The 72,089-nt window shown below is 36.3% G+C and overlaps 3 long non-coding RNA genes across 3 annotated transcripts; all 3 read left to right on the top strand.

Moving 5' to 3' along the window:
- Positions 1–24,639: 24,639 nt before the first annotated feature.
- Positions 24,640–27,343, top strand: LOC145802004 (uncharacterized). Its single transcript, XR_014344054.1, has 6 exons — positions 24,640–25,568; positions 25,906–25,989; positions 26,074–26,123; positions 26,514–26,579; positions 26,661–26,726; positions 26,834–27,343. It is a non-coding gene; the product is annotated as an uncharacterized LOC145802004 (long non-coding RNA).
- Positions 27,344–42,075: 14,732 nt separating this feature from the next.
- Positions 42,076–67,179, top strand: LOC114309132 (uncharacterized). Its single transcript, XR_003645689.2, has 3 exons — positions 42,076–42,368; positions 44,931–45,099; positions 66,790–67,179. It is a non-coding gene; the product is annotated as an uncharacterized LOC114309132 (long non-coding RNA).
- A 2,788-nt stretch (positions 67,180–69,967) lies between these two features.
- LOC114309133 (uncharacterized) lies at positions 69,968–70,561 on the top strand. The gene is made up of 2 exons (XR_003645690.2): positions 69,968–70,192; positions 70,327–70,561. It is a non-coding gene; the product is annotated as an uncharacterized LOC114309133 (long non-coding RNA).
- The last annotated feature ends 1,528 nt before the right edge of the window (positions 70,562–72,089 follow it).

Raw genomic sequence — 72,089 nt, 5'->3', positions numbered from 1 at the left:
CAAAACATAGTATCAAAACACAAAACACATCGTCCATAACACTCATATATTCTTGTTTTACTATCCACACATGTCTCCAAATAATTCATATGTTCCCCAAATAATCAAAGCTCAATCTCAAATGATATTCATGATTACACTTCCTTGTTTCCAATGAATCAAAATATCCTGTTATTGACATCCATGAGCCTTCAACGTAAGCCAAGTATCTAATACAACCTTAATATCGAAATCAAATCTTCATTCACAAGTTCCTTAGCCACATTAGCCTGAATATTCGTTCCCATACAACTTACATGCCTTATTGGTAAATCAAATAGGAGGGTCATTTACGTTCGGAAGCCACAAATAACTTGCTTCGGCATGTTAACAACATTTACTTATCACACATTCTAAGAATCTATATGGAGGGCATTAAATCAGATCCATTGTGTAACATTTTTAATAAAATAGATCCTTCAGGTAGCAAAGAAATTCTTAATACGTAATATTAGCCTCAAAAATCAATTCAGTTTATAACTAGATGATTTCGACAAACGAATGGGTCCCGACCTACGCATACAAGCAATTTGCTCGCTTTTAGCTTAAACACTTGACATAACGGTCTTAATACATCGAAGTGTCCCTATTCTAATTATCTTCACATTTCAAATCAAGATTCAATTATCTGCACAAAAGAATTCTAACTCTCCAATAGTCATTCGAGCATACATAGGAACACTAATTCCAACTTAACACTTCTTGCATTCATTAAATATATGTTCATTGATCTTTCTTACCCCAAACTTCCTAACACATTCTTTGATTCTGCGGCTCATACATTATGTCTTTCACCATATCAACCTTATGCAAATTAAACATCTTTCTAACTCCTAATCACTATAATTCCATACGCCATCAATCACCAATTATCTCAATCACTATAGTTCCACATACTTCATTGATCATTAAATGGCTCAATCTCCTAAATATTCTCATAGTCTAATTTAACATGCTACCCATTTAATTTCATGGCTTCAAGCGAAGATCGAAATCTCTCATCCTACCATGTTTCCACAAATCAACATGCTTGTACTCACCCTTATTCTAGTAAAAACACCAAAATTCCATAATCATTCCTAACCTTAGCCTCAATACCACATTTATTAAACAAACACATTCCCATTTCCTTATAATTATCAAATTGTCAAATGAATTTCAATCCTTAGTCTCAATACTTAAGCTAAAAGAAACAAACACATCTTGATCTCCTCTTATCGTCAAAATTCCCTGAGAACTTCTAATTCTCAATCTCAATTATTACACAAGCTCACATACGTCTTTCGAAACACGCAACATATCACTTTGTTACTAAATACGTGCTAATTAAATGTATGCTAGACACGCTAATGCTCAATGGACACGTGTGTGAGATCGTTGTAATGGCCAGGTTTCCTACATTTCTTTTCTTTCTCCTGGGCCTCATCTTCTCTTGCCTCCGTTGGGTTTGAAACGTCCGGAAGTTATTTCAATTTAAAGCTCTTATTCATGTTTTGTTTGTGGGTATTGAATCTCACTTGTTCCGGAGCGCGTTAGGGCAAGTCCGGAGTGTTCGGGAGCCAAGTTGTGAAAATCTGGGCTGGAAAACAGGGGCCGCACGTGCGGGAGGCCAAGCCGCACGTGCGGAAAGGGAGGAGCTGGAGTGTGTTGCATTCTGCTTAAAAAGCAGGTGCAGAGGGCAGGTGCGGGACCAGCCACACGTGCGGGGATCAGTGCCACACGTGCGGGAGAGGGCAGCCACACGTGCGGGGGCAAGTGCCGCACGTGAGGGACTGGGCAGATCCGAAAACTCTATTTTTTATTCATTTTGGGGCCGAAGTTCTCTCACTTCCTAACCCTTCTCTCTCACTCTAAAAGTCATTTTCTCTCCTCCTTCTCTCTAAAAACCCTAACCAAAGCACCTAGAACCTTTGATTCTTGTTCCCTTGGGTTTGATTATCGTCATCATCTTCCTCAAGCTTAAAGATTTAGAGCTAGGACTTGCTTGGTGTAGGAGAAAGTGAAGAGTTTCCATCTTGGGGCTAGGGTTTCTTCATACACTCTTCATCAACCTTGAGGTAGGGATGTTCTTGAGTTATACATATACATTTTGCAAGCAAAATGTTGATTTTGTGTTCCCATTGAATTTGTTTTGAGAGTTTTGGTTATTAGTTCAAAGATGATGAGATTTCTCAAATAAGAGTTTAAATATTTAAATGCTTCAAACTTGATCCTTGTGACTTCTTATTTATTGTTTAAAAAGGGTGATTTTGATGAGTTTCCATAATAAAGGGAAGAAATGATGAGCTTGGTTGGGCTTGGTTGTGTTTTGATGCAAAAGGGAAAGGTTGTAGCGTATGGCTCCCGACAGTTGAAAACTCATGAGAAGAATTATCCTACCCACGACTCAGAGCTAGCCGCAGTAGTGTTTGCCTTGAAGATTTGGAGGCATTACTTGTATCGTGAGAAGTTTGAGGTTTTCTCGGACCATAAGAGCTTGAAGTATTTGTTCTCCCAGAAAGATTTGAATCTAAGACAACGTAGATGGATGGAATTTTTAGAAGACTATGATTTTGAGTTACACTATCATCCGGGGAAGGCCAATGTAGTTGCCGACACCTTAAGCCGAAAAACTGTGAGTAGTTTGGCGAGTGTGGCCATTCGGGAGTGGAGTATGTTAGGTGAAGTCGGTAAGTTTGGGTTGCAATTGGGTGAGTCCGAAGAAAGTGCTACATTGTTTACCTTGAGTGCTCAACCTGTTTTGATTAGTAGAGTTGTACAGGCACAACAGGGAGACCGCAAAGTGGAGTTAATTCGGGAGAGAATCTCCAATGGGAAGGAGGAGAAAGGTTTGAACATTCACTCGGATCAGAGTGTACGTTACCTAAATCGTTTGTTTGTATCGGAATCTTGTAGAGAGGAAGTGCTTCGGGAGTTCCATCATTTACGCCTTGCGGTACATCCGGGAGGCACCAAAATGTATCAAGACCTTAAGAGTCAGTTTTGGTGGAGCGGTATGAAACGGGAAGTCACATCCTTCGTGTCAAAGTGCCTTACTTGTTAGCAAGTCAAGGCCGAGCATCAGAGACCAGCGGGTTTGTTACAACCCTTACCGATAGCCGAGTGGAAATGGGAGCACGTGACCGTGGACTTTGTAGTTGGGCTTCCTAGAACGCAGCGGGGCAGTGATGCCATTTGGGTAATTGTTGATAGATTGACTAAGTCTACACACTTCATTCCTATGCGAACTAGCGACTCAATTGAGAACTTGGCAGAGTTATATGTTAGGGAGATAGTTCAGCTTCATGGAGTTCTAGTCACCATTGTATCGGATAGGGATCCTCGTTTTATCGGCCGATTGTGGCAAAGCCTTCAAGAGGCATTGGGAACCAAGTTAACCTTTAATACCGCTTATCACCCTCAAACCAATGGGCAGTCAGAGCGCACCATTCAAATTTTGGAAGATATGCTTAGAGCTTGTGTCCTAGATTTCAAGGGGTCTTGGGAGAGGCACTTACCGTTGATCTAGTTCGCCTACAACAATAGTTATCAGGCTAGCATTGAGATGGCACCGTTTGAGGCCTTGTATGGCCGACCTTGTAGGTCACCCGTTTGTTGGGCCGAGGTAGGTGATGCACCGTTGTTGGGACCGAAGATTGTTAGGGAGACTACCAAGAAAGTTGCTCTCATTCGGAAGAGATTAGCCACGGCCCAAAGCCGATAGAAAAGTTACGCCGATAAGAGGAGACGACCCTTATCCTTTGATGTGGGTGATCACGTGTTTCTTAAGATCTCTCCTAGGAGAGGTTTAATGAGGTTTGGCAAGAGCGGGAAGTTGTCTCCGAGGTTCATTGGACCTTTCGAGATATTGGAGAGAATCGGAGAAGTGGCCTACCGGTTAGCCTTACCGCCACAACTTTCAGGGGTTCACAATGTGTTTCATGTGTCAATGCTTAAGAAATATGAGCCCGACCCTTCTCATGTGTTAGATTGGGTTGATTTGGAGGTAAATGAGGACGCCTCTTATGAGGAGCGACCGGTTCAAATTCTAGATACCCAGGAGCAAGTGTTGCGGAGTAAGACCATACCGTTAGTGAAGGTGTTGTGGAGGCACCATGGGGTTGAGGAAGCAACTTAGGAAAGGGAGGCGGAAGTCCGCTCCAAGTATCCGGATTTGTTTGAGCATGTTTAGTTGAATTGATTTAAATTTGTAATGTTTACTAATGTTGATAGAAAATGTGTTAAATTGACGATCCAATGTTGTTGTATATGTTGTTAAATTGAGTACGAAGTTGTGAAGGCATGATGTTTTGATATGGATGCTTTGTACCATGTGCCTTGTGTAAACAAATGTGGTTTTGATGAAATGATGATGAGAGGAACGATAAAAGTTAGTTGAACATAGATGTGATGACTTGAGAATATTGTTAAATTGATTGTTATCGCTATAAATATAGTTTGGAGGTTTGTTTAAATTTCAGGGAAGAAATTTTCTATGGTGGGGAGGTTGTAATGGCCGGGTTTCCTTCATTTCTTTTCTTTCTCTTTGGCCTCGTCCTCTCTTGCTTCCGTTAGGTTTGAAACGTCCGGAAGTTATTTCAAATTAAAGCTCTTATTCATGTTTTGTTTGTAGGTGTTGAATCTCACTTGTTCTGGAGCGCGTTAGGGCAAGTCTGGAGTGTCCGGGAGCCAAGTTGTGAAAATCTGGGCTGGAAAACAGGGGCTGCACGTGCGGGATTGGGCCGCGAGTGCAAGGATCAGTGCTGCACGTGCAGGAGAGGGCAGCCGCACGTGCGGGAGAGGGCAGCCGCATGTGCGGGGGCAAGTGCCACACGTGAGGGACTAGGTAGACCCGAAAACTCTGTTTTTTATTCATTTTGGGGGCGAAGTTCTCTCACTTCCTAACCCTTCTCTCTCACTTTAAAAGCCATTTTCTCTCCTCCTTCTCTCTAAAAACCCTAACCAAAGCACCTAGAACCTTTGATTCTTTTTCCCTTGGGTTTGATTATCATCATCATCTTCCTCAAGCTTGAAGATTTAGAGCTAGGGCTTGCTTAGTGTAGGAGAAAGTGAAGAGTCTCCATCTTGGGGCTAGGGTTTCTTCATACACTCTTCATCAACCTTGAGGTAGGGATGTTCTTGAGTTATATATATATATATGTTTTGCAAGCAAAATGTTGATTTTGTGCTCCCATTGAATTTGTTTTGAGAGTTTTAGTTATTGGTTCAAAGATGATGATATTTCTCAAAGGAGAGTTTAAATATTTAAATGCCTCAAAGTTGATCCTTGTGACTTCTTATTTATTGTTTAAAAAGGGAGATTTTGATGAGTTTCCATCATAAAGAGAAGAAATGATGAGTTTTTGATAAAAACCCTAGGAATTGGGGATTTTACAAAATAATGAAAATGTTTCTGAAATTAATTACTTCCTTATGTTAAAAAGATGTATGAGAGTAAGTTCCACCAAATGCTTAATATAATGGCATTATACTTTAGCACCATGGGTTGTGAAAATTGAAATATTGGAGGATGATGTTTGAGAATTTCATAAAATCGTGTAATGTTGTAAGATGACAAGTTTTTGAGTGCCCTTAATGATATGAAAATGTTTTAATCATAATGAATGGGAAAATGAAATGAACGAGGATATGTTGACCATGTTGAAAGGTTGGTCATGATGAGTTGGTGCTGAGAACTTGTGGTGATGTGTTGAAGACACATGATTATTTAGCGAAATGAAAAACGAAATTGTGAAGGTGGAAAAGTAATTGTTTATTATTGTTGTTAAGACATTTCGAAAATAGAGAAGTGTTACAAGATATTGATTATTGCATCTCATTTCCATTCGATTTCATATCATCAATGTGCATGAAGTGAATAATTACTATTGTTACATTCTCATCTTGTTATATGAGAAATATTATAATGTAATGAGAATTATGGAAATGTGAATGGGGTAAATACGTGGTAAGTCCGGATAGGGGGTGTAGTTGGATTTGATAAGTTGGCCTGAGTGTCCTTGGTGAAAGACTAGAATATCACGCGAATAGGTGTCGAGCTTTCCGGTTAGCACCGATAAAAATGGCAGTTTGGTAGTGCTTGTTGAGCCTACTTGCAGACACCAACCTAGGGATTACCAGTGTCGTATTTACCGCCCTTATTGAATTAATATTGGAAGCTTGAAATTGATGAAATCACATGATAATATTGGGAACATGGTGATTTTGAAAAAAACACATTGAAATGAATATTTTCCTCATTGATTAACCTTGGCATGACATTGCATTTACATTTATTTTGTGTTGGGGAAAAAGCATAACTGTATATACTTTGTGAGAATACTCTACTGGGCTTTATGCTCACCCCTATGGGATTTTGGTGCAGGTAAAGATGTGGTGATCCCGCCAAACTGAGGGTGTGGATATTTTGAGAAAAGTACATAGCTCTTTTATTTTGTGTAATTCTTTTGAGCCAAGGGCTAATGCGTATAGGTTGTAGAAACCACTTTTGTGTAACCAGGCTTATGCCTTGGAAGATGTAAGCCCTTAAGGGCATTGTATTGTTTTGAGAATGGATGCTTTACATGCTATAGATTCATATGTTTTGTATCGATAAATGTATACCCGCATGTAAAACTCTTGTAAAGACTCATTATTAATTATGAAAAGATGAGCAGATTGTTGTTGAGTGAATGTTGATTACTTGTGGGTAGTTCATGTTGAATTATTTCGGGGCGTTACAGATCTTCCCTCGTGCTCTGATACCACTCTATCATGACCCAAACCCGCCCCTAAAAGTTTAGGTCATGACCGACCTGTACTCAAGCCTCAGAGACAAAATTTCAAAAATTATTATGTAATAACTAGGCCTTAAGCGGAAGCATAATAAATGTCCATTGAGCTTGTGCATACATAATGACCTGAAATAATTAAACCATTTGTCTAAACTTTCCATATTTACATATACAATGACAGAGCTTATACAGATCTCACACACTATATAAAATACTTCAAACAAAACTTGGCTTGGCGAAATAACACTACGCCTTTACACGGAGGCACTTCATCGGTGGCTTGACGGAGAGGCGGACTCTAGGATAAACTCTAATGCTGATCCTTCGATTGTTCACCTACATACATATATATATAAAAAAAAAATTAAAAAAAATGTGAGCCAGAGCCCAGTGAGTAATACCAAAATAAAGAGGTTAATGAATGGTGTCCACCACATTATGTAAACATGACTTACAATTACGAAATATATATCATTTTCATAACAAACACTTATCATATCAAAATCCGTTCATATACAAAGAGCACGAAGGCGTGTCAAAGGAACCACAAGGGTCAAGCAAAGGGTCAAGATCACGTTTCAAAAAATGACATCCATTCATTCATATAAAATAACATTTCATAAACATGAGTCATATGACAATTTACAAACATCCATATTCACATTTACGGAACGGCCTCGGGCCCAACATATTAACAGCTATTCTGAACATCATAGGGTATATGGAACATCAACATGTCTCCATCTCACTAGGCCTTAGGGCCAAGTAATCCATATCAGACATAATGGCCTCGGGCCCATCATATATAATAGAAACAGAACGATCTCGAGACCATTTCATATGCCATAGAGTAGATGGAACATCGGCATGTCTCCATCTGTCACACAAAACGGAACGGCCTTAGGCCCATAATTCATAAGTGATCCATATCAAACAGAACGGCCTCAAGCCCACATTCACATAACAATTTAGTTCGTGAAATTCACTCATGTCGAATAAATACAATCTTCAGAAAATATAACAATTATGAATAGTTAAATAAATAAATAGAATACATCTTTATAGAGGTATTACTCACAATGGTTTTCTGAAATGGTTGATCGGTCCTCAAATCTTGACTTACAATCACAATGCACATAGCACAACATATCGACACATAATATTACACTCTTGATCAAATTTACTTCTCTTAATATTTTCTTAATCAAATAAACCGATCCCTTACTTTGCCTTAACTAATTATTTATGTTGGTTCTAAACTGATTAGTCTTCAATGTGTCATAATCTGTGTCTAGGAAAATAGGAAGAAACAAAAGGAAACTGGGTTAGGAGAGGAAATAGAATGAAACGGTTAGAAATAAAGTAAACAGCCTTCACTAATTTGAACATATATATTTGTGTACTTATAATTTGGTTGTGATACTATCACCATTGGAAACTAGACTTCTGGGGCTTGAATTCAGGTTCAAGAATCACTTAAAACGGAGTCCGGATGAGGGAGATATGCCTATTTGAAGTTGGGCTGAAACAGGGGAGTTACGCACGTACGGGACCAAAACCGCATGTGCGGGAGAGCCAAGGCACGTTCTGGGGCACGTGAGATTATTTCAGAAGCAAAATAGTTGCTGCAAATAGACTTCCGCATGTGCAAGAAGCCACCACCACACATGCGGTTCTGGGCAAAATCCTGCTATGCGAAAATCTGCAAGGTGCTAAGTGTTTTCCTTTCCATTTCAAGCCTAGGGCTCAAGCTAAAACACTCAAAAACATATAAAATTTATGGAAAACATGAGCATATCACCATTTTTCAAATCAAAACTTTACTTATTTCAAGAATCGTTAACCAAATCTTTAAAGTTAATTGAATATTTTCCAAAACTTTGCTTCTCTTTGTTTTACAACATGAATTTGAACTTCAAAACTTACAAAACTAAAAGAATTAATGAAGATGAAGATCTATATATCCCAAAAACTCCAAAACTTTGATCAAAAGAAGGATTTCCCAAGCTTCTTATCTAATTTCTCCTTCCTAGTTTAACTTCTCTCTTTTCCTTCTAAGTTCTTCATTTTTAACCCAATTTGATTCTAATTTCTTCCTATTCTTAGATGTTAGGAGTGTTAATTACAAGAAACTGAAAATTGAGGGCGTTAGAGGTGCTAGAAAACAAAACCGCTTACATATTTGGATCGGCATGATTTTTAGAATCTAGTATGAAGTTTTGTAAAAATCTATTCTGGAATGAATTAAATTGATTTTGTTAAATATTATATCTTATATATAAAGCTGTAATTTCAACAAGTTTTTCTACAATCAACAGATATAACTTCAAATCCTTATAATTCACACCCTTAGACCTACAATTCCACATCAACGGCATAATTAAACTAATCATGACTAATCACAAGTCTCACAGTATTTAATTAACCTAATTTGACTTCCATTAGAGCCCAATTAATTACATTTAAAATTATCAGTCTGAATCAAATTTTTTAATCAAACTACCGAAAGGCTCCAAATATTAAATTAAGCTTATTTACATCATCAATTTTGATTTCTCACATCAGTAAGGCCTTCAATTTCAAGTCAAACTCAAGTCTTCGTCAATAAGCTACATAATCAAATTGAATACCTCATAAATAAATTTAATTCGCAATAATCTTAATTCTCACTCCTTATAACGTAATTTAACTTCAATTTGGACCCAATTAATCAAATCACAATTTCACAAATCTAAATCGAATATTCAATTAAATGCTCATATGGTCCAATACTTGAAATTAACATATTTCAGCTCACTAATTATTCTTTCTTGAGCTAATTCAATAGAATCGTTTACGAATCAGTCTCCATAATTTTCATAATTTCCAAATTAAATTAGAATAGTAGGTAAACTAAATTCAAATCTCCGTTATTAATTAAATATAAAGTATTACACGATGGGGTTATCACAGTGGTGTTCTTCGCTTGAGTGGTTGCTTTGTTCACTCTTGCAATCTCACTTGTTATGCCTAGTTGCTCAAGCGACCATTCATGCACCCGAGCGGTCTATACATATATCAGGTTGTAAAGATCACTTTTTAGATCACTTTTTCACATCTCTTTCTCTCTCTAAATCTCAGCTCTTCTCTCTCGTTCTCTCTCTCTAGTTCCTGAAAATTTGGCCCAAATACACCTTGATCTAGTCATCTCCTCACCCTAGATCCCTTGTTAAAAAGGTAGAGCACGTCGAGGGCTTCGTTTTAATTGGAGAAGTTTGTACTTTTCGGCTCCGTCGAGTTCTACCGATCTCTCATTTGAGTCTTCTTTTTTGAGGTAAGGATTATTTTGACTCTTTTTATGATTTTTAACTTAGTTATTTGTCCTTTAAAAATGATATTGTGGTTTGGAAAATTTTTGGACAGAATCTAGGGTTTTAGCTTTGAAATCAAAATAGGGGTTTTCAAAATGGGTTCTTATATATGATTGTGGCTTTGTAAAAATGGTTGGGTTGTGACAAATGGTGAATTTTATCCATGGGGATTGATTTTTAAAGAAATTGGGGTTTTGCCCTAATTTGTGAGAATTTGATTTTTGTAAAGGGAAAATGGAATTGATGTTGAATATATGAAATTGAGATGATAATGATGATAATGGGGGAGTGGGATATGAATTATCACTCCTATTTGGAAATATTAGAAAGTACATATGTGTTGAAAACTAACTATCTGTTTAGAGATATATGTTTTGGGCTATCAATGTAGGATAGCTATGATTGTTGTAGAAATTGCATGAGAATTAGGTGAATTGAAACTAATTTCTCATCCATTGCATTGAGCATTGTAACATATTCAACACATTGAAAATGGTTATCGTGTTGAGAAAAAAGGGTGAATACCTTAGTGAATCTGGATAGGAGTGTAGTTGTGGTATTATGTTGGCCTGTGTGTCCTTGGTTAAAGTCTAGAAAATCGCGCAAATAGGTGCCGAGCCTTCCGATTAGTACTGGTAAAAATGACAATTGGTAGTGCTTGTAGCCTACTTGCAAATACATCCTAGAAATTCCCAGTGTTGTATCCACCGCCCTGTTTTCTATTGTTACGTAAATGATTTCATGAATTGTGAAATAAATTTGGTTTGGCATGGCGTGGCATAAACTTTACTAGGCTTTGGCTCACCTTATGTGGAAAAACATTTTTAGGTGCTGATGATATGCCTCCGCCAAGGCAATAGCTTAGGAAGACTTGGAGCCAAAAGCTTCTATTTTGGATTGTTGTTGTATTTATTTTGTACAAGCCCAGGGCTTTATTTGTATTAAGTTTAAACTCACTTTTGTTGTAACCAAGCACCATCTCAGAAAGTTGTAGCCAATAGGGCATTACCATATCTGTTTACACTTAGTTCATATCTTTTACTGATGACATATGCTATAGATTCAGGGTTAGGATTTGTGAATGTATTACTGCATGTGTTACACTTTTGTAAAAGGATGAAACCTTATGAATGGGAGAAGATTATATTTAGACATCTATTGTTATTTAATATCTATTGTGAGATGATCTTATTGTAAAATTTTTCAGGGCGTTACATGGAGGAAGTTAAATATCATTTATTGCTTTCTTAACATGTACTCTTAAAGTACATGTTAACAAGATCAATATTTTATAAAGAAAATTGAAACTAAAACAATATTATATGGACTCATTAAATGATTTGTGTGATTTTTCATTGGGACCATTCGTTTGCTACCTTTTGAGATGGTAACATTCAATGGAGTGAAATAGACCTAAAATAGAGAGAATCATGATCTTTTTATCACGGTCATTATTTAAGATGGTGTAGTTGGTTTCTCTATTTCTCATTAATTTATTTGTTTTTATACCAGGTTGTATGTTAGCACATTAAATTATTTACTCTACCCCATCTTCCATATGTCGAGTTTAAATTATCTTAACCTCGTTTGCGAATTTGCTATTTTGGTAATTTTTTTGACTTTTTACGAAAAGATATGCAAAAAAGTAGAGAGCGTGATGTGACAACTTATAGTGACTTTTTACCTTTTCTGCTAAAATGTTTAGTCCCCAAACAAGGTTGGTCATTAAATTTAAGAGGATAAGTTGGGTTTGGTGGGCTCATATAGTGATCCTGATTTGGACCCGACCCATTTATTGCTTTTGAATCCGAGAAACCATATCTGAGACGGTTGTCCTTTCTCTTCATATTTGGTTTTAGCTTCAGGGGTCAACATCATCCTTGTTGGTGTCGACACTGCCTTCTCCTCTTGGTCTTGTTCTGCTCCAAGGGTCGACACCAGCCTTGGAAGGGTTGACACCTTCGTGCTGTTGTGTTCCTGGATTGCTACTGAAATTTAGGGTCAACACCAGCCTTTGGTGGTGTTGACACTTGCCTTTTGTTGTTGGCCTCTGGAGTCGACACTAGTCTGGAAGGTATCGACCCTTGTCTGCTGCTGAAACTCGTATTGGCTATTGAAACTTGGTGTCGACACCTCTAGTCTGAGGGTCAACACCCTATCTGCTGCCAACATTGGTGTTTCGCCATTTCTTCCTAAGGGTCGACACCTCTGGTCCGAGGGTCGACCCCTGTGTTCTTTTTTCCAAATTTCAATTCGGTTTTGGGCCCTACTTTTTGGGGTTTTTGACTTATTCTTTTGGGTTGACTTTGGGACTTTATTTCACTTTAACCTAGTACTATAGATAGGGTCCTCTCTTAACCTTTTCTTTACTTTATCATCTCTCTTCTCCTCGAAAACCGTCTCTCTCTCTCTCTCTCTCTAAAACTCACTTTTTTCACAAAGATCCTCAAATCTACTCACGTAGAAGCATCTCCTTACCTTGATCCTTTGAGATTAAGTGTAGAGCTTGCTGAGGGCTTCGTTTTGATTGGAGCAAATCATTGTTTCGTCTCCGTCGACTTTTGGATTTTTCTTCATTGTTCCTCTTTTGTAGCTAATTTCACATGCAGATAACAACAAACATATTTATCGTACCATAAAAACTAGCATGTGTAGCACAGTCAATAAATTTGGCACCAGAATGGGGTTATTAGTTACAGAAGGCATCCTATTTCACCAAAGAAAAAAAAAAAAAAAAAGGCAACCAACAACTTAGAAAATGAATAAAAGATAGATGTGTGATTTATCTAATTGTCATAGAAGTTCCCATTGTAATATAGTGAAGACTTATATATGAAATAAATATCAACAATCCATTCATCGTTCTTTCTAAATAATATTCTTATAAATAAATTTTTTGAGTCCCTAATATTTCTGTATAAGTTACAACAGTCATGTAATATATAAAGAGTAATAATATATAATTAACAAAAAAAAATTATATAGAACTTTCATACAAAATTCAATATAAACCATTCACTTTAAATAAAACATCCATAAAGATATCACTTTTACAAAAAAAATTTGTATTAATTTTAATTTTTATAAATATCCATAAATTAATTTTTTTTATCGAAAAATATCCTTCCAAGTTCCAACAAAGTAGCCAAAAGACCATTTTGTGTTGTGAGGTTGTGGGTCTAACTTTTTTATATATAAGAGTTCGATTTTTTTTGCGGTTTATTACGAGAGCTGTATAATTTTTTTTTCCTTCCAAATTTTGGCTATGATTGTTGGGTTTGCTGATTGTTGGAATTCTAGCTACTTTGGACATTAATTTTTTTGGATGCCATATAGTAAAATTTAAAACATCTATTATCAAACATTCATCATGTTAAAATTTGGCACGATAATACATAACACATTCACTATAACAAATTAAAGTTTTAGAAATAAAAATTTAGTGATCAAATTATCTTTTAAGGATGAAATATATTAGTTTCTAAAAGTGTCATTACTGTATTTTTAGCGACTAAATTGAACATTTAATAACGAATTACTTTCTTTTATGGACCAAAATTTTTATCTAAAAAAATAAACTTTTGTCACAAAATTATTTTACCCACAAAAGTTTATTTATTAGCCATATTCTTAAAATTTATTAGTATGGGCCCTTTTTTGACATTTTCAAAAAAATAAACCTTTTTTTAACACAGCCCCATTTTTAATATTTCATTTCATAATGTTTTTATTTTTTTATTTTTATCACTTTTTTAGGTCGAAAAAGTTTGTTCATTAAAAGCCTCATAACTTTCAGCTGTTAAAATTTCTTTTATTATGATTGTTATTAAACTTTTCCATATGTAAAATTCTATTCATACATAAAATTAATACAATTTTTTTTTTATAACAATGATATCTTTGTGGATGTTTTGTGCGGAGAGCAAATATTCAGGCAAGCCCGCACTCCTTTCTTCCAAGCTCCTGTTTGTCCGATCGACCTGCGAGCACAACGGCGGTGAGCTATCCGGCGGTGTGTGGCCGAAAAACCCCTTTGACGATCAAGTTAGACACACACACGGGGATAGAGAGAGATGAGAGAGTGTTGAGTGTTTAGTGTATGTCTCACCAAATGTTCATCTCTTCAGGCATGGCAGGCGCAGACTCGCTTATATACCTTCTGCGCCCCAAATCTACTCCCATTAGTCTCTCGACACGTGGTGCTACTATCCCATCTATCAGCACAAATCCAGCAATCACCACCTAACCAAACTGTTAGGATACCTCGGCGGAGCTCGGCAGACCGGCGGAACCTCCTCGGTTTCTCCTGACCGCACTGCGCGGCATACCTTAATGAAGCATTCGCCGAGCTCCTGTACAACCGAACTCGGCTGCATTCTGGCAAGCCAAGCTCGAGGTAGCTCGAGCCGGTTAGCCGTCGGTCTTCCTGCCGAGCTAACACATGAACCGTGGAACCCATGGAGACAAGTAGACATCTCGGCCGAACTCCCAGTAGACCGGCTTCCGCACCAACAAGCGAAGTAGCTCGGTCCCACATGCCCTGTGCCTTAACTAAGCAAAACCCTTCCGGACAGGCCCAAGCTACCACTGCCCAATTGTGTTCGGCCCACAATTTGCACGGCCATTACCACGGCCTACAATTTGCCCGGCCATTAACACGGCCCAATTCAGCTCATAAATCTCCCTCTCAATTGCCCTTTAATTCCGTCCGAGCAAGCGTGACTGGGATTACATGATCTGACCGGGGTAGACTCTTCCTCGGTCCTTAGTTTGCAAGACATCAACCGCGCTATTCCTCTTGCTCAGTTTCTTCGCTTGCTTGGCTGAAGCCTCAACTTGCCTTCCTGGCAGGCAAAATCAGCTCGGCAAGAAACTCCAAAGAAGGCGAGCAAGGTCCGCTCCACGACTTCCTTCTTGGCGAGCAAGGTCAGCTCGGCAAGGAACTACAAAGAAGGCGAGCAAGGTCCACTCTGCGACTTCCTTCTTGGCGAGCAACATCAGCTCGACAAGGAACTCCAAAGAAGGCGAGCAAGGTCTGCTCCGCGACTTCCTTCTTGGTGAGCAAGATCAGCTCGGCAAGGAACTCCAAGGAAGGCGAGCAAGGTCCGCTCCGCGACTTCCTTCTTGGCGAGCAACATCAGCTTGGCAAGGAACTCCAAAGAAGGTGAGCAAGGTCCGCTCCGCAACTTCCTTCTTGGCGAGCAAGATCAGCTCGGCAAGGAACTCCAAGGAAGGCGAGCAAGGTCCGCGCCGCGACTTCCTTCTTGGCGAGCAACATCAGCTCAGCAAGGAACTCCAAAGAAGGCGAGCAAGGTCCGTTCCGTGACTTCCTTCTTGGCGAGCAAGATCAGCTTGGCAAGGAACTCCAAGAAAGGCGAGCAAGGTCCGCTCCGCGACTTCCTTCTTGGCGAACAAGATCAACTCAGCAAGGAACTCCAAGGAAGGTGAGCAAGGTCCACTCCGCGACTTCCTTCTTGGCGAGCAACATCAGCTCAGCAAGGAACTACAAAGAAGGCGAGCAAGGTCCGCTCCGCGACTTCCTTCTTGGCAAGCAAGATCAGCTCGGCAAGGAACTCTGGTCTTTCCACCAAAATGATTGTCAATTGCCCCCTTTCCTTGGCCTTCTGACTGACGTCTTCCAAAACCAATGTCCCTAGATCTCTTCCATGGTTATTCGTACCGCCATCCTCTGAGCTTCCCACCGGGATAAAGCATGTCGGCTAGAGCCTTGAGTTGAGCAAAACATCAACTCCTTTTGTTGGAGTAAATCATCTCAGCTGAAACTTCAGAGTTGAGCAAATCATCAACTCATTTGGCCGAAGTAAATCATCTCGGCTGAAACTTCAGAGTTGAGCAAATCATCAACTCATTTCGCCGGAGTACATCATCTCAGCTAAAACTTCAGAGTTGAGCAAATCATCAACTCATTTGGCCGAAATAAATCATCTCGGCTGAAACTTCAGAGTTGAGCAAATCATCAACTCATTTGGCCAGAGTACATCATCTCGGCTGAAACTTCAGAGTTGAGCAAATCATCAACTCATTTTGCCAGAGTAAATCATCTCTGTTGAAACTTCAGAGTTGAACAAATCATCAACTCATTTGGCTGAAGTAAATCATCTCGGCTGAAACTTCACAGTTGAGCAAATCATCAACTCATTTGGCCGGAGTACATCATCTCGACTGAAACTTCACAGTTGAGCAAATCATCAACTCATTTGGCCGAAGTACATCATCTCGGCTGAAACTTCAGAGTTGAACAAATCATCAACTCATTTGGCCGGAGTAAATCATCTCGGCTGAAACTTCAGAGTTGAGCAAATCATTAACTCATTTCGCCGGAGTACATCATCTCAGCTAAAACTTCAGAGTTGAGCAAATCATCAACTCATTTGGCCGGAGTAAATCATCTCGGCTGAAACTTCAGAGTTGAGCAAATCATCAACTCATTTGGCCGGAATACATCATCTCGGCTGAAACTTCAGAGTTGAGCAAATCATCAACTCATTTCGCGGGAGTGCATCATCTCGACTAAAACTTCAGAATTGAGCAAATCATCAACTCATTTCACCGGAGTAAATCATCTCGGTTGAAACTTCAGAGTTGAGCAAATCATCAACTCATTTGGCTGGAGTAAATCATCTCGGCTGAAACTTCAGAGTTAAGCAAATCATCAACTCATTTGGCCGGAGTACATCATCTCGACTGAAACTTTAGAGTTGAGCAAATCATCAACTCATTTGGCCGGAGTAAATCATCTCGGCTGAAACTTCAGAGTTGAGCAAATCATCAACTCATTTCGCCGGAGTACATCATCTCGGCTGAAACTTCAGAGTTGAGCAAATCATCAACTCATTTGGCCGGAGTACATCATCTCGGTTGAAACTTCAGAGTTGAGCAAATCATTAACTCATTTGGCTGGAGTAAATCATCTCGGCTGAATTAGAAAAGTTCTTCGGCAAAAGTAATTCACTTCTATTGCATTGACAAAAAGAGTATCACATTTAGAAGTGTAGGGGAAACAAGTTCTTCCTCAAAAAATTACTTAAGAACAATAAGCATATAATAGTTTGAGGTTAGCCGCATTCTATGGCCGGGGTACGCCTTTGCCATCCAAATCTTCTAAGTGGTATGCCCCCTTACCTGCCAGACCGGTTATCTTGTAAGGCCTTTTTGTCTGTTCCCCCGGGGTTGTCTTCGCGATGGACGCCGCTACATCATCCTCTACTCGGATGTGCTCATTGATACGCTGCATTAGTTGCCCCATGGATGATGGTTGGTTCATTGTAAGCGAGTCCCTCAGCCTATGTCCGACTGGGAGACCGCGCTTGTATTGGGTGATTGCCAGGTTGACCGGGCAATCCAAGATCTCGTTGAAGGTTTCCCAATATCTGGAGTTGTATGCCTTCACTGTGTCGCTCGGCTCCATCTTGACACTGAGAAGGTGGTCAACTTCCTTTGGCGTTTTGATGTTAGTTTTGAAGCGTGTCACAAAGTCTTCGGCCAACTACTGCCACCTTTCTATGCTCCCCTCCAGCAGCCTCTCAAACCATTTCAAGCCTAGCTCGCCCAAACTTGACAGGAAGATAAGGCACATAAGAGCGTCATTCCGCCTATGTCCGGCCATGACCTGTCGAAAGTGGCTTACGTGCATATAGGGATCAGTTTTTCCATCATAGAGCGTGAACTTAGGTTGGTGGAAGTCTGCGGGAAGCGGTGTTGTTTCTATCTCCACGAAGAAAGGGGTGGCGCTCAGCCTCACCAAGTCTGTGTCTAGAAGGAGAGGCGCAGCTAGGCGAGGTGGAGGCATTCCGACCTCTTCATTGGCATGAACCCCATAGGATAGCCGCTGGAATGCCGGCACCCTCTGAGCCTCTCGCCGGCGAGCCCGTTCCTTCAAGACTACCCGCAAATCCTCTGAACGAACGGAATAAGAATACCTCGACGTCGTCGCCGGACGTGACGGTTGATAGGTGCTGTCTTGCGCGCTGGACTTCTCTACATGCGCGTCGAAATCTCCAACCTTGTAACTTCTGGTGATTGAGATGGACGGAGTACGCCGCTGGCTCTGACTGCATAAACGGCGGGGTTGGGTGCGCTCACTGTGGTCTCCCACTCTAGATACACCCTTCCCTTTGACATGTCGCTTAAGATCCTCCATCTCCGCTGCCATTCTCCGGATGACGGCGTCTTGGTCCCTTAGCTTGTATTCCAGTCGCCTGGCATGCGATTCTCTCCGCCGCCGATGACCGCCTGGACTCCGTGAATGTCCAAAGCTTCTTCCGCGCTTATCCCGCGCGTCTCTTGAATGTCCTCCTGGAGAAGTTTCCAGGTCCGCCATAGGAGGAATGGCGGGATGTCCTTCTCTCCGTCTGCCTGACTCCGGGGTAACTCCGTCGATGGCAGACAACGGAATCTCGTCGTTGTTCGCCATGGACGGCGATCAGATGAGCCTAGAAGACAAGGTTTTGTCTTTCAAAGTTCCTACAGACGGCACCAATTGTGCGGGGAGCAAATATTCAGGCAAGCCCGCACTCCTTTCTTCTAAGCTCCTGTTTGTCCGATCGACCTGCGAGCACAACGGCGGTGAGCTACCCGGTGGTGTGTGGCCGGAAAACCCCTCCGACGATCAAGTTAGACACCCACACAGGGACAAAAAGAGAGAGAGAGATGAACATTTGGTAAGACATACACTAAACAGTCAACACTCTCTCATCTCTCTCTCTCTCTCTATCCCTATGTGTGTGTCTAACTTGATTGTCGGAGGGGTTTTCCGGCCACACACCGCCGGGTAGCTCACCGCCGTTGTGCTCGCAGGTCGATCGGACAAACAGGAGCTTGGAAGAAAGGAGTGCGGGCTTGCCTAAATATTTTCTCCCCGCACAATGATTGTTATTAAACTTTTCCATATGTAAAATTCTATTCATACATAAAATTAATACAAATTTTTTTTATAACAATGATATCTTTGTGGATGTTGTGATGACTGGGCTCGTGAATCGCCTCACTTTTCCTTAGTTGTGTGGATTCGTATTTTTGAAAAATCTTGTTAAAAGTTTTGTTCTTATTTGTTTCTTTTCCGAAATTTCATTTGTTCCTGAAGGTACGAGATTGGATTCGAAGAGTTTCGAACCTAACTAGAAAATTCTGGGCTGGGAAACTGGGCCGCACGTGCGGGGGCATAGCCTGCACATGCGGGATGGGGGCCACACATGTGGGAAACAAGGGAGGCTTGGGGTGCATACTGGAATAAATGCAGGTGCGGAAAGGTGCCGCACGTGCGAGGGTGAGAGCCGCACGTGTGAGAGGCACACGCCGCACGTGCGAGAGTAAGCTCCGCACGTGCAGGAAAAGCCCAAATCCGAGAACTCTGTTTTTTTTTTTTTTCTCTTTTTGGCTAGGAATATCTCATATTTTTCTTATATCTCTCTCTCTAAAAATACCATATTCTCTCCCTTCTCTCTAAAAACCCTCACCTAGCACACCAAACAATTGATCCTTCTCAATCCACTGAGATTTTGAATCAAATTCTTCTCAAAGCTTGAAGAGCTAATCAAGAGCTACCTTTGGAGTGGTGGAGATCTTATTTCAACACCTTCAAATTTTTAGGGTTTTCATCTCATCTTTCATCAACAAGCTTGAAGTAGGGAGATTTCTTTGAGTTATATATATATTTATGCTAGATTTTGTTGATTTAAAAGTTTCTTTAATGATATTGAAAGTTTGGTTTTGTCTCATAAATATTGAGGGTTTTAAAAGTGGGTTTGACCTATCTCTCTCTCTCTCTCTAAACTATTTTCTTGAGGGTTTTAAATCACATGGTAAGAGAGGTGATGTTTTAGGGAGAAATCTTTTCAAAAGATGAGAGAATATTGATTTTGGAGAAAAACCCTAGAAATTTGGGGTTGAAGAATATGTTGAGGATCCATGAAATATTATTACTACCAATGTTATTATTGTTTTCTTGTGTGTCAAATGTAATGAAGAAAGGGGACTTTCTTAACAATGTTTATGAGGAAGAAATGGTAGGGAATATGTGGAATAGTTATTTTTATTTACTCCCTCTGTCCCAAAATAATGGTCCCTTTTGGAGAATTCAACTTTTCTTGGTAGTACAATTATTGCACTTTAAAAAAGTTGATTTTTCAAAATTACCTTTTTGATAGTATATTTTTTGGGAATATCAATGTAATAATTGAACTTTTTATATTGTTTATTAATTTAAAAGAATGGCAAAATAGGAAATTTATATTATTTTTGTACTTAGTTTTTGAAGAGGGACTAATATTTTGGGACAATGAAAAATTGAATAAGGGACTAATAATTTGGGGCGGAAGGAGTATTATTGTTAAAATGTAGTTATTCTTGATGAATCTAAATGGATGCATGGTCATCTTTTGGATCTTACATTTGGAATGAGAAGTGGAAATTACAACCACTAATGGGATAGTGTATGGAAAATGTTGAGATTTGGAAAGATGTGCATTGCATTGATAGTTGTTGCATTGGCATTTAATTTCTGTTGATCATTGTAAATCCTTGAATAGAGAAATTGGAAGCTCACATTGAAAAGAAATGTTTGTGAAAATGAGAATTTATTGAATTGTTAGGGGTAAATATGTTGGTAAGTCCGGATAGGGGATGTAGATGACATTGATTAAGTTGGCCTAAGTGTCCAGGGTGAAAGACCGAAAACACATGCGGAGTAGGTACCACGTGCCTTCTAGTTAGCTACCGGTAAAGTAGGGTTTTTGTAGAGCTTGTTATGCCTACTTGTAGACACCTACCTAGAGATTACCTGAGTCGTATTTATCGTCCCGTGAATTTGATGTAAAACATTTGAACTGTTGGAACTTCCGTATTTTATGGTGCATGACGATTTTCAAAAGAAAAAGATATGATTTCCTTTTAATGGCATAGCATGGCAGGAGCTCTTTCATTTCATGGGAACTGCATAAATGTATATACTTTGTTAAGAATTTCCTATTGGGCTTTGTGCTCACCCCTATGGGATTTTGGTGCCGGAAAGGATGTGGTGAACCCGCCAAACTAGGGTGTGGTAGTATGCTTTTGAGAGTGTAAGACTCTTTTTGTTGTGATTGTAAATTTTTTTGTAAGCCAAGGGCTATTCGTTTATGGGTCCGAGAGACCATTGTTGTGTAACCGGGCTTAAGTCTTGAAATATGTAAGCCCTCAGGACATTTTATTTACTTTTGGGATTGGATGTTCTACATGCTATAGATTCATGTATTCTACACCATTGAATGTATAATTCGCATGTGGGGCTATTTTGTACAAACCTTATTGATTAATGATGCAAAGGTTGGAGAATAGCTCTTATTCTTTCATGGATGTTGGTTAATGTATCTATTTCATATTGGATTATTTTGGGGGGCGTTATAGATCTTTTGTTTAAAAGTGAATGATTTATATTGAATTTTGTATGAAAATTCTATATAAATTTTTTGTTAATTATATATCATTGCTCTTTATATATTACATGACTATTGTAACTTATACAGAAATGCTAGGACTCAAAAAATTCATCTATAAGAATATTATTTAAAAAGAACGACGAATGGATGGTTGATATTCATTTCATATGTAAGCCTTGACTATATAACAATGGGAAATTCTATGACAATTAGACAAATCACACATATGTAAGCCTTCATTTTTTATTCATCATTTCGTTTATCCTATCTTTTATATTGTTCAAGTGATTTTAAAACTTTAAAATTTAATAACTTTTGATTTAAATCTTCATTTTATTTTATTTTATAAAATTTATATTTTTAGAATTCTATTGATAAGATCTTTCAAACAAAATACATGAGTAATATGAAATTCTAAAAAAAAAAACATTCATAAAATATCATTGACTTGGTCATCGAAATTTCACTAAACAATTGAAATCCACCGACCTAGGTCAATGAAAGGTCAATAAATTTTTATTAACTTGGTTATCGAAATTTTAGAATTTCACTTACTTAAACAAGTTTTCTCATCGAAATTTCATTGACTTAGACTGACTTGGTCATTGAAATTTCACTAATTGACTAAAATTTCACTGAACTAGTCAGTGAAATTTCAATGGCTTCACTGATTTGGTCATCAAAATTTCATTGATTAACCGAAATTTCACTAAATCAGACTTGGTCATCGAAATTTCACTAACTAACTGAAATTTCACTGACTTGTCTTAGGTCAGTGAATTGCATCAATTTTTTTTTTTTTTTAGAATTTTGTATTCATTATGAATATTGTTTTACAAATGTTGATGAAACGATTTAAAAAATACAACTTTTATAAATTAAAAAAAAACAGAGGTTTAAAGGATATTTGGGATTATCTAAATAAGTATATATTTTGCCTTTTTACGAAAAGATATGCAAATAAAGTAGGGAGGTGATGTGATAAAAAATAAAAATAAAAATAAAAAAATTAAAAAAAATGTGCTAATATAGGTGATGCCAAATAGTGCCTTAGATAAAAAATTATAGAATTTTCAAAATTTTAAATGAGTTAAAAAAGTTATAGAATTTTGTCACCATGTGTTTTGGAGGACCTAAATTAATATAGAAAATTGTATTGTCCTTATTTAAAATATATATATATATATATATATATATATATATATATTTAGGGTTCTTAAACTGAGGACCAAAAAAAAAAAAATTCAAAAAACATGCAGAATTTGAAATGAGTTCTTTAGATATTTTTGTATTGTGATTCACACCAGGTAATGAATTAAAATATGGGATTGGACTGTCTCTAGTCCAAATTGGATTGGATAGGCCAATTTGGCCCAATAGGTTCACTTTTGGATTATATTTTGATAATTTGAACTGTTCATATTTTAGAATTCATCAAGTATATTATTCCTGCAAAAAATAAAATGATCGGATAACGAAAATTACGGTAGCGTTTGGTATCGTTTACGTTTTTGGTTTATGTTTACAAAAATTTTATAAGCTGGTTTTTGTTTATTTTTAAAAAAACATAAATTATAAAAGCGTTTGGTTTGAACAAAATGTTTAAAAAAATTAAAAAATATAAACTAAAAAATATGTTTGTTCAAGCTTAAAATATTTATATTTATTTTTATTATTTATGACAATGGGATCACACACATTATAATTGAAAAAAAAAATAATTGAAAAAAAAAGAAAAAAAATTAATTTTAAAATTAATTGGGAAAAAAATTAATTGAAAAAAAAATATTTGAAAAAAAATTATTTGAAAAAAAAAATTAATTAAAAAATTATTTGAAAAAAAATTAATTGAAAAAAAAATATTTGAAAAAAAAAATTATTTGAAAAAAAAAATGAAAACTGAAAACGTAAACTCATTTTTTGAGTTTACGTTTTTTCCTCAAATTTATAAACTAAGACAACCATTTATAAACTAAAAAAATTATCAAACAAGTTTTTATGACCGTTTTTTTAATTTTTGTAAATATAAACTGAAAACTGAAAATAGAATGGTTACTAAACAGACCCGTACGCGTTTGAATCAATTTTGTATAAACTGTTTATTTTCTCACCGTCTATTTTTTTTATACAAAATTGATCTAAACATATAGTTTATGTCATCTAATCAACTTAATTTTTTATCAAAATAATATATTTAATTAATCTTAAAATACAAACAATCTAAATTTCGAGACCTAAAACTGAAATCAAAAGGCTCAAATAACACATTTCTATTTCTCAACCGAACTGGACAAAACCCAGAGTCTTAGAGTTGGTTTGGGATGTCCTAAAAAAGTGCACTTTTTGACTTATTGGTGGTTTGGGTTGGGTTTGGGTTGAGTTTGATGTGATGTGTTAGAGAGGTGATGTGATTTAAATAAGATGATGTGACTTAAATAAGATAGTGACTTTTTGACTTTTTAACTTATTTAGCCTCCGTTTGGGAAGTGGGTTGGCTTTTTGGCTTTTTGGCTTTTTTAGCTTGGGCTAAAAAGCTTGGTTTGGGAAGGGGTTTTTGACTTTTTGGCTTTTTTGACTTTTTTTGTGAGAGAAGAATGTAATGATTATAGGTTGGATGTGATGTTTTGTTTGTTATGGCTAAAATAGCCTATTTTGTTTTTTGTGGCTAAAATAGCCCAAAAAACTGGAAAAAGCCCTTGCCAAACACAGGTTTGGTACATGCCAAATTAGCCCTTAAAATACATAGATACAATTTGAAAAGCAGAGAGGAAAATGTCATGGTCAACAATATATAGTACTATCTATATAATAAGGCACAAAGCTTTTTGAAAAATATATCAAAATGTATGTGAGATATATTTTGATCCAATGGCTAAGATCAATCCCAAATATATATCAATGGTTGAGAAAGCTCTGTTTTTCAAACCAGATGGGACATCTATATTAGGTGGAAATGAGATTGAAAGGCTGAGATTAAGTTAAAGGTTGTATCCTTTTACCTTTACCGTTGGATATATATTTCAAACACATTTCAGCCTTTTCGTCGTCTCTCTCTTCAAACCCATTTCAGTGTTTCTCTTCACCGTTGGATATACCCTTCAATTTTGAAACCCATTTCAAACACATTTCAGCCATTTCACCATCTCTCTCTTCAAACCCATTTCACTGTTTCTCTCTTCAAACCCATCTCTCTCTCTACACTGAAGATCTCCTCGAATCAGGTCCATTTCTCTCTCTAATGCTCAATATACTTATTGGGTTTTCACTTCTCATCAAAATCTCATAAGGGAAAACCCAACATCTTCTTAAGTCCTCCATTTTCCCTATCCTCAAATGGAAAACAGAGTTGATATTAATGATGAAGAAGAAGTTCTTCACATAGTCATGTTCCCGTGGTTAGCCATGGGTCACCTCATTCCATTCCTCCACCTCTCCACCACCTTAGCCACCAAGGGCCACCGCATCTCCTTCATCTCCACCGACGGAAACCTCTGCCGCCTCCCCCAAATCCCTCTCCGCCTCTCCCCTCTCATCACCTTCATCCCCCTCCCCTTCCCCGCCATCCTCAACTTACCACCCAACGTCGAATCCTCCATGGACGCACCACACCACCAAGCTCAGCTCCTCAAAATCGCCTTCGATTTTCTTAAACAACCACTCTCGGATTTTCTCGAGAAAATTAGCCCGAACCCAGATTGGATTATCTCTGATTACGCCTCTCACTGGCTGTCGGGACTTGCGGCGGAGATGGGTGTTTCGTGTGCTTTTTTCAGCCTTTTTAATGCTGCGACAATGGTGTTTTTTGGGCCTCCGGCGAAGGTGTTGAGCGGGGATTGTGTGAGGAGCAGTGCAGAGGATTTTCAGATTTTCTTCAATTCCAGATTTTCAGATTTTCTTCATTTTCAGATTTTCAGATTTCAACCTATTACAACAGTCAATTTCAGATTTTCTTAAATTTCAGGTTTCAACAGGTCAGATTTTCTTCCTTCAGTGTATTGAAATATGATGTTGAGAGTGAGCGCCCTGTAAGAAATTGTACTTTTTGCTGGCCATCCTTTTGCCATTTCAATTTTTCAAAATTTTGCTTTGACAACATAAATTTGGTTTTATAATTTCATTTAAATATGGCACCTTTGAAATTGCATTTGGAACTTCAATCTTTTTTGAGGGGTTCTGTTTCTGTTGCAGCCAGAAAAGTGTTATGTGAACACTCAAATTTTGATTGATTTTATTTTTCAAATATTTTTTTGATCTAACTGAAATAAAGATTTGGTCACTTAGAATATTATTATGTAAATTGTGGTGCAGAGAACTAAAGGTTTGGACACTTCGGAATTGCTTGAGCAGTTGCCAGCATTACAGCAGCTTCTATTTCGTGTTCTTGGTTGCCAGGTAACTTTTTTTTGCTTCTCAACTGAATCAAACATAATGCTGTCTAGCTTTCAAATATGGCCTCTTAATGAAACTTTTGGGCAGCCACAGGAGCAACGGTTCATAATTTTGTGATTCAATTAGCACTCTCTATGGTGAGTGGAGTTTATAAATTTTCCCCCTGCTTTGTCCATGGATTTGCACTCTGTTTGGATAGGGTGATTTGGTGAGAAATGATGAGAGTGAGAACTCTCTTATTTTGCCTATTTCATTTCTCATCAAAAGTGGTGAGTGAGATTGGTGAGAAACAAGCTGATTAGTTATAAAAAATTTATAGTAGTGAGATTGCCCATTAAAATTCCAAGGAAGAAAAATAAGTCTTTCATATCCATCTCACATGCATTGCCTTCATACCCATCTGAGTATGATAGTAAGAAAACACAATCATTTCCTGTCTTTCTCACCCACGATCCCAACGGAGTGTTATTGAAGTAACTTTTCAAATAGAATTCTTTTGACCTGACTGTCCTTACTTTTTTCAACAGGTTGCTTCTGAAAGCATTAAAATCTACAATGCTATCAGTGATGGTGTCGTAAATTTGGTCGACAAGGTAGAATGTGGCTTTGGATTTTTGAATGAGTAGTTTTGTTTTCAGCAAATCATGGATATTTGATAACATGCAATGTGACAGTTCTTTGAAATGCAACGACATGATGCTCTTAAGGCTTTAGATATATATCAGAGGTCAGGGAAACAGGTAAATAGTTCTTTGGAATTATTTCTAGCAACTACCTGCTCTTTTTTTATATATAGATTATTATTGTTATATGCGTTCTCTCCTTACGGGTATGATCATATCTTCAGGCAGAAAAACACTCCCTTTCTCCCCTTAGTTAGATATGAGGGTCAACTATTCCTCTTTTGGACTCAACCTACTGTAGAACCCACTGCGCTATAGAGGTAACGATCTAATTTATTGAGTTCCATTTAATTGAAATTTTGTGTTTTGGTTATGAGTTGTGGTTCCACATAATGTGTTTGCCCTGTGCGTTTCTAATTTATTTATTTTTACATTTATTATCAGCATTGTGTAGATATATTGTTTTAGATCTATTGTGAAACTAACTTTGGGATTTTGGAGATTGTTGTAGAGCTGCTGATGTGTCCTTGAGTTTATAATAATTATTTTTTGTATTGTTGATAACTGGCTTGGTTATTGTGTTTTCTGTTGTGTTTATTTTAATTATTGCCTAAGAAAAAGAGTAACCATTGTAAGGAAAGAAACCATCTCAATTGTCTTCTCTCTCCATTTATATCTCCGCTATATGTGTCAAGGTATGTCTCTATATCTACTTTCTCGATTAGCTTTTATTTTTTGTTGTATTGTGTGTCTATTATTTGTTACTTTTAGATGCATCACTATAAATATGGTCTGTTTCTTTCAATCTGTCATAGATTCATTGTTGCTGGTGTAATTCATTTTTTTCTATTTTATTTTGATGACTAATTTTGAGTTTTTTGGTTATTGTTCAGTGAAGGGATTTTAATTTTTTGTTATGAAGTATATTGTTAATGCTATTTGAGTTTTTTTTTCTTTTTTCTTTTTCCAGAGCTATTGTATCTATTGATGGTGTTAAATATGATTTTTAATTACAAATTTGTGTTGGGGGCGTTTGGTGTCAAACACATGCTCAAGAATCATTAAAAAGAAAAAAAGCCACAAAATGGCATAACAGGGCAGAAACATAACACATGCAAATTTGATTTTTTCTTCTGCATAACAGGGCACAAATCAAGGGTGTTGATTGTCATGCTTCTCTTCCTCCAAAATGAGTACTATTGAATTTTTGTAAAAAATTAATGTTCCTTTCTTTTTTTATTAGGTTTTGGATGATGTGTAATTATTGTGTGCTTTATAATTAGGTAATGAGTGCAAAAAATAATGATTATGGCAAATGCTACATGCATAAATCCAAATAAATTTCACTACTCTTTGAAAAAAGGGGCAATTTTCTTGGGTTTCATAGGGTTCAAATTGATTTTTTATTCTATATTTTTCAGATACTTTTGTGTTTGATTCAAAAAGGAAAAGTGTTTCGAGTCTTCAATGAAAGATAGATGCATTGGTTATTGCTTGCGTGAAAGTTTCACAATCTGTTATCAATTTAAGATGAGTAGTTCTCCTTTGTCCACATGGTTTAGTAATTTTATGTTTATTGCCCAAGTTAATTGATTAGATCTCCATTGAAGTCTTTGCTAATTCAATAAATCTATATAACAAAACAAGGGTGTTGATGGGGCATTTGATAAATTTGATGTTTTTATGTATATTTATTCAGATTCAAATTAGTTTAACTGGATAATTGATTAGTTTAATTGGATATTTTTATGTATTCAGATTCAAACTATTATTTACTAAATTTGTAGATTTTATTGTGAGAGAATCAATTTGACAAATATACATTAGAGAGAGATGAAAATTGATGAACCATTATGAGATACGGAGAGGTTAGTTTCTAATTGCTAAACCATTTGGCGAAAATTGATGAAAATTGTTGAACTTGAACCATTTGACGAGACCTTTTTTTTTATAGAAAGAAATAGAGCTTTAATTTCTATGTTGTTCAATTTGTACATAAATATTCACTCAGTTTGTTATCCTTTCTATTGAGTTGATTTTTGGATTCAATGATTTTGTCAAGGATCATTTACTCCACTTAGTAACCTTATAGATGCCAAGTGGGTAGATCAAGCACTATTAGGAGCACATCCACCTTATTGTTCCTTTGCTAGGAAGGGAATGTAGCATCACCCGTAAACTGAGACAACTCTTCCTAAAAGCTGGTTAATGTTTTAAACTTGGTCCCTAAACATAATGATAGTCTCTTTGTTCTTGGTGCTGTTTATTCTAATTTTATATCTCTATTATGCTTTCAATATATTAGTCTTCACAGGACATAGCATTAGAACAATATTTTTTAATTTTATATTTCTATTATTGTTTCAACATTATGGTTTCAGGGCATAGCATTAGAACAATTAAGCCTAGCCTCATAATTAAATTAGATTGCCAATGGGTTTAGTGGCAAAACCAATATTTTGGCTTGGGGGCAACATTAAGCAAAACCTAAGTTTATATTGCCAATGGGAATAATGGCAGAAATAATATTTTTGGCTTGGGGGTAACATTAAGCAAAAGCCTAAGTTTATATTGCCAATAAGTATAGTAGCAGAAATAATATTTTGGCTTGACAAAGTTTTGCCCAGTTTCACAGGCCTATTACACACTCAGTTGTGTAGTTATGAATTATAATTAAAGAGCATGCATTTGTCTATTCTCTCTCTCAATTAATTGGTTTATTAGGGGAACTGTATACGTATCAATTTGCTTACTAATCGATAGTTGTAAAGAGCATGCATTTGTCTATTCTCTCTCTCAAATTGGCCCCTCTATAAAACATGTATTGGTATCATTTCGTCAACAAAAATAATTTTTGCTTATGTATGTAAGGTTGTGTTTCAATCATAATAACTTTATATTTCCCTCATCTTTTCTTTTTCCTTTCTAAATTCCTATCTAAATTTAAAATGATATTCTCAGAGGGGAATACAGTGAGGGAGGTGGTTGTGCAATACGATTTACGTCTAGATCAATTTAGTTTGCGGTTGACATTCAATTTCTATGGTCACTAGCATAAGGCACGAAGAAACCTCATCTTCATGTTATTTTTTTCTTTCAAAATGCAGCTTCTCTGTTTGATACTCAGTCTATAATTGGAGCAATTGTTATGTTTTATCACATAAATACATTTTTTACATCTTGAGTACTACTTTATTTGATAAATTGTTCATATTTTGCTCTTTCATGATAACGAAACTACATTGAGCTTTTATCTTGCGCAAGTTATTTTGGATAATATAAACATCTTAAAATCAGATTGAGCATGACTATGAAAAACCTTCAATCCAAATTTAAACACCTTAAGCGTCAATTCAAAGAGCTACTTTTGTTTAAAGTATATTAGTTGGTCTACTTTTGAAAATGCATTTTCATGGCATTGGTATGTCATGGGTGAGAGAGAACTTAAGAAAAAAGTGAAAAGAGGGTGTGTGGTTGTGCAATGAGGTTGTGGGATGACGGGAAATGGAAGTATAGGGAGAAAAAAAGTGCAAACAAGTTACTAGAACAGTGAGGGAAAGATATGGAGGATACGTAGCGGGAAATGGTTTGCAATTGAATTAATGGATTTGATTTAGTTTAAAAGATGAGATATAAGTTAAAATGATTACAAATGTACGTTGGCAAAAATATCAGTATGAACTGGATTGTTAATATTTAGGTTACATGCTAAATTTTATGTTCATAAATTTTTGTATTGGCTGGAAATTAATTATATTTGTTGAATCAATTTTTCTAAATGCTTTATTAAGTGTTTAGAGGCTAAAGGTTGAACTTCTAAAATCATGTTTAAGAGTTAAGATTTAATGTGATGAGAACCTGAAATTGAACTTTTTATTTGTGTTTGATGACTTTAGTTTTTGCAATTGTTATAAATAGTTGTATGTACATACATATACAAACCTCTTTCACTCTCTCACATTTGCATACTCTTCCCCTCCCCGCCAGCTCTTGATCCAAAGCCCTTTAGGATGGCTTCTTTGTTGATGCAATAAAGTTGTTATTGCATAGGAATACTTTTGATGGTTGATTTCAAAGTGGATTAAATATTTCAACAGGCCACAAAACAAAAATGAAAATCCACTTATTTATATAATAAACCACAAGGGTTTTTGAAAATGTCTTACAGTTGTTTTTAATGGTTGAGATCAATCCTAATCAACATCTGACAGTTAAAAGTATAAGTTGAACAAAATGTGTGTTGATGCTAGACCTCTGGTTCTCGCCTACCAGTACCTCTGTCTATCACAAACATCTCTCTCCCTATTAAAAAGTTAGTTTGAATTCCTAGACTTGAACGAGAAGAAGAGCTCTATTGGTTTTGATATAAGTGGGATTACCTTAAAAGGTAGTTTCTTTACAACATAATTTGAAGAATGGAAAGAGCTCTACTTAGTTTACTATCTCTCTCTCTCTCTCTCTCTCTCTCTCTCTCTCTCTCTCTCTCTCTCTCTCTCTCTCACACACACACACACACATACACACACACACACACTCACAACCTCTTTGCAAGTGACGATAATGAAAATTTTTTGTGAATTTCGTTGAGGGTTTCTGTCTTTGGGATTGTGCTTTGTACATAATTTAGTTGTATTTTAATTGTCCTTTTCTTTATGGTTATGTATAGCTCCTTTGCTACTTCAAGTCTCAATTTAGGTGTACAGTCAGAAGATTGAATATCTTTATTAACTGGTTTTAGCTATGTTGTCGTTCACTTTCCCACATTTTATCTTGGTAATTTTTTTATTCTCTGGATGGGTTTGGGGATGGCCTGAACCACATAAAGCACTTGAAAACTCTAATGTTTAGGGAGGCAATTCGTTTTGTAGAAGACAAAATACAATAAATTTGAAAAAATGGGAGAATGATTTGATACAGTTGTACTGAGTAATATCCATACAATAACTAAAGATTTGATGCACTAATTTAGTCATCCATGAGATTCTTTTTTATGATAGCTATCACTTAAATATTGTTTTCAAGTCTTTATGAGTAAAAATGCAATTTCTCATGTCTCATTCAAACTTAGATCGAATCTTCATTTTGTTTCTATGTGCAACATTTGATTTTATTTGTGAAGTGATGATTGGTCCTTTATATCAAAGTAAAAAACTGATTTTTGCTTGCGGGATTATTGTTCAGATTCATTTTTTCCTCCCAAATTAGTTTTAGTGTTTGTTATGGCCAATACAAGCTATGTGTCTCATATCATCTCTGTTTTTTTTTTTTTCTTCTTTTTGTTTTCCTCAATTTATTTGTCATGTGTTGCTTCATGCATTGTTGGGAATATAAAATTGTGGCCTTATCATGTCTTTCAAAGATTAAAGATTTTGTGTTTTGGAATTATATAGTAGTAGTGATGACACAAATTTTTGATTTTTTCGTGAATTTTGCAATGAATAGTTTGTGTTTTTTTAGGGCTTTTTAATTTATTTTTTATTATTTGATCTATTTACAGAGCTTAGATAATTGGAAAAATGGCGAGTTTATCAATGCGTGTTCTATGTTTGCTTCACTGTAGTAATTCATTATGTAGATCAAAGTGTTTGGAGAGGTTTGCCTAATTCATAATTTAGCTGCTATTGAAATTTGCTCCCTGGTTAAACTAGGAAGACTTCTATACAAGAGTTATCATTTTATTGTTAGGTTTCACTATGTAAAACCTATGTAAACTTCTCTCTTACATTCATGTTTAGAATCTTTGCTCAATACTATTCTTCATATGTGTTTCAGCCAATGATAGGGTCAGAATTATGCTTATCACTGGTATATTCAGAGCTATTAGAGAAGTACATGAATTTTGTGCCGAAAGAAGGGGATTAATTACAAAACAAATTGAAAGAAGAGTATTTGTTGCTATGACAATGTCCAAACCAAGCCAAACCAAATCAAACCAAGCCTTTAGTCCCATTGCAAAAAATTGTGAAACATGCAATTATCACTCTTAAACATGGTTTTGCTGCATTTTTTTGGTATTGTTCAAATTGAAACCATGAAATCATTTGATTCAATAATATTATATTAAGCTATTCATGTATTTTTTTATTGTTCTTAATCATTTTTATTATTTTGAAAAATTATTTGAGTTCATTTTGTTGTCAAATTAGAGTTGCTTTTGAAGAATCATTTTGTTGATTTCTCATTTTGTTGATTCCTCATAGCTATTGGGTTTTTAAAGCAAATTTAAGCGAGTGCTTTTGTTGCAGGTCGCTGATCCGTATTAGAAACGCTGGATGATTAATTATTATTTTTTAGTTAGATAGGATGATTGCGCTAAATGTTTTTGCCAATTTACTGTGTAGAAGCAATTTCAACTTCTTATTTGTGAAGTATTAAACTAGAGTGATATATCATTTTAAATTGATTTATTAATTGAATTTCATAGCACGTGTGGTACCGGAAAAATTATTGACCGTGCCTTCAGGCACGGGTTATGCCTAGTAATATGATATGATATGATACGGTTGGTGAGCTCTTTAATTGGGTGTTTAATTGCTTCTGACCAAATAACACATATGTAGTTCTCCACCGAACTGGACAAAACCCAGAGTCTTAAAATATATAGATACAATTTGAAAAGCAGAGAGGAAAATGTCATGGTCAACAGTATATAGTACTGTAATATGATATGATATGGTAGGTGAGCTCTTTTATTGGGTGTTTAATTGCTTAGTTTTCTCAGAGTTGAGACATGACGTATAATATGATATGTACAATTGAAAGGGACATCTTTAATTCCCTGAAGAGATTTATTAAGGGGTTGTTTGGAGTGTCTTGAAGAGATTTATTAAGGGGTTATTTGGAGTGTCCTAAATAAATGTACTTTTTATCTTTTTGAACTAAAAAATTGAGAAAAAAAATATAGATGTTTGGGTTAACTTTTTGATTTTTTATAGAAAATGTGTAATAAAAAATTGTAAAAATTGATTTGTAAGAGAAAATTAGAATTGGGAATTGTGCAGCTGTAATTGTTGACTTTTGATGAATAGTGTTAACTTTTTAACTTTTTAAATAACTTTTTAACTTTTTTGACTTATTCTAGACTTACCAAACTTTGGCTAAATGTTTAATTGCTTCTCAGTTTTCTAAGAGCTCAATAGGACATATAATATGATATGTACAAGTGAAAGGGACATCTTTAATTGCTCAAGAGCATCTACAATGGAGTAGTTAAACAATAATATATTATATGATAAAAAAATGATAAAAATAGAACTTCAAAATGTGTGTTAAGCTATGTTAAGAGTTTATTATTTTTAAAGAGTCAATAGATATATTAAGATGTGTGTTAACTATTTAAAAATATCATAATTAACTTCTCTCCGATATTTATATTTTTCATGCAATTGGAGAAAGTTATATATCATTTATTACTTTCTTAACATGCACATATTAATAAGACTAATATTTTATAATAAAAAAAAACAAAAAACTAAAACTAAAACAATATTACATGGACTCATTAAATAATTTATGTGATTTTTCATTGGGACCATTCGTTTGCTACCTTTTGAGTTGCTAACATTCAATGGAGTAAAATAGACATAAAATAGAGAGAATCATGATCATTTTGTCACAGTAATTATTTAAGATGGTGTAATTGGTTTCTCAATTTCTCATTAGTTTATTTGTTTTTATACCAGATTGCATATCAACTCATTAAATTATTTACTTTATCCCATCTTCCATATGTCATGTTTGAATTATCTCAACGGAACAAGTTGTTTTATTAATTTTTAAATTTTTTACAAAAAATATTCAGAAAACTAGAGGGAATGATGTGACAACTTATAATGACTTTTTGATTTTTTGACAATAATGTTTATTCCCAAAACAAGGTTGGTCATTAAATTTAATAGGATAAGCTAGGTTTGGTGGGCCCCTTTTTGAGTCGATCTCGAGATGTTGTCCATTTTTTTAAAAACAAATGTAATTCAAACATATATTTATTGATATCCAATTATCTTAATCTTTTATATAAGTATTCTACTTGACGAGTCCTAAAAATGAATTGTTCAAATTACCAAAATTATTCCCAAAACGGACCTATTAAACCCAACTATTCTCTCAAGTATGAACTTGAAAGAATCCAACCCTTTTTAAAAAGTCGTTTTTGAACAATTTTCATCATCATTCTTTTTATCAAATTATTGTATTTTTGTTCCCAAAGAGGATTCTGGAAAATATATTTAGCATGAATTCAATAGGGACAAATACTCTTGCTTTTTAAGAATTACCTTCTTGTTTGTCCTTCCAACTATATGCAATTTTTTTATCTTATACATTGAACTAATTGAATCTTGTACATATAAGTAATCAACCTCAACCCCAGTACTCTGAAGCTAATCTAAAGTCATTTGAATCAAATCATATATTTTCTTGAAATCAATAGTTCTCTTTTGGTTCAAGGTACAAAATTTTGAAAAATTCTATCATATTTTCAAATTATGATATTTTGTAATATTTGATTATGATCTATTATGATATTGATTATGACTTGATTATAATCTATTACAATATTATTTATGACTTAATTATAATCTATTGAGATTGTTATTTTGATTATGATCAAAGAAATATTTGATTATAATCCATTATAATGTTGGCTATAATTTGGTTATTGTTGATATTGTTTTGGTTATAAAGCATGTGAAATTTTGTTATATTTATTTGGTTATGACCAAAAATAGTTTGATTATGATACAAAGTAATATCAACAATTCAAAGTATTGTAACTTATATGTACTACATCACCTTTTGAGAGTTTGATGGTTGAATGACCTCAAATTTTTTTTTTTTTTTTTTTTTTATTGCAATGACAATTTATTGATGTAAATAATATACAACATATGGAATGGAATGAAGGAAACTACTGCTCAAAGAAAAAAAACAAAATTCAGTTATCTCAATCAATACCTTTTTTTTTTTTTTTTTTTACGAGTATTCAATTATTCCAAACACACATTAATATGTACTATTTGAACGTTTTTTTTTTAATCTAAGCTTATAAATGATAGATTGCCCAAAATCCATTTCTTCTTTTTTTTTTTGGGGGGGGGGGTGTTCAAGATTGTATTGTTGGATGTTAAATTGTTAATAAATTTAGATTACAACTAAAGAAGTCATCGCTACTCCATTAACCTGAACCCTTGATCTTCCTTTCACCACCACACCTTAAAATGTGACTACAAAACCACTAGGCCAAACCTAAAAGCACTAGATAGATACATATGCTTAGGACATGAAATTATGAGTAATATTACAAACCTACACTTATCAACTTAGAAATTATTCAAAAATTAGTTTTCACCACACTTCACATGGACCTCATATGAATCACACATTACACAAATTAATCTCTAACACATAGTCATCCACCCAAAAATTTTTAGCGGTTGAAATTATATGAGACCTGAAAGGATTGCTCTACAATTTTTGTACTTCCATTTCTATTTTTAATAATTGTGTTTTGAATTTCTCTCACTAATGCCTTTGTAAAATGTGAAACTCTCCACACAAACACTAATTACCTCTCCCAATTGTAGTCTATAGCATAATAATTGCACCATTTATTGGTATTAAATACATAGCCACTTTAAACATTATATCATTATATATATACAAGCACAAAATGAATATAACAAGAGGCAATACCAGAGCTAGCTCTTATTGGGTTTGCTTTCTGTTCTTTTCGCCTAGATCATTATAGTTGGAATACTTGCTCTGTTAACTATGCTTTCTTTGGCTTCCCTACTAGGGAATGCCATTTGTTACACCTTCCACAAAAAATTCAGGAGTGGAAATTTAATTTGGTGATTTTTTTTTTAAAATTAAACACTAATTATTTTCATATGATTTTTTTTGAAACTTAAATAATATTTTAAAATTCAAATATTTATTTATATTTATTTTTTTCAAATTAGTTTATAATTATTTTAAAAATAAATTCAAAATACAAATTCTAAAAATTAAGTCAAATAAAAATATTTTGCAACTAAATTTTTTCCGACAATACCTTTATAAAATGATGAATCCTCACTACATTAGAACCATCTTCAAATATATATATATATATATATATATATGTATATAGGATACTTTTTTTAATATTTTTTATTCAATAATAGTTAAAGAAATTTTGTCTTATGAATATGGATAAGGGGTCACTGCTGTGCGTGAAGCACAGCAGTGACTGTGGTGCTTCCATTTGAGCTGTATTATGGCCTTATTTTTATGATCCAAACCGTCCATTTTGTAGGGTTTATTGAGTACTTCATGCCTACCAAAAATCATATTAATCGGATATCAACAACTATATGATCGATAACCAAAAAAAATAATAATAAGTTTTATTTTGAGAAATAACATAAATAATATGCAATTCGATCATATAGTTGTTGATATCCGATTAATATGATTTTTTGTAGGCATGAAGTACTCAACAAACCCTACAAAATGGACGATTTGGATCATAAAAATAAGGCCATAATACAGCTCAAATGAAAGCACCACAGTCACTGTTGTGCTTCACGCACAGCAGTGACCCCTTATCCTATGAATATAGGGGTACTACTAGTGTCCATGTGAAAAAAAATTAACTATTTAAAAATATCATAATTAACTTATCTTCTATATTTATATTTTTGGTGCATGTGGAGGAAGTTAAATACCATTTATTGCTTTGTTAACAAGATCAATATTTTATAAAGAAAATTGAAATTAAAATAATTTTGAATGGACTCATTAAATGATTTATGTGATTTTTCATTGGGACCATTTGTTTGCCACCTTTTGAGATTGTAACATTCAATGGAGTGAAATAGAGAGAATCATGATCTTTTTATCATAGTCATTATTTAAGATGTTGTAATTGATTTTTCCATTTCTCATTAATTTATTTGTTTTTATATCAGGTTGTACGTCTGCTCATTAAATTATTTACTCTACCTCATCTTCCATACGTCAAGTTTGAATTATCTTAACCTCATTTGAGAATTTCTATTTTAGTAATTTTTTTGACTTTTTATGAAAAGATATACAAAAAAGTAAAGAGCATGATCTGACAACTTATAGTGATTTTTTACCTTTTCTGCTAAAAGGTTTAGTTCCCAAAAAAGGTTGATCATTAAATTTAAGATAATAAGTTGGGTTTGGTGGGCCCATTTTTGAGTTGACCTTGATATGCTGTCCATTTTTCTCAGACAAATGTGATTCAAATATATAATTATTGATATCGAGTCATTTCAAATTTTTATATAAATATTCTATTTAACGAATCCTAAAAGTAAATGGTTCAAATTAACGAAATTGGTCTCCAAAATAGACCCACTAAACCCAACTATTCTCTCAAGTACGAACTTGAAAGAATCCAACCATTTTTAAAGAGTCATTTTTGAACAATTTTCATCATCATTCTTCGTTATCAAATTATTGAATTTTTCTTTAAAAAGAGAAATCTCGAAAAGATATTTAACTTGTATTCAATAGGGGCAAATACTCTTGCTTTAAAGAATTACCTTCTTGCTTGTCCTTCCAACTATATACAATTTTTTTATCTTATACATTTAACTTGATGAATCTTGAACAAATAAATAACAATAATGATAGAGACCACTAATTTTGAAGCTCTAAAAAGATCACTAATGACATGACACTCAATAAAAAAAGAAAAAAATACAATATCAAGGTCAAAATATCAAATCATTCATGGTGGGACCTACTGCCACATTATTAGTGGTAGCACTAATTAGTGCTCCCACTCATTTTCTAATAAATAATCAACCTGAACCAGTACTCTTGCTTTAATTTTTTTTAAATTAAAGAAAAAAACCGACAATTTCTAACAAATCCCCAGTTTAACTAAGAGGCAAGCCAATCTTCTCCAATTCACAATCCATTTTTTTTTTTTAAAAAAAAAAAAAAAACTTCTCAGGACATTGGTATAATTATTAACTAGCCTATCACCCGTGCTATGCACGGGATAATTATAAATATTTATATTTGTTTTAGATTTTTTTTAATATATAAATTATGTTTTTTAAGATTTTTTATAAAAAGGATTTAACAATCTTATCACTAACCATAGTGTATGGGAGAAATTGAAAAGGGTATTGCAGTAACTATACATGGATTGTATTTATAATTATTTGTATGAGGGGATTTTGACCAAATCAATAAATGCATTTATGTAGAAAGACATGTGGATTGAAAAAAGTTAATAAATGCTGATTAGGAGATTTTGACCAAATCAATAAATGCAGAGTTTTTTTTTAAATAAAAAATAAAAATTTAGAAAATTCAAATTGGGATATTAAAACTCCCACAGGCCTTGGGCGTTAAAAATCCCCTTTTGTTTAATATATTATATAGATAGATTATTTAGAGCCATTGAACAAACTACAATCACATTTTTCTTTTTGTGAGTTAACTTTAATCATATTAAAAAATCAAATTATAAGCAAAAAGAGATAACTTTAATGATACAAATTACAATTTTTTTAATGCTATCTAACTATAATGATATTTTTCTCATAAGAAAAAAAATAATTAAAAAAATAACCATTAAAATAGTAAATAAAAAAGATTATTTAGAACCATTGAACAAACTACAATCACATTTTTCTTTTTGTGAGTGTTTATGTTTATCTAACTTCAATCATATTAAAAAATAAAATTATAAACAAAAGGAGATAACTTCAATCATACAAATCACAATTTTTTTAATGCTATTTAATCATCATCAATAATTAAAAAAATCAATCACAAATTAAGTCAATTGATAATTAAAAAACACAATAATTTATTTTTCAAAAAACATAATGAGTTAAAAAGATCAATTACAATTTTTTTTTTGGTCAAAATATAATCTAATCATCATCAATAATTGGTACGTTATGTGACCCTAATGAGTACAATCCATTTTGTTTTTCAAACAACACAGTGAGTTAAAAATCAAATAACAAATTAAGTGAATTGATAGTTAAAAAAACACAATAAATTTTTTTTTAAAAAAAACACAGTGAGTTAAATTTTGTTTTTCAAAATATAATCTAATCATTATCAATAGTTGGTACTTTAAAAATCAAATCAGAAAAAAATCAAATCAAATCACAAATATTTTTATGCTATCTAACTACAATCATATTTTTTCATAAATAATTGTAAAGAAAAATTATTAAAACAGTAAATAAAAGATTAAATCACATTAAAAAAAAACATTGAACAAACTACAATCACTTCACATTTTTCCCATAATAAAATAAATAAATAAATAAATGAAAAAAAAAAGAACCATTGACTAACTATAATCACATTAAAAAAAAAGAATCATTGAACTAATTACAATCACATTTTTTTCTTTGTGAGTGTTTATGTTTATCTAACTTATATCATATTAAAAATAAACTTAAAATAGTAAATAAAAAGATTAAATAACATTAAAAAAACCCATTGAACTAACTACAACAATCATATTAAAAAAAAAGAGCCATTGAACAAACTATAATCACATCACATTACAATCACATTTTTTTCTTTATGAGTGTTTATGTTTAGGGTTTAGGGTTGAGTGTGTATTGGAGAAGTTAAAAGACTTTGAAGAATTTAATAAGTGCTACGTTTTTTTTAAAAAAAAAAATCAAAAAAAATTAAGAAATTAAGGTTCAAATATTGGAACTCCCACAAAACTTGTGGGTTAAAGACAGATATAAATAAATAGACAGATATAGATATAGATATTTATATTTGTTTTAAAAAAATTTTAATATACAAATTATTTGTTTTGGAAAAGATACTGCAATAATTATGAGAAAAGTCAAAAAGTCTTATGGGTTGAGAGAACTTAATAAATGCTGAGGTTAATTTTTTTTTTTAAAAACAAAAAATTAGAAAATTAGGATTGACATATTGGAGCTCCCACAGGCCGTGGGGGTTAAAAATCCCATTTTGCTTAATATATAGTATAGACTAGCCTATCACCCGTGCTATGCACGAGATAGTTATAGATATTTATATTTGTTTTAATTTGTTTTAATATATAAATTATGTTTTTTAAGATTTTTTATAAAAATAATTTAACAATCTTATCACTAACCATAGTGTACAGGAGAAATTAAAAAAACTACTGCAGTAACTATGCACGGGCTGTATCTATGATTATTTGTATGAGGGGATTTTAAATGCTAATAACAGATTTTGACCAAATCAATAAATGAATGCAAGCATGTGGATTGGAAAAAGTTAATAAATGATGATCAGAGAATTTTGACCAAATCAATAAATGATGAGATTTTTTTTTAAATAAAAAATTTAGAAAATTAAGATTGAAAGATTGAAGCTCCCACAATGCTTGGAGTTTAGAAACCCTATTTTTCTTAATATATTATCTATATATGTGAATTGCGATTTTTAAATGTCTTTTTTTTCCCCTTTTTTTATATTATATTAAAGTTTAATATTTTGATAATAATCATATGTGTTTGACTTTTCAAGAAATTAAATGTTTTTAATTATTATTATTTAGGTAGGTTATGATGTGAGTTAGATATGTGATAGACATGTGAGTTTTATTGATTTAAAGTTTATTTAGATAAACTTTAAAGATTTTTTTTTTAGTATTTTAGTTTTTTTTGTTATGTTATAATATAATATATAAAATATAGGTAGATATCTACAACTTTAATAAAAAATATTATCTGATTTTTTTGGGAAGAGAAAATGAATGCAAGTTTTAATATTTTTTTTTGAAAATTTGTGAGAGAGATTAGGAGGGAGAGATTATGAAATATTTTTGTTATTAAATAAATAAATCAGTCAATAATTTTTTTAATCTATTTTGTAAATTAAAAATCAATAATTTTGGAAAATTGATTAATTTGTCCTATTAAGTGATTTAAAATTTTGATAGATATACATAAAAAAAATTACATAATTATATTATTAAATCATAATTCAAATTTAGATGTTATGTCTTTTTGAGATCTATAGTTAAATTATTATATTTTTTTTATTTTTGTGTGTAACTATTGACTTTGGGGTTAAAAACCCCTTTTTACTTAATATATAGTATAGATTATTAGTATATAAAATTCAGACTCTTATTATGTTAGCTAAGATCGATTATTGGTAGTATATGAAATGAAACTTCATTTAGACTTCTTGTTATGTTAGCTAAGATCGATTATTAGGTCAAGTTTGGTATATGGTCAAAAAGTTAAAAAATTAAAAAATTATTTAAAAAGTTAAAAATTTATCACTATTCACCAAAAATTAAAAATTACGACTACACAATTTTTAATCTTAATTTTTCTTTACACACTAATTTATATAATTTTTTAATACACATTTTTTTATAAAAAGTTAAAAAATTAATCCAAAATCATATTTTTTTCTTCCAACTTTTTAGTACAAAACAATGAAATGAAACTTCATTCATTCAGACTTCTTGATATGTTAGCTTAGATCGATCAAAACGAACCCCTTCTTATTTTTCTGTCGCCGTCTCTGCGAACCCTAGCTTTTCACTCTCTGTGCTTTGATCAAAGCTTGCATTTTCAAACTTTGAGCATGGCTTCGAGATCATCGGGTCGTAACAACTCTGCTTCGAAAGGGTTTGATTTCGCCACGAACGATGACTTTGTTTGCTCGTACGAGGACTACGGTAATCAGGGTAATTATAATGGAAGGCACTCCGATTCCGTGATTGGATCCAATTCTGCTAAGGTATTGTTCTCATATGCTCACTATTTATTGGTTTGATTTCGAGTCAAAATTGTATTGTGTGATTGGTAGTTTAGGGTTTTTGGATTTTGATTTGGAATACTCGAGTAGTGTTTGAGAATTTTCCTCTGTTATGCTCTGCGCAAAACTTGCGTCTTTTCATTGTGTACTGATTGGAATTAGCGTGGTAGAAAGATCTTGTTGATTCCGTGTTGCCGTAATTGAATGTTGTGGTTTAGGAAAGCTTCAAGTTATTAAAACTGAAACTTGACCCTATACAGAGCTCTTCAATGTTGTGTGCGATGAAAAATGGTTCTTGCCTGCTCAATTTCTGAGAACTTGGCAAACAAGTCTTCAGGTATAGACCAATCAAAAACATCAAAGTTTTCTATGAGCCTTGTCTCATTTGTGCCCTTCGGAAGAACACTGTGACCCATTTCCAAAGCCCAACAAAGCGCAACTTGTGCAGGAGACTTGCTCAATTTCTCTGCAACCATATTGAGAATTGGATTCTTGAGAATGTCACTCTTTTGGTAACCTGGAGAACCCAATGGTGAATACCCCTGCATAAGAAAAACTCATCAGCAGAAGTCTTTTAAAAATTAAACAGGCGACAAATTTGGACCACATTAAATGAAATCCATCCAAAATTTAGAGAGAAATTTTTTTTTTTTTTTTGACATAAGTGTATTGAACACTAACAATAAACTTAAGATACTTTAGATATGCATACTCACTGATAAGTGAAGTCCTTTGGATTTACAGAATGCGTGAAGTTGTGGTTGTTGATCCCTTCTTCAAGCTGATAGGCCAGTGGATCTTCAATAATTAATCAAGCAACCCCATTTAGTTACAAAGAAATAACAAAATTCACTTGAGATATCAATAACCAAAATAATTTTAGAAAGAAGTGGTTTTTCCTGAGAATTTGTTTCTGTACATCTCACTCTATTACTTCATCCTAGTTTGACACCAAAGAATTTGTTGCTGAGAATTTGTTCCAATGCCTCCTGGACATATTCTGGTGCATGATCAGTACACCTGCAAATCATTGCAGTTCAAATTGAATAGCATGAACTGGTTAAAAGATCATATGGAGTTGCTAGGTGCAAGTTCAAATTTTGCATTAACATACAATTGAAATTCCAAATGATTTTTCATTGCTTTTACTTCTCTCTTAGACATTAAGGTTGAGAGACATGTTTGAGTCAAAGAAGATTCAGATGAAACCAGAGTTTAGAGGTGATCCACAAGTCTTTGCGCTGCACCACACCATCTTCAAACAGCTTCTTCAAAGCTGAACCAATCTACATAAGATCAAATATGTAGATCATTACACGAGTAAAACATTTAAGTGGAAACCACTAAAATCCTGTCCATAAAATCAGCAAACAAGTATCTTAATTTCCAATTGGAGTATCATAAAATCAGAAAACAATCTGATCTCTGTCCAAACAATCTGATATGATAAATAATGTACATAAATGCAATAATCAGCTTAAAATTTGTGTAAAATAGGCTTATATGTTTGTGGTTCAAAATTTGTTACTTTCTATGGTAACATGAAAAATATATGCTATAAGTTAACATTGTAGGAGTGGGATTGTGTACTGTAATTTGGTTAATGTTTCTTGCTTAATAGATTACATAATAAGAAATCATTTTACATGTTCTCTATGAAATGTACTAAGTGATTCAAGTACTACTATATATACTGTTAGCATGTGGGTATTTCATGTCAAAGTACCTTTATGGTTCGTCTTTGCAGTCTGTGGTTTATATCAATAGACATGATCGTGTTCCACAGATGTAGGGATATCATTAGTTATCATCCTTGGTATGAGGTTGATTTCATACTACTATCTTAGGTTTGATGATAAAGCAATTGTTCATCTAACAATTTTGTACAGGGCAGTTTGATAATTTGGCTATGTATATTTTTATTTATTTGACAAATAATCAACCTGAAACCCAATACTTTGAAGCTAATCTAAAATCTAATTTGAACCAAATCATATATTTTCTTGAAATCAACACTTCTCTTTTGGTTCAAGGTACAAAATTTTGAAAAATTCTATAATATTTTCAAATTATGATATTTAGTAGTATTTGTTTATAATCCGCTATGATATTGATTATGACTTTATTATAATCTATTAGAATATTATTTATAACTTAATTATAATTGAAAATTTGCTTAAAATATCAAAAAAATTCAGTGAAAACAAAAATAAAAAATAAAAAAACAAATTTTTTGAAATGTAAATTTTGAAAAATAAAACCAAACAACCTGAATCCAATTTTTTTTTTTTTTTTTTTTTAAATTCAAAAATAAAAGCTAACAATTTCTAACAAATCCCTCGTTTAAGTCAGAGGCAAGACAATCTTCTCCAATTCACAATCCATTTAAAAAAAAAAAAAAAAAAAAACTTCTTAGCACATTGGTATAATTATTAGTATATGAAATGAAACTTCATTCATTCCAACTTCTTGTTATGTTAGCTAAGATCGATCAAAACGAACCCCTTCTTATTTTTTCTCTATTTTCGTCTCTGCGAACCCTAGCTTTTCACTCTCTGTGCTTCGATCAAAGCTTGCATTTTCAAACTTTGAGCATGGCTTCCAGATCATTGGGTTGTAACAACTCTGCTTCGAAAGGGTTTGATTTCGCCACCAACAGGATAATTATAATGGAAGGCACTTTGATTCCGTGATCGGATCCAATTCTGCTAAGGTATTGTTCTCATATGCTCACTATTTATTGGTTTGATTTCGAGTCGAAATTGTATTGTGTGATTGGTAGTTCAAGGTTTTTGGATTTTTGATTTGGAATACTCGAGTAGTGTTTGAGAATTTTCCTTTGTTATGCTCTGCACAAAACTTGCGTCTTTTCATTGTGTACTGATTGGAATTAGCATGGTAGAAAGATCTTGTATCATTTTTATCCCATTTTTGGACCATGTATTGGTCTTTCCAGCCTGTAACCTCTGGTGGCATGCCGGCCATCACTTTTGAGTTGATTGCATGTTTTTGGTGCTTTTTGCACTTAATTTCAGGCACTAATCATCTTTGCAACCTCCCTCATTGCTTGGCTTTTAATTTTGCTTTGAAAGTGGTTTTAAGTCACTTGCTTGCCTAAGTGTGAAATTAAGGTTTCATACTTAATTGTTTAATCCTTTAGGGAGTTCATTACCAACGGTATGATACTTCTTTCATACCTAAAGCAACTTGTGTTTTGGACCCTCTTTCCATTAGAGGACTTTAATTCACCTTTGGACTTAATTTGATTAAAGGATGGTTGGTAAGTTAAAATGAGTAATTAAAACTCGGGACTAAAAGTGAGCAAAGATAAGAATTTGGTTGTATTTTGATGTGTTCAATCGGACGTTAATTGAATACATTGAACTTGGACCATTTCATACTTGCTAGTGATGAAATGATCCAAGTCTCCAAGGTTACCTTCTTTTCTTGATCTTTCATGAAAGGGAGGAGGTTTGTGTCTTGTTTTACATTTATTGAGCTTGCACCTCTTGAGTTACAAACCATCATGCGATGAAATTGCTTGAGTTGGTGGTTTGTGGCTTAAGTTCACAACTCCTCGGATTTGTTCATGAAAATGAGAGGTGAGTTGTGCAAACAATCCTTGAAAATACCCTGCATATGTTCTATTTGTCTTCTGTTGCAGCAAGATGAACCAATACATCAGTGGCCGGCAGGCCACTTTCCATGGCCGGCAAGGTAGCCTGCAGACAAGGTTTTAAAAAACGGTCGCAACCGTTACGTAACGCCGTTACGTAACGGTTTTGCAGTGTGATTGAGATTCACAGGTGTGTCGGCCGTAGCGACTGCTGTAGCGGTCGTAAAGGTGCCGTAACGGCCTGTTATGCACCGTTACATAACGGTTTCGAACTGTTTCTTTCAAAAAAACACACAAAAATAAAGTTAAAAATGGAGGAAGATGGATAGAGAGAGAATAGGGAAGATGGAGGAACAAGAGATAGAGAGAGAAGATGAAGAACATGTTATTGATTTGTTGAAACTGTAAGACTTATTCTATTCTATTCAGATGCTATAACTCAGCCATTTTGTGTGTGTCTATTTATATAGGGTTTGATAATAATAATAATAATAATAATAATAATAATAATAATAATAATAATAATAATAAGTGTAGTCATTATCTATTTGGATTTATTAAAATATATATATATATATATATATTTAGGCTCTTATTTATTCTTACTTTTGTCATTGTTTATCTTATATATAATGATTGATTTTTTTGTATAATATAAAGTCATTAATTATTAAAATAAAATATAAAAAACTCAGTTTATAGTGATTTAAAAATATGAAATATATTGGATCTTACTTAAAAATTTATAAAAATTGATCAATATTTATGTTAAAACCTAATAAATATGATCATGAGAAAAAAAAATATTGGTAAGTTTTTTTTCAAATTGTACGAAAAATAAAAAAATTCGCGGTTTCGATTATCGCAATCGTTACGCTACGGCCTTTATACCCTGCAACTGCAACCGCGCCATCGCCACTGTTACGACGACTGCAACCGCTTTTCAGAACCTTGCCGGTAGACCATCATCCATGGCCGGCAAGTGGCTGGCAATATTCACCAGTGGTCGGCTGGCCACTAATATAAATCTTAGCAGAGTATTGGTAAGGTGGAGCAAAGTTGTTCTGGAAGTGTTCAATTGTGCAAACAGAGGCTTTCGAGAGCAAAACGGAGGTCTTTTCGGGTGGAAACCGAGCATGCGCATGCACATCCTTCGTTTCCCGAGGTAGAGTAGCTAATTGGCTTAGTTTAGTTACTTAGTTTAATTATTAGTTGCAATTGTTTTGTAATTATTTAATTAGTTAGTTAGCTAATTAGTTTATTTTTTGTTGTAATAATTAGTTAATTAATTTATCTAGTTATTCATTTTGGTTTGTAATAATTAAATTAATTAGCTTAAGCTAATTAGCTCAATTCATTCGAACTCTCTTTCGTGAGAGCAAAATGTTGTAATAAATGTGTATGTCTTCCAACTCCACGTCTTTTTCCCTTTTATTTATTCGTTTTTGATGGTTAAATTAGGAGCATTACGTTTTAATTGGCATACCTTATGCTTGCATACATTCATCTCGTCTTGCATGCACCGAGGCTCGGCGGATCACTCTAACTGCATTGTTGATTAAATATATTCTTTGAATACATGCTTAGAACGCATGTCTTGAATTGATTCATATGTTATATTAGTAGCCGAGCTTAGTAATTGCGTATCGCATATGTTGCATTAGACATTTAGCATAGTTAGGAACATGCATTTTTCTAACTCTTTTGTTTTATCTTAGCTTGAAGTACTAGGTGAGTTTTTAGTGTTTTAGCATACTTGCATGAGTGTGAGTAATTGCCATGACTAGCATGCTTGCCATGAGGCTAAATGCTTACTTGTTAAACTGCTTGAGTGCTTGTGGATGAAGGCTTGTTGCTTGAATTGGAATGATTCAATAAATGTACGTTTTAAGCCCACTTTGTTAAGTGGCAAATTCGCAAACTTTAAGCCTACTTGAGGTAGCAAAATCAAATCCTTTTCGTAAAACAAACATGAAATTGAGATGTTCCAATTCGGGCAAACTAGTCTATACTTGCTTGTGCGCATCACATAGTAATTCTAGCCTAATAAACCGGAACAAGAGCATATAATGTTGATAAAAATCATATCATGATTAGTAGAGGTCGATTTTTGATCGGGCGAGCGGGGGTGCTGAATTCATGACTTTTCCCTCTCGTACCTAAGTTTCCAAGTCGAGACAATCTTGGTGATGACGGACACGTGGCCTTTGGCACGAGTCATAAGTTTTCTAAATTTTTTCAAAATAAAATATTTAGGTGGTGACTTTGTATCTGGTAAAATAGTCTAATTTTAGTATTTTTTTATTCAAAAATCAATTTTTCAAAAGATTTGCCGGATTTGGACTTTTTGGTGTTTATCAATCTCATATTGCACTTGTGAGATTAGATTCAGAATCGCGGGAGTCCGAATTATAGGGCTTCTTTTCAAACTTCCGAGAGGGGGGCGAAAAAGGCAAGCTACAGTTTCTAGCGACTCCGCTAGGGATTTAGAGAACTTGACTCGAACTCATGATATGACATTTTATCTACACTTATGTATTTCTTTGCATTTGCATTTGTATTAGTGCGCCTAAGTCACTGTGTTTTTCATCTGCTATTCCTAGATGGTTTGCTAGAGGCCTGTCTAAAAGCTTGCCAAAAGGCTGACCGGTCGCGGCTCTGCCACGATGGGAACACAACCATTTGATTTAGATTACCGCTGTACCGTTTGATCCTTCTTTCACTTTTCGGTGTTAGGTGTGAGAGGTATATTAGGTAGTCTTGCCGAGGTATCCTTTTTGACTAATCGGCCTAGTTGCATATCGAAAATCGTAGAGGCTGTTCCAAACTAGGACAGGTTGCTCGCCCGAATGCAGGATTGTGTGAAACCACCTTGCTTGAATAGTTAAACCTAGTTCCTGACGAAACTAGGACAGGGTAACCCTACCCCATCATAGGGGTGGTTTGGCTCTCACTTAACTGGTATGTGCTTTTAGAGTAAAACTCTACAGGAATGTGCGTATCAGTTGCAAGTTTGAGTATCAGATTTGGGGGTAGAAGTCAGTGTTGGGTGCAGTTCTCCAGCTTTTGATTACAATTGTGTGTTATTCACATCTAAGCTGAGGTGCTATGCGGTTTTTGATTTTTGTTTTCCTTTTATTTTTTTTCTTTTTGCAAGGTAGTTTATCAAAATTACTTCGGACAGTTCGATTACCTCCTAAGCACTCTGGACCCGTGTAAGGCGATTTTACAGATCCAGGGATCTTGTTAGGGGACAACCAGTGTTTGTTTCGCTCCCACTGGTTACGAGATGGAGGAGAGTTAAGCATAATTCACCAGTCCAGTAGTCACCTTTTACTTCACCTGCGCCAAGTCAGGCTCAGTCTTCTACTTCCACTCCAGTAAGAGATTATTTGCCAGTTCTGATGGTACAACATCCTTCGAGTAGCATGGAAGACTTGCTCCGTCATCTCTAACAAACCATTGAAACCATGCGACTAGATGTTGCCCGCCAAGTTGAAGTTACAGCCTATTAAGCTGAGGTGATAAACAGGCTGCAGCAACAGCAACCACAGTAAGCAGCGGCTTCTACTTTCCATGCACCACTAGTGGGTATCCCAGCACCCGGAATCACTATTAATGCTCAGGCTAAGAATCAGGGCAACCTGGTAGACCCTATCTCACCACAAGCCTCCAAGGCACCAGTGTACCAAATTGAGTCGTCGTTTGAATTCGAGGTTGATCCCACTGTACTAAAGGTCAACAAGTTAGAGAAGTTTCTCAAGCGGGCACAGGGTGTGCACTCAATCTCTGACATCGAAGATAGATATGCTGGCTCCGCAGTAACTTTACGAGACAAATTCAAGATGCCACACAAAGATCGGTTCGACGGCTTTAGGGATCACATGGTCTATTTGTGGTTATTCTTAGTCATCCTGCGGCCAATGGGCCTCACTAGACTTCAAAAACTGTCGCTTTTCGGCCGGACCTTGTTAGGGAGAGCGGCTATCTGGTATGCAAAGCTGGAGGACTCTGTGAAACGAAGTTGGGAGGAAATGGCTGAGGCTTTCATCGCACAGTACTCATATAACACAGATCGAGGTCACAACCCGTGATCTTGAAGCAACCCGTCAGGAGCCCAAGGAGGGCTTCTTGAACTTTGTGACGAGATGGAGGACCAAGGCTTCGATGATGATTACGATGATGACTACCAGGTCGTCTGAAAAGGATCAAATCAGGATGGTAGTCCGTAATCTAGAAGGGAAATTATTGCAGAAGATGATTGTCTTGCCGTTGTTCACATTCACTATGCTCCACGAGATAGGGGTTCAGATTGAAGATGCAATGAAATAGGGGTTGATAATCGATGAGAAAGAGCAGCCGAAGAGGCCTTTCACGCGCAGTTCCAATACAACCACAAGTGGAAACACAACTGCGCGGCCATCTGATGTGAATGTTGTCACCACTACTACCAAGACTGCCAACCCATTCGCCAGTACAAATCCACAAACCTCAAACAACCAGGCCCGATCTCAAAGGGTCTTTACCCTGCTCTATATGCCTTTATTCAAAGCCCTGGGGGTGCTAATAAAAAAAGGGCATCTTAAGTCGTTAGAACAACGCCCACTACCCGATCCTCTCTCGCCTAAACACAAGATAACCAAATATTGTGTTTTTCACCAGCAGCACGGTCACGACACCGACCAATATTACAGGTTGCGTCATGAGATTCAAGATCTCATTGATAGCAAGGTGATAACACCATACCAAAAGCCAAATGTAACCACCAACCTTCTTCCAGCCCGCAACCAAGTTCCTCCACCCCAGCACTTAAATCTAATACATACACTGGCCATCTCCTATGACCTTAGTGTATACATTACCTCTTCTCACCTACCCAAACCGGCTGTGTTCATTCTTGAAAGCACGAACTTGTGCATGATGGATGCATCCACATTGCAACCTGAACCCCGTAGTGGTAACAATGGCAGAAGGAGAGAGTTTGGCCTCGGAGGAGAATGTCAGTCCATTGCCTGAGAGCTTTACGGACTTATCAAAGGGAGAGTATGACCCGTGCTGTTACATTGTACCGAGTTGATCGAGCTAAGCCCGAAGTGATATTGCCAACAACAGTGGAGGTCAATGTGGTTTAGGAGGATGGCTCGAGCTAGGGTCTGGATGATTTAGCGGAGTTGGAAGAAGACTTAGACAATCTGCAGTTCTACGACGAACAAGATCAGGAGGACATGCAGATTGACTGGTTTGATCTGAATGAGTCGACAGACAACTCCAGGTGGCTTAGTGATAAACCTGACAAAGAGGAAGAAACTGAACCCAAAACTGAAGAAAAGGAAGCAAGAACAACTGTAGTGGCCGGAATGGCCGAAGAAAAGGGGAAATTGCCGGAGAGCACCAATATCAAGAATTTAGCTCAAGAATTGGGCGTCGTAAGTATTGCTCATACAGGGCAGGAAGTTGCGTTGAAGCGGTTTGTGCAAGAAAATGATCAAGACAAATAGGAAGCTAGAAAAGCCTAACACCTTGCGGGGGATACATTTGATGAAGGAATGATTAGAACGGAGCCGGATAACTATTTGTTGGCTGCCGGAGGTGCATGGTGGGAGGATGATGGTCTGCTCTTGGCTCACACTAATGAAGATTGGGGTGGAGACCTGCCAGACAACACCTGGTACACTAAAGAGATAGACCATATGACTAGAAGTGGGCGGTACTTCAAGCTCCTGCGCTTAGACCAAGCTGAGGCCTTCGGGAAAGATAAAGAGGTTGAAAGGCAAAAGGAAAAGCAGTTGGAAGAAGAGGCAGTGCTAAAGCACCTAAAGAAAATTCAAGCTGATATTTCGATCTGGGGGCTGCTTATGACTTCTCGAGTGCATCGACAGGCTGCATTATCAGCGATGGACAGGGCCAAATTGTCCATTGACACAACTCCTGAACAGCTCATGGGGTTAGTCTTCCCGCGAGACGTTGCGCCAACTTTAACTTTCTCAGACAAAGAACTGTTGCCAAAAGGCTCAACACACAACAAACCTCTATACATATCAGTGGAGTGCAAAGAAAAGTGGGTGCTAGTGGTGTTAGTCGATACTGGGTCGACAATCAACGTTTGCCCATCTCGCATAGCTTACGCCATCAGCCTGAAATCAACAGATTTTGTGCCTACAGCCCAGGTGATTCGGGCGTATGACAATACAAGCAGAGAGGTTATGGGCACAGTACAGATCAGAGTTCAAGTGGGCCCAGCTTAATAGGATATTTAGTTCCATGTCTTGGATGTGTCGGCCACTTTCAATCCATTGCTAGGAAGGCCGTGACTACACCAAGTAAAAGCTGTCTCCTCTACCCTCCACCAAATGTTGAAATACCCCCATGGGAAAGGGGTGACTATTGTGTTCGGGAATTCATTCATACATCCTCTGCCAGAGGTAACTACACCTGTGTTGGAAATTGTTCATGGCGAGGATGATGTTTTCTTTTCATGATTTACCCTAGTTGAGGCCCGAGCAGTGCAAACCATTTTGGCACCCGATGAGAGCTTGTATGTCAGCGCCCAATCAATCTACTTCATGAATAAGCTCCAACATGTACTAGGAATGGGTTTGGGAAAACGTGGCCGGAAGGGCGTCAGAGCACTGGCCAATGTGCCACATAATCCGCATGCCTTTGGTCTTAGCTATATGCCCACCAAAGAGGATTGTGTTAGGAAAGGAAAAGAGATGGCAGGCAGAGCCAAAGCTAAGCAGATCGGGAAGTGCTATGAGCTTGTGCACAGACCGATTCAGGGAACCTTGAATGCTCATTTTGTTCGGGAAGGTGAAGACTTTCGATTTTGCGGCTTCCCCGAACCCTGGTTCAATTCTGAGAAGCAGCGTGTTCCCAGCTTTGAAATTTTCTTTGACTTGTAGCTGCAAGACAGTGATACAGAGGAAAAGGCTGAACTGACTGATGAAGTTGAGTGGAGCATAGAAAGTGACCCAGACAACAGCGAGCTTGAAGTAAGGGCAGCATTGGCATGTCTCCTTTCGGATCCTCCAATCGACTCAAAGAGCTTGGGGGATATCTGACCGTTTCTATAGTCGGGGATCAACTGAGTGTGAACCCTTATAGCAGCATTTTGAATGCATTTGACGCACCATCCCTCGTTTGGCAATTGGAGGAGGGCTACTTGTGTAGTAGTTCTGCGTAGGGTAGTGAGCCAAAATCTGATTCCACAGAGTCTGTGGAGTTGGAATCAGATTCCAGTTCTTTTGAGTCTGGCTCCGGTATTCTTGGGGGTGATAACCCGGATGCCAAGGTCTTGTCTAGGTCGTTCTTTTCTTTTGCTTTTGAGTCGGTTGTAATCGAAAATCTAGATGAACTGGCCTTTGTGAATGAGAATGCCACTGTAGATTCTGAGTACTTCTTTGTGCCGCTTGTTTATTGCATTGATTAAGACTTTCAAAATTTTAATGAAACCGATGAGGAAGGAATTCCTGTGGCTTTGAAATTTTTGATTAACCGAGAAGAGGAGAGGTTTGCAAAACCCCTTGTTGATGAAATCATTGCTTTTAATATAGGTACTGAGAAGGATCCGTGTTTGGTCCAGGTCGGGTCCACGTTGTCTTCGGAGGAGCGCGAGCGCTTAGTCGCTTTATTAAAAGATTTCAAAGATGTTTTCGTGTGGTTTTACAATGACATGCCTGGAATCGATTTTGAGATTGTACAGCATCGAATTCCTCTTGACCCCGAGGCCGGACGCATCAAACAAAAGTTGTGGAGAATACGTCAAGATTGGGCTTTGAAGATTAAGGAGGTCACCAAGCAGATAGACGCAGGGTTCTTGCTAGTATCTGAGTATCTAACGTGGTTGGCCAACATTGTCCCAGTCCCAAAGAAGGATGGCAGAATCAGAGTTTGTGTTGCCTTCAGGGATCTGAATAAGGCTAGTCTGAATGATGATTTTCCCTTGCCACATATTGATGAATTGGTGGATTTCACCGCGGGTCATGCATTGCTCTCCTTCATGGATGGACTTTAGAGGTATAACCAGATTCTGATGGCGCCTGAGGACAGAGAGAAAACCGCCTTCACTATGCCGTAGGGAACCCACTGCTACAAGGTAATGCCGTTCGGGCTGAAGAATGCCGGGGCTACCTATTAAAGGGCTACAACCACAATTCTACATGATATGATCCATAACGAGGTCGAGGTGTACGTGGGCGACATGATTGTCATGTCCAAAGAAAGAGAGGGACACTATACCGCCTTGAAGAAATTCTTTTGATGGATCAGAGAATTCAAACTGAGGTTGAATCCACAAAAATGTACTTTCGGCGTAACAGTAGGGAAAGTGCTAGGTTTCTTGATCACACAGAGGGTCATCGAGGTAGATCCTTCCAAAATCAAGGCCATCCTAGAAATGCCACCACGAAGGACTAAAAAGGAAGTGCGAGGCTTTCTGGGTAAAGTGCAATTCATAAGATGGTTTATTTCTAAATTAATCTTGACTTGTGAACCACTATTTGGTCTCCTGAAGAAAGGAAAGAAATTTCGATGGGATGATCGATGTCAATTCACTTTTGAGCAGATCAAGCAATACCTTCAGAATCCTCCTGTGTTGTTGTCGCCAAAGCCAGAAAAGCCCCTAATTTTGTATCTGTTGGTAACAGACACAACGATGGGATGCATGTGAGGATATGGTGGAGAAAGCCATCTACTATTTGAGCAAGAAAATGTTAAATTATGAGACCTGCTACACTCTGCTGGAGAAAGCTTACTTAGCCTTGGTGTGGGCTACCAAGAAGTTAAGCCACTTCTTGTTAGCTCACTCCGTAATTCTAGTTTCCAGATTAGATCCCATCAAATTATCTCTTTGAGAAACCAGCACTTACGGATAAGTTAGCCCGTTGGTTGCTTTTTCTCTTTGAATTTGATCTGAAGTATGTCACTCGCAAGTCAGTCAAAGGGAGAGCTATGGCAGAGTTCCTGACAAATTACCCAGTAGAAGGGGATGATGCGGTAGAATACCTATTCGCAGACGAAGCTATTCTGCATGTCGAGGAAGAGATTTAGACAATGTACTTTGAGGGAGCATCTAATCAATACGGTTATGGGATAGGTGTGTTGCTGATAACACTCGACAATTCCCATATACCCTTAGCCTTTAAACTTCAGTTCAAGGTATCTAATAACGAAGCAGAATATGAGGCGCGTATTGCTAGCTTGGAAGCCGACCTGGAACTAGGGGCAAAAAGATTGGACGTCATCGGGGATTCAAACCCAGTTGTGTCTCAAGCAAATGGAGACTGAAAGGTTAAAGAAGAAAAGATGAAGATCTATTATCAGACCTTAGACGTTCTGATTCCTAGGTTTGAAAAGCTGACTTTCATGCATCTACTAAGAGAGAACAACAGGTTCCCTTATGCCTTATCAACTCTATCTTCTATGATAGACATCCCATTGGGAGTTCGGATGTGTCCGATCATCATTAAGCAGAGATATACGCCGGCTTATGAGACTATTGCCGTAATAGATGAAACACAAGATCAAAACCCTTAGTACTATGATATTTGAAACTTCTTGGAAAATGAGGCTTATCCACTGGGGGCAAATGCTAAAGATAAGAGGGCAATACGGCGGATGGCCGTTCAATTTATCATTTGCAGAGGTAAACTGTACAAGAAGGGTTATCTGGGAATACACAAGTTGTGTGTCGAAGTAGAGGAATCAAAGCGCCTGATGAAGGCCATCATGGGGGAGAGTGCAGAGCGCATATGAACGGAGTAATGTTAACCCGGAAGATTCGCAGGCAAGGTTACTACTGGTTTACTATAGACGAGGATTGTATCAGTTTTGTTCGATGATGCCACAAATGCCAAATTCATGGGAACTGCATGAATATCCCGTCTTCAAAACTGTACAACATGACTTCACCATGGCCTTTTTCAGTCTGGGAATCGACGTCATCGGCGCAGTCACACCGAAAGGGTCGAATGGGCATAATTACATTCCGGTGGCAATTGATTACTTTATAAGGTGGGTGGAAGCTCAGTCCTACGTAGTGTTGAAAGCAGCGTATGTGGCTAAGTTCATCCGAAACAACATCATTTGCCGATACGGAGTCCCAAATGAGATTATATCAAATAATGGTTCCCATTTCAAGAAAGAAGTGATAGACTTGCTGGAGAAATATAATGTGGCTTTCCATAAGTCATCTATATACCGGCCGCAAACCAACGAAGCTGTTGAGGCTGTCGACAAGAACATCAAGCATATTTTGCAGAATATGGTTAAGACCTACAGGGACTAGCCAGACAAATTGCCATTCGCACTCTGGGCTATAGAACTTCAATCCAGACGTCTACAGGGGCAACTCTTTACTCTCTTATCTATGGGATGTAAACTGTTCTGCTAATTGAAATGGAAGTCCTGTCTTTGCGAGTTATGGCTGAGTGTCAAATAGCAGAGGCGGACTGGCAACAGAGCAGGTTCAAAGAACTAATGTTGTTTGATGAGAGAAGGCTGAAAGCATTGTACCATGTTTAGGGTTATCAACGTAGGATTGCCAGGGCTTTTAACAAGAAAGTTAAGTTTCGGAATCTCAAAGAAGGGGATTTGGTGCTAAAAGACAACCAAGTTCCCATCCATGATCCTAGGGGCAAGTTCAGACCCAATTGGACTGGTCCTTACATCATCAAAACTATCTAGTCGGGTGGAGCTGTTATTCTCATGGACTTGGATGGCCTAGAATTTTCCCAACCAATCAACATGGACAAGTTGAAGAAATACTATCCCTAAAAGGCTCGCTGGGCCGAAAACTCGGAAGGGTGACCTAGGCAAAAGAGCATAAAAAAATTACTCCCTCCATCCCAAAATATTAGTCCCTTATTCCATTTTTCATTGTCCCAAAATATTAGTCATTCTTCAAAAATCAAATACAAAAACAATGTAAATTTTCTATTTTGCCATTCTTTTAAATTAATAAACAATATAAAAAGTATAATTATGACATTGATATTCCCAAAAATGTACTATCAAAAGGGTAATTTTGGAAAATCAACTTTTTTCAAATGCAATAATTGTACTACCAAAAAAAAGTTGGATTTCCCAAAAGGGACCAATATTTTGGGACGGAGGGAGTAGAAATAAAGAAAAACTAAGCTCTCAAGGTTGAAAACCCTAAAGGGCGGCCTTAGCAAAAGTTAGAGCGCAAAATGAGAGAGTTAATACTCGTGTGAACCTGAACCGAACTACGTAAGACCTGATTTCCATCTTTGGGATACGTAGGCAACTTCATTCTGAAGTTTGACCGTAAACACCTCCAACTCAACTATCCTGTCCATGTGTTTGATCAGGTCATCTTTGTCTCTTCTTCACCTGATGGTTCGGTTGTGATCCTCACTCTGAAAAACGAATTGGTTACAGTGTTGAGCAATGTTATTTAGTCAAGGGGCAATTTGTGATCTTCGGATTCGGGGTTGTACATCTCGAGGATAGATTCTATGTGTGTCAAGTGGTGATCCTTATCGAAAATGGTTTTGAAAAGTTTTGATAAAAGATTATTTTGTTCAAATTTTACCTTTTACGACTTAAACCATTTTTGGACCAAAAGGAAAATTTTTAGTGCTCACAATTTTAATTTCATTGATTCAATACAAAGTTCTCCATACTCTCGATACAAATCAAAGTTGCTTTTATTACATTCATAAAACTTGAAAAGTAGAGATCAAAACAATAAACTAGGGGCATAGATGAGTCAGGTGCTCCTGCGTCCCCTGCTTGTGCTTGTGGAAGCTTCTGATGCTAAGGTGGGTCCGGTTTGTGCCTCATCCGCGAGCCAAGTCAGGCACTCGCTAGAAAGGGTGCAGTTGAAACTAGGGACAAGAGCTAGAAGCTCTCTCGTTCTCCAAGCAATGAGGTACCTAGCCAAATGTGAACCTCAGATGGGAAATGAAACCGAGTATTTTACCCCCTCTTTTGGGCAAGTCTGATCATGTCCAAACTAACGCTTGAACCGGAACAGAAAGTAAAATACACAATGTGTCAGGCTAATCAACTGAATGCTAGGTTGCCGAGTCATGCTGTAGCTCATTTCAGTCAGATTAAGCCGGGGGCAACGCCAAGCAATGTCAACAGCAGACCTATTGCACATCCAATGGCACCACTATTCCTCATTCGGGAAATCCACTAGTTGTTGGCGGAAGAAGTATGCTCGAGTTGAGTATGCAGGGCAAGAGTCCAATATCTTCAATTTGTCCATTAGCCACACCTGGGAAGAGATGAAAGAAAAGGGAGATTAAAGAATAGAGAGATATACGTTGAGAGAAAAGTGAGAAAAGGGCTTTAAGGGAAAAACAAAGCAAGAGTGCTGAGAGATGTGAGAAACACATATTAAAAAGGGTGGGAAACATTACCTGAAGGATTAGTGGACTCCGTGCGAATTTGGTGGTCTCTCGTCGATGGAAGGCGTTTAGGCCCATCAAAGTCTCGGCCAGCACCAAGCTGATACAACTCTTGCCCCCTTTCAAACCTTGGGCCACTTCAATTAGCCGAATGCTAGACCTGCCGAAACTAGGTGTGAGTAGGAAATGTGTCAGCACACACAAGCAAAGGGCGTGTTGCCGAAAACCCTGCCAAAGAAGATCGCCGCGGTCATCGACGTCAGAAAATCGATGAATCAGATCGGGAATATCCCATTCTCCGTTGTGAACCAAAGATTGAGCCTCGTGTAGAGTAAGCTCGCACATCCATCCCAAAGCTTGGATGTGGCCGAAACGGGGCTGATGTATGATTTCCTCATCGCGTCGGGATTCCATTAGTGCCTCAAATTCTTCGATTGTCGGGCATATCGCTTGCCCCCCGAAGCTAAAGACGTGTAATCGAGTTCCAGCATCTAGCCGCCGCATGAAAGAATAGAAAACAAAGCGGAGACCGGCTCAGCGGGAAAAGTGCATTTATGTTGAACCCTCGGAAATTCACCTTTTCCGAGTCATCTAAACTTGCAATCTAATTCGACAGTTTTGTGGTGAAAAATGGCTCCATTTGTGAAGAATTTGCAGTTGAAATGGAGAAATCACGCAGCTCAACCTTTTGTAAAAGATAAGGCAGTGAGTGGAAGCTAGATGTCAACAATTTGGAGGTCCTATACATTGATGGCCGACAGGTGGCTGGCAAGTAGCCGGTAAGTTGCATTGGTGGCCGACAAGGGGCATTAGTGGCCGGCAAGCCACCTCTCATGGCTGGCATGTGGCTGGTAACCCCTGTTTGTGGCCGACAGCCTCTCACTCTGATTTGATGTCCTCTTTTGTGCTGAACAATGCTGAAGGCATATGTTTTGTTCTGCTATTTGTGTCTTGAGGTCTTGTTTTGAGTCCTTTTGGTTTTAGCAAGTTTGTTGAGTTTGTATCTATGCTCTGTTGTTTTGTTTACCCGATTAAGAGTTTTATTTCAATCAAGGGTGCTCTTGGTCATTTCGATTCCATGTCAATTCCATGCTTAGTGGTGCTCATGATGCAAAATATAGCACTTTTTCATAAAAACTGGTTTTCACTCTGATCATGGTTATTTTTACAAAAGTGCAGTACAAGTTTTCATAAAGCAAATAAAACTTGTCTGAAGTTACAATGTGTTAATGCTTTAAACAAAAAGAAACTAAACAAAAATACAAAAATCAGCGCCAGTCGCCTCAGGTTCAAGAGGCCCTTTTTGTCCTCTTCTTCGGAGGAGAAGACTCTGGGGCACTATCTCCGTCAGCGCCACTGTCTGAATTTGAACCGGAGCCCTCCTCGCCATCGTCATCTCAGTATCATCATCACTCAGAATGGGTTTTGAAAGACCGCTCTTGGGTGTCCCTAGCTCTGCCTTGGTCGTGTGCTGGAGCTTGTCTCTTTCTCCTCCTTACTGTTGGAGGAGGTACCACTAGTGCAGATGCTGCAACTGCCTCTGGTGCCATCGACATGTGTGGGATATGGAAAAGACAGTTGTCACATATCAGTTACAGCATATGTATTAGATGCATGCATGATGCGCAGAATGAGTGTATGCAGAAGTCAGATACAGTATATGAATATAGTGTGTCAGTGCAGTATGTCAGATGCAGTGTATCAGTGCAGTGTGGGAAGTTTTCAGTTGAAATGCCAGTGTCAGTGTGTCAGTGGAAATTTGATGCCTGGAATGTAAAACTGAAGAAATTACTTGAATATCGTAGAGGCTGAGCAACGCCTCTCCTCTGTACCATCCCTATCAGGGAAGCTATTAGCTCAAGAGCGCCTCCTGTGTACTCGATGGATGCCTGTAAATGCAATTTGAATGATTAGTATTTGCAAATGAATATATCTGAAATGAAGTATGGGGTGCATATGTATCAGTGCAGTGTGGGAAGTTTTCAGTTGAAATGCCAGTGTCAGTGTGTCAGTGGAAATTTGATGCCTGGAATGTAAAACTGAAGAAATTACTTGAATATCGTAGAGGCTGAGCAACGCCTCTCCTCTGTACCATCCCTATCAGGGAAGCTATTAGCTCAAGAGCGCCTCCTGTGTACTCGATGGATGCCTGTAAATGCAATTTGAATGATTAGTATTTGCAAATGAATATATCTGAAATGAAGTATGGGGTGCATATGTAAAGTGTGGTTCATACCTGAATCGGGCCTCGGACTCTGATAAGCTCATGACCAGCCGCCATAGGCTTAATCGGAACCTGGTAGGCATCGCCGGTGTGCTGCCAGCAAGTTAGCGTAGTAGGAAGCTCTGGCCAATTAGTCCTCTGCCTCGCCTGGGTCACTCTAGGCCTCTCTCGCGCACCAAGAGCTCTCGCCTCCTCACCTCCACGAACATCGGTCAGGGGCGGCATCAGATGTGTCCGAATAAAGGCCGCATAGTCTCCCTCCGCTCGGAAGTAGTCAGCATCAAAGCCCACCATAAACTGAATGACCTCCTTAGTGGATAGGCCATCTGTAGATCGTATGGACTTTGCAGAGCCATCGGGACGATCGGGTCAGGCAGACCCACGATCTGGCGCATGAAGCGCTCGCCTAAGAACCAGGCCCGGTAGACTAGGCCCTCGAGTAGAATGCGGTAGCGGGAAATGTCCCAGGCTCCGGTGAACTGGTCTCGGATCCCCGCTGGCAATCGTGTCCCATGGCTGCCACATGATCTACAAATGGAAGTTGTACAGATCATTAGTTGTTGTCAGTTGCTATATGTGAATCAGAACAGTTTTAAAGCAAAAAATGACTATGCTTTGGGTTACCTCATAGGCTGCTACTGTGTCGAAGTACTGGCGAAAAAACGTGAAGGGCTCACGGGTCCTACGATGGAGCCTGCCGTCATATCTCCGCGAATAGGGGACTGCTAATGGAAGCTCCTCTATTGGCTCTGGGACGAGTGTCGGAAAATATGTGTACATCCATAGCTGTAGGGAAAGTGTAATAAAATATGATCAATACAGTGTTGAGCAGATGCAGAAAGTGCAAAATAGAAAGCACAGTGTATGAACAGTGTCTAAGCAGATACAGAAAGTGCAAATCATAAAGTACAGGTGTTGAACAGATGTAAAGTAGAAAATGTAAAGTGCTAAAAGGAAGATGAGATGCATACCTCCTAGGCTCGCCAGTAGCCTCCGATCAAGTCTTTCCACAAACGAGAGGTAGAGTTCATGTATCCGTATAAGGTGGCGAGACCAGCTCTGCGCCAATCGTAAAAATGAACTCGAGGGAGGGTCACCAGGGCGCTCAGCAACTGCAGGCCTACGGTGTTCCACTTGTTCGAAAACAAGTTGGTACCGAAGAAGAACATCAAGAAGCCTCTGGCATACTGCTCTGTCTCCTCTACTGTTTAGGGGCTCGCTCCCTTTGAATCACTCGGTGAACCAGGTGTATCTGACCATGCCCGTCCAGTATATAGGTAGATGTGCTCCTAGCAGTTCAAACTAGGCCGCCTCCCACTCCTCCATGTCTGTATCAAGAGGGGTCGGATCATCCCCATATATCTAAGCCGGTGATCATGGCGAAGTCGTAAGGAGTCATCGTCATCTCTCCAGTGGTGGAAAAATAGGAGTTTGTGGTGTCTCACCATCTCTCCACGAGCGCTTCTAGGAGAGGACAGCTCGCGACGACCCGAGTCAAGCCAGAGCAGAAAAGATCGAAGCTAGCCTCGTCTATGATGTCGTAAACTCCAGCGGGGAGCTCGTCATACCAGTCTCGAGCGGTCGTAGCACTATATCCTTTGAAGGCATGAGACTCACCCTGTGGCAAAGAATGGGTTAATTAGATAAAAGACAGATGAATTAAATAAAAGACAGATGAATCAGATATAAGGCAGTGCATGAAATGCAGTCAGATAAAGGCAGTGCAAGAAATGTAAATAAAGAAAGGCAAAATACATGAAACAAGAGTTCATACCTCAACGGCAATGGCCAACAAGTGAGAATTCGGCTCCCTCAATAGAAGGTCCTCCGGTGCGCCTCGAGCAAACTCAGTAAAGCGTCTGATGCCTCCGTTAGCGGGCAATGTATATGTCTGAGGGTGATATCTCTCTGGATCGAAAGGCCGTACCCTCAGTGGTAGCAGCTCTAGTTCAGCCTCGGGCTCGAACTCTACCTTCAGGTCGGCCTCAAGGTCAGCTGTTAGCTTTGCTACTTCAGGAACTGGTGGAAATACCGGGGGAGTCTCTAGAAGAGCCCCGTTTTGTGGTATATTATCCGCCATCTGGAAAAAGGCACGAAATAGGTGAAAAGGTGAAGAAAAATGCTGAAAAGAGGGCAAACTCAGAAAAAGTCAACCCTAGGAGAGAGAAAATGGAAGAAAAAGTTAAAGCTGGGAAAAGTGCACAGAACCTGAGAGAAACTCGAGGAAAACAAGCCTAGAATGGTGAAAGTGAAGGGAAAGGCGCCGAGATCAAATTTCAATTGGTTCAAAGTGAAGGAAACAAAGAGGGTTTAGTGATTAAAGTTTGCGTGAGGCGCTGGAAAACGCGTAGAAAGCGCAAATCTAGAGTGGAGTGTCTAGAGATAGATGGAGGAAGATTTCGGATATGGGGATGTGAGGAAATGAGCCCTAGTGGCTTATATTTAAAGACCCAAGTTGAAAAGTCCCTTTTGCCCCCGAACTACCATCGTTGGCCGGCAGGTAGCCGGTATGGCTCACTGGTGGTCGACAAGGCTCACAAGTGGCCGGCCGGGGGCCGGTGGCCTCCCTTGGGGTCTTGATGCTGTTTTGTGTCCTTGGTTTCCAAGAAGTGTAAGGACAGTTCACTGTTTGGTTCCGATCGTCTCTATGGAAGCTCAAAACGGTGTTTTCGTTGCATGATGTTCGTTACTTGTCAACATAAGCGAGGTGTATCCTTTAAACATATTGTAACTCTTCCGAGAGATAAATCGGAAGTTACCGTGCGTGAATATGCATTTCCCCATTGGTGCATGAATATGCATTTCCCCGTTGGTGCATGGATTTGCATTTCCCCGTTATTGCATAAATATGCATTTCACGTTGTTGCACGTATATGTACTTCACGTTATTGCATGAATATGCATTTTGCTTCTTTGCGTAGAACATGCATTTTGTATATGTTGTTACATAAAACATGCATTTCACGCATATCGTATGCGCGTCTTTCATCCGTTATGAATCATGCATGGAACATGCATTTGTTCTTGAATTATGCATAGAACATGTTTTCGCTCTTGAATCACGTATAGAATGTGCTTATGTTTTTGTATCTTGGTTATTTGTCTTGTATAGAACGTGCATTCTTACTGTATCGCACTTGTTAAGTTTCTTTCTTATATAGACACGATATTGTATGTACGGTTCATTCAGAGGAATTCTAGGTAAAATTATTTGTGCCGTATTCAGATTGCATCTTTTTTTCCAATCGGTTAAAAACATTCTTGTACGCCCGGTGTTCACACCACTCTTTCTCCTCTCGCGTGAGACGCGTTAGGATTGCAAATCGGTTAAAAACATTCAGGTGCGCCCGATGTTCACACCACCTCTCCTCATATCGCGTGAGACGCGTTAGGATTGTTTGCATTGGTTAAAAATATTCGGGTGTGTCCGATGTGCACACCATCCTTTCCTCTTCATGCGTGCAACGCGTTAGGATCTCAGTTGAGACCTCGGGTGTGCCTAACGGTTATGTCGCTCTTCGCCTTTCCTGCGCAACGCGTACTTAAGCTTGCATAATTTTCTTTCATCCTTTCTGCATGAAATGTGGTTTGGCTCGTGATTCCCACACGTGGCGGGTTTATTTACTTACTTCCTCACATAAATGGAATTGTTGTGCCTTATTTCAGTTTGTTTAACTGTGGCATTTTCTTTGCATTGCATTTGCATTCAAATGTTTCGTTGTACAGTCTCATTGCATGATCATAAGTTATGTTCTTGCATTCTGCATATCATTTGCATTTTGCCACAGAATTACGCTGGTTTGATTTATTGTAAAGGGATACGCAGGCAGCCTGCAGGCGCAACCGTTTATTATTGTCTTAATTATTTGTCCAAGTCTTGCGGCTTTGTCAAAATGGGTTGTCTCTGGGTTTTGACATTCACTCACGTCATTTCATGATTTCAAGTTCTGTCAAAGAAGGGCAATTGTAAACATCCCATTTTTTATGGTCCTTACGACTTGGATGTCTTTGCAGGTACACCCAATGATAAGTCTGTTTGCTCATCAAGCGCTCGAAGTCCTCAGCGGAATGCCATGACTTTGAGCTTCTCTCATCCTCTATCTTTTTTGTCCCACTTTTGGATCATGCCTTGGTCTTTCTAGCCTGCAACCTCTAGTGGTCTGCTGGCCATCCCTAGAGGTTGCCGGCCCTCACTTTTGTTTTCTGCAGATATTTTATGTCAGTTGTGCTAACTGTTTGCACAGATGCATGCATTTCTCCACACATAGAGGGCTGGATCTCTTTGTAGAAATTTCATATTTTCTATATATAGGGACTCCCTCTCTCGTGTTTAGAGGTAGAAAATTTTAGACTCAAAAATTTTCCTCTATACAATTCTCTCTCTCTACAAATTCTCTACACTTTTGCCTACTTACACTACACTCTTGCCTATACTTCCTTATAACCAAATCCTTTCACCTTTGAGCTGAGGTTCCTTGAGACCTTCTTGGAGCTCTTGAAGTTGGTTTTGGCTTGAATTGTTGCTTAGAGTTACTATTTTCTTCAAGAGGTATAATACTTGCTTTATTAGCTTGCTTTGCATACTTGTCTTTTTATCTTTTTTCCACTGTTTTGGGCTGTTTTTGTGGACTAAAATTGGTGTTTTTGGCCATTTAAGGTTAGGAGGGTGGTTCACCTCTCTTCATTCCTTGTTTATAAGGCCATTTTACCTTTGTTTTTCATTTTCAAATCATCTTTTTTGGGGCCTTTAAACACTAATTTTCAAAGTATTTTCAGTGGTAAAAATCAGGTTTTGAAGTCTAAATTTGGAGGAGTTAGCCTCTCCTCTTTGTGTCTTGTTTGCTAGTCTAGTTAGCTCTATATGTTAGCTTATTTTTCTAGCTGCTTGTAGCTTTATTCCAGCATACTTTAGGTTCTATTTTGAACTGTTTTAACTCCGTTTTGGGTTGGTTATTGCATTTGAGTCTTATATTGCATAGTTGAAGCGCAATAGTCCTCACAAGCTTAGTGTTTTAGGCCTTTAGACACCACTTGTTTGAGTTGATTGCATGTTTTTGGTGTTTTTTGCACTTAATTTCAGCACTAATCATCTCTGCAACCTCCCTCATTTCTTGGCTTTTAATTTTGCTTTGAAAGTGGTTTTAAGTCACTTGCTTGCCTAAGTGTGAAATTGAGGTTTTATACTTAATGGTTTAATTCCTTAGGGTGTTCATTACCAACGGTATGATACTTCTTTCATACATAAAGCAACTTGTGTTTTGAACCCTCTTTTCATTAGAGGACTTTAATTCACCTTTGGACTTAATTTGATTAAAGGATGGTTGGTAAGTTAAAATGAGTAACTAAAACTCGGGACTAAAAGTGAGCAAAGATAAGAATTTGGTTGTATTTTGATGTGTTCAATCGGACGTTAATTGAACACATAGAACTTGAACCATTTCATACTTGCTAGTGATGAAATGATTCAAGTCTTCAATTATTAGGCCTTCAGTTCATAACCAGATCCTGTTGGCTAATAGCCCACTTTTCACCTTATCAAACAAACTGGAGCATGTTTGCATTGGTGGGTCTCAAAACCATCCCACTCCTTTCCTTTACACAACCAAACCAAACCAAACCAAACCAAAAGTATCCAAACTAACAATTGACAACTGATTTTACTACATAGTCATTATTACATTCATCACACACACACACTCACTCACTCTCTCTCTCTCTCTCTCTCCTGATTTTACTACATAGGCATTATTACATTTTTTTTGGGTGAATAAAAAGAAGCAACATTATTACATTCATTCTGTCTCTCTCTCACTGTGGTTTTTGGGATACATTGCACTGCATGAATTTGAGTTTATGAAACATCCCATCTGACAACTTAGGAAACTTGAGCAAGAACTTCAAAAAGTATGTTTGATTGAAAACAAAAGCGAACTACCTTGGCAGAATTGAAACTGCAACCAGTTCTAAGGTCCTCGCCAAAATGCCCATAATTTTCTTCTAGTAAAACATATTTTAAAAATTTTGATCGAAAGTAACAATTAATAGAGAACATATGTATAACCAACCCAATACCATATTTTAAAAATGTTCCTGTTTTCTCTCTATGATTCTTCACCATGTGAGGTGGAACAAAGAAACCTTCCTTATTCTATGATTGCCAACCTAACCCCTCATTCTTTGTTGCAGGGATAACCAATACCACTGGCAATTGCTACAATTATAACAATCCCAATACCATCCGCAAGGAGAGAGATCAATATCTCAACTTTGACACTGTTCATCCCACTCAAGCAGCTAACTATGTTTTTTCGTTGAATTGTTTCGGTGGAACACTTTGCAGTCCACTCAATATCAGGACTCTTGTTGGAGCTCAACTCAGCGGGAGCAGGGTCACTGCTGTGCAGTGTTCCCTGCTGTGCCTAGAACGGCACGATTTTAGTCCCTTTTTTTTTTTTTTTTTTTTTTTTTTTTTTTTTTTTTTTTTTTTTTATGTTCTCACTATGGTTTTTGATGTGATAAATTACACTTTTTTTAATTTTATTTTAGGATTTAGGATTTAGGATTTAATTCTTAAAATTTATTTTTTTTTATTTTAAGGTTTAGGGTTTATAATTTAATTCTTAATTTTTTTTTTTATTTTAAAGTTTAAGGTTTAATTTTTTTAATTTATTTTTTTATTTTAGGGTTTGGAGTTTAGGGTTTAATTATTAATTTTTTTTTAATTTTTATTTCAGGGTTTATGGTTTAAGGTTTAAGGTTTATGGTTTAATTCTTAAAATTTATTTTTTTTATTCGAGGGTTTAGGATCTAGGGTTTATGTTTAAGGTTTAATTTTTATTTTTATTTTTATTTTAGGGTTTAGGGTTTAGTGTTTAGGATTTAATTCTTAAAATCTAATTTTTTTATTTTAGGATTTAGGGTAAAGTGTAATTTATCATGCCAAAAAACATAGTGAGAAGATGAAAAATAAAAAATAAAAAAAAAAACAAGGATGAAACTGTGCCCGTTTTAGGGGCAAAAAAAAATGATTAAAAGGTGCCGTTTGAAATCACGGTAGGCACAACAGGGACCGCAACACAGAAGGGACCCCGCCTCCATCCCGAAATGACACTCAGAATAAAAGCTTGGCCATGCGCGGATTTGAGTTCTGAAACTCAGAATAAAAGCTTTTAAACATGGCACATGGCCAAACTTCTAAAGATGGCCAAGCGGATTACCAAATGAATGAACATGTCACATGGCCAAGCTTTTAAATCTACACATTTACACAGCTATATTAAATCTTCCTCCAACCTCCACGTGCTCTGTTGCTACTTCCCCTGAATTGGATTTCCCAACCTCCACGTGCTCTGTTGCTACTTCCCCTGAATTGCATTTTCCAACCTCCACGTGCTCTGTTGCTACTTCCCCTGAATTGGATTTCCCAACCTCCACATGCTCTGTTGCTAGCATTAACCTAGAAACTCATAATAAAAGCTTGGCCATGTGCGGATTTGGGTTCTGAAACTCAGACTAAAAGCTTTTAGACATGGCACATGGCCAAGCTTCTAAAGATGGCCAAGCGGATTACCAAATGAATGAACATGTCACATGGCCAAGCTTTTAAATCTACACATTTACACAGCTATATTAAGTCGCCAGAGTATTCTGAACGTCATTGGAAGTCTCTGGAATGTCCAGAACGTCAATGGACGTCAAAAATATCACTAGAGACTCATCAGAATGTCTAGAATATTGTCGGGAAAAAAACAAAAAGAATGAATGGAGAAATTAGAATGAAAAAACATAACAAAATATGCTAAATATTGATAAACTGAAAGAAAGAAAAAATGTACCGAGATACAGCAAAAATGAGGGGAAAAAAAAAAACATTAGTTATTTTTCATTTTTTTAGAGTTTTAGCAAATAATCTCATATATTGATTAAACTAAAAAGCATGCTTTGAAACAATAAAATTTACTTCAAATAAAATTATTTATATTTCTCACATCATATTACAATATAAATTAACACCAATAAATTAAAAAATAATCAAAATTTACAAACAAAAGTCAAAATATCTCAACCGTTTACAATTTGATAAATTTATGAATTTCATTATCAATACGAAATAATCATTCTACAAATATAAAACACATTAAAAAATCTCAAAATTTTATCATTATTAAAATGATAAACAAACACATTAAAAAAATCACACAAGACTTAAAATTAAATAAATCTATTCAATAAAATTAGCGAGTAATTATCTTTATGTTACTTGGGCAAATTATACCGGTGGCATTTATATTTTATTCCTTGTGTCATTTTGGTCTTTACATTTCAATTGACTCAATTTTGACTATTAATTTTAGATTTTGCATCAATTTGGTCCAATTGATAATATCGTTAGTGTTTTCTAAACAAAAAATTATCACTAAATTTGTTAAGGCTAACTCAGTGAGTTTAGTAAGTTTATAATTTTGCCTTTAAAAATATGACACATGACACTTATGTACATATTTTTTATTAAAAAATACTAAACGTTATAAACAATTGGGTCAAAATGAGACAAAGTTATAAATTTAAAATCAAAATCGAACCAATTTAAATTATAAAAATAAAAATGACACAAAGATCAAAATATAAAAACAGCTGCCATAATTTGGCCAGGTTAATTTTATCTTTCTTATTTAAGTAAGTTTTTTTTTTTGAACAAGTAAAACAAGAGGCAAACAGAACCTAAACAAAGAAAACATCTAGGCCAATGCTAGCAACGGAGCAAGAGCAGGGGAAGCCGACCACGCAGAAATTCTTGGGCTACCCAATGTGCTGCTGCATTTGCTGTTCTTGGACTCCATTTGAAGGAGAAATTTCCTTGAATAGCCAATCTCTTGATATCATCAAACACAGCCCCACACTCCCAAGGAGGAACCTTTTCAGAGACACACATGGATGACTCAAATCCGCACATGGCCATGTGCCATGTTTAAAAGTTTTTATTCTGGGTTTCAGAACCCAAATCCGCACATGGCCAAGCTTTTATTCTGAGTTTCATTTGGGGATTTGGGTTGTGAGAATGTTTATTCATTGTTCTTGGCCTTGTTGGAGGAAGATTTAATAAATCTGTGTAAATGTGTAGATTTAAAAGCTTGGCCATGTGCCATGTTCATTCATTTGGTAATCCGCTTGGCCATCTTTAGAAGCTTGGCCATGTGCCATGTCTAAAAGCTTTTATTCTGAGTTTCAGAACCCAAATCCGCACATGGCCAAGCTTTTATTATGAGTTTCTAGGTTAATGCTAGCAACAGAGCATGTGGAGGTTGGGAAATCCAATTCAGGGGAAGTAGCAACAGAGCACGTGGAGGTTGGGAAATCCAATTCAGGGGAAGTAGCAACAGAGCACGTGGAGGTTGGGAAATCCAATTCAGGGGAAGCCGACCACGTAGAAATTCTTGGGCAACCCAATGTGCTGCTGTGTTTGCTGTTCTTGGACTCCATTTGGAGGAGAAATTCCCTTGAATAGCCAATCTCTTGATATCATCAAAAACAGCCCCACACTCCCAAGGAGGAACCTTTTCAGAGACACACAGATGGATGACTTATTCAAGTAAGACTGACACCCACCAAACCAGTCCTCCACTGCTATGCATGTTAGAAGAAGCTTTATATATCTTAAATATTGGAAATAAGACTGTCATTTTAGCATACTGAGTGACATTGATTTGCTTTTATGGATTACAGGTTTTGGATATAATCATTGTGGGAGGATGAGGGTAGCTTATTTCACATGCAGATAACAACAAACATATTTATAAGTTACAGAAGACATCCTATTTTACCAAAGAAAAAAAAGGCAACCAACAACTAAGAAAATGAATAAAAAATAGATGTGTGATTTATCTAATTGTCATAGAATTTCCCATTGTTATATAGTGAAGACTGATATATGAAATGAATATCAACCATCCATTCATCATTCTTTCTAAATAATATTTTTATAGATAAATTTTTTGAGTCCCTAGTATTTCTGTATAAGTTACAATAGTCATGTAATATATAAAGAGTAATAATATATAATTAACAAAAAATTTATATAGAACTTTCATAAAAATTTCAATATAAATCTTTCACTTTTAAACAAAACATCCATAAAGATATCATTTTTATAAAAAAAAAAGTTGTATTAATTTTAATTTTTATAAACATCCATAAATTAACTTTTTGTATCGAAAAATATCCTTCCAAGTTCCAACAAAGTAGCCAAAAGATCATTTTGTGTTGTGAGGTTGTGGGTCTAACTTTTATATATAGAAGAGTTCGATAGTTTTTGTGGTATTTATTTTTTCCTGTTATGAGAGTTGTATTTTTTTTTTTCCTTCCAAATTTTGGTTATGATTGTTGGGTTTGCTGACTGTTGGAATTCTAGCTACTTTGGGCATTAAACGTTCATCGTGTTAAAATTTGACACGATAATATATAACACATTCACTATAACAAATTAAAGTTTTAGAAATAAAAATTTAGTGATCAAATTATCTTTTAAGGACGAAATATATTAGTTTCTAAAAGTGTCGTTATTGTATTTTTAGCGAAATTGAACATTTAATAACGAATTACTTTCTTTTTTGGACCAAAATTTTTTATCTAAAAAAATAAACTTTTGTCACAAAATTATTTTATCCACAAAAGTTTATTTATTAGCGATATTTTTAAAATTTTATTATTATAGGCCCTTTTTTGACTTTTCTGCACAGCCCCATTTTTAATATTTCATTTCGTAATATATTTTTTTTTATCACTTTTTGAGGTTGAAAAAGTTTGATCATTAAAGGCCTCATAAGTTCAGCTGTTAAAATTGCTTTTGTTATGATTGTTATTAAACTTTTTCATATGTAAAATTCTATTCATACATAAAATTAATACAAATTTTTTTATAAAAATGATATCTTTGTGGATGTTTTGTTTAAAAGTGAATGATTTATATTGAATTTTGTATGAAAATTCTATATAAATTTTTTGTTAATTATACATCGTTACTCTTTATATATGACATGACTATATCGTAACTTATACAGAAATGCCAGGGACTCAAAATTTATCTATAAAAATATTATTTAAAAAGAACAATGAATGGATAGTTGATATTATGTAAGCCTTCACTATATAACAATGGGAAATTCTATGACAATTAGATAAATCACACATCTATTTTTTTATTCATTTTCTGAGTTGTTGGTTGCCTTTTTTTCTTTGGTAAAATAGGATGCCTTCTGTAACTTATAACCCCATTCTGGTGCCAAATTTATTCTACAAATGCTGTTTTTTATGGTATGATAAATATGTTTGTTGTTATCTGCATGTGAAGTCAGCTACCCTTATCCTCCCACAATAATTATATGCAAAACCGGTAATTCATAAAAGCAAATCAATGTCACTCAGTATTCTAAAATGGCAATCTTATTTCCAATATTTAAGACTAGCGTATGTCCGTATTTGAAGACACG

Source organism: Camellia sinensis, chromosome 11 (assembly GCF_055761805.1).
Source record: "Camellia sinensis isolate YWXY chromosome 11, ASM5576180v1, whole genome shotgun sequence".
In the NCBI taxonomy this organism is placed as follows: Eukaryota; Viridiplantae; Streptophyta; class Magnoliopsida; order Ericales; family Theaceae; genus Camellia; species Camellia sinensis.
The sequence above is the reverse complement of the archived record's forward strand: the minus strand, read 5'-3'. Positions and strand labels throughout refer to the sequence as shown.